The sequence below is a fragment of the Urocitellus parryii genome, chromosome 8 (genome assembly GCF_045843805.1).
Source record: "Urocitellus parryii isolate mUroPar1 chromosome 8, mUroPar1.hap1, whole genome shotgun sequence".
NCBI classification, from domain to species: Eukaryota; Metazoa; Chordata; class Mammalia; order Rodentia; family Sciuridae; genus Urocitellus; species Urocitellus parryii.
The window spans coordinates 133825555-133886502 of NC_135538.1; the positions used below are offsets into that span (position 1 = coordinate 133825555).

Consider the following 60948-nt stretch of genomic DNA (forward strand, 5'->3'; position numbering starts at 1 on the left):
AACTAAAAAGATGATGGAAAGTAAGAAGGAATAGAGAAGAAAGTGGGAGGAGCCATGAAGAGAGCTAGGAGGTCCACTGTTTTCTTTTGTCCTTCCTGGTGCCTGCGCCAGAGACCTCAAACATGTGCCAACTATTTGTTAAAACAGAATGTATTGCTATTAAGTTCCAGGTGTGCAGAGACATGACTCACCCAAGGGTATCTAAAAGGCATATCAGAAACTGGCACTAATGTGGCATCCAGAAAAAAATCCTGAGAATAAAGGGGATCCAGAGAGCAAATTCCCACAAGTGGCTGAGACCTATGAGGAATTTTTCAGATGCTAAAGATGGAACAAGTATCACATATGTGGCAAAGAAGGACATGTGTAAATCATTTTCATAGTCCATTTGAATCTGAATTTATATTCCAGAATCCAGATGATGACTTCGGGCAATATTTGGGTTCATGGGACCCATTATCATTACACTCATTTGAAGAACATTTTGGGGGACCAAAAGGGAGCCCTGGAAAGCAGAGGCCAAGTTGTGGCTGGTTTTTCTCTACTTTCAGGGGATTAACACCATTTGGATGTGGATTTTCTGGGTATGATACAGCCTATATTTCATTTAGCTCTCTAGATCAGGGGGTACCTCATTCATTTCCTTCCATGTCATTTTGAGGCATGGGATGGGCAACTTCTAATTCATATCAACTTCTGCAAAACTAATAAATGACATAAAAATCACCACAAAGAGAATTGTCAAGAGTAGTGGAGAAAGAGTAGAAGTTAGAGAAGATGGCCAAAGTTCCTAATGAGCAATAATAAGGAGTAGCTGTTATGCAGGATAACGAAGTTCAACCCACACATGTAACAGAAATGTGGAACTATCACCAGCACCATGTGAGGATTAACAGGAATTCTTTTGGGAAGATGCTGTTACAGGACACTGGCTTGCTGAGAAGCTGAGGCAGTCTCAGAGTCCCCTCTTCAAACCCCAACTCTTACAATTGTGCCAGAAAGATTTCAGACATGTCTCTCAGAGTAACAGGTGTGAGTTCATTAGAAGGAACAGAAAAAGGGAAAAGAAGACACTCTGTCTTGTGAAGGGGGTCCTCTCAGAAAAGAAGGATGGCACTCTTCTCTTGCCCTCCAGTTATATTGTGGGATCTCAGGGAAGTATAGGGAAAGTCCCACCCAGGTTTACCTCTTGAGTTTTCACTGAAAACAGGATGACATCAGATTTTAAAGTCCCCATCATAACAACTCTAGGTCACTTTGGGCCAGATTTTATGATTAGAAGGAATTATCCTTATCTCCCTGAGTTCTGGAATCTGGTCTGTATAATGATCACAAATGTTCCCCTTTAGGGAACCTTTATTTTCATTTCCTGCCTGTATTTCTCCTACAGATAACAGATAGTATGATGAGGAATGGAACATAGTCTGATAACTTAGGCCAGGAAGGACTGGAGGCAAATTGATTTTTAAAAAATAAAGCACTTGGAAGTTGGCACAATGGACATAAATAAAAGAATTATTCCCTTAACCTTATATTCCTGCTGCTCACATCTCTTTGTTTCCTATCAATTTCAAACAAACTTGACTTTTAGGTAATTATACCTAAAGTATTTATAAGCATCTCATCAGAGCCCCTGCTGCTATCCCTGAGAAGCTCCTGAGAATGTGAACATTAATGTGCATAGCCTGGGAAGGTTGGTATGTATCTTTTAATTACAAAAAAAAAAATCCAAAACCCATTGATTAAATTTGTATTAAATATATGTAATGTATATACCCACATATACACAATGTACAGTGATGGAATACACATCACTGTAAGTAGAGAGCTAGTTTGGAGAGCAGAGACAAAGGTCACAGATCAAAATTCTGCCGGGTGAAGGAGAAGAGTTCAGCAATCCTCTGAACAGGAACCATGTTTCTGGGGAGAGAACAGAAGAAAGATGAGAGTTTTTAGGTCATTGCATCAGCATCCCTCTTTGCCACCACACACCAGGCCAACTGCCAGCTCTGGAGCTGTCGTCAAGTCCCCTGAGATCTACGTTCATTCCATTCATACACAAGGAAGAAAGGAGAGAGAGGAGGCTTCCACTTGCATCTTCCCCTCCCCTCATCACCTGGGCCTTCACACTGTATTACAGTGACAGCTTCCCAGACGTTAACTCTATCCCCAGCCTCTCCTAATTCTCTTAAGTAGCAGATCTCATACTTGGCATGTGGCAAAAGCCTTTTGAACTCATAGGAGAAACCAGGTAAATCAGGCAGCCCCTACTTCAGCATCCTGTGCAATGTTATGCTGGAGCCGCCTCTTCTCAGTGGCCAGAGTTGATTCTTAAACCCTCGGGAGTTGGTTGAGCCAGTTGTAAAACTTTTAGCAATCGAACATCAGCCATGGTGGGAGCACTTTCACCACAGGAATCAGTCATCATTATCAATCAGGGCTTCCCCTTCACCCAGAAAGCAAGTTGGCTAGCACATTACACTGATCCACTACCTCCCACCTCACAAGTTTACTATCACCCTAAAAAAAAATCTTTCTTTTCCATTGTGGAATAGGTCTTTCTCTTCTCAGCAAAGAGAGATATCTCACATGTACTCTAGACCTTTCATACTCAAAGTGTGGTCCATGGACCAGCAGCATCTGCACTATGTGGAAACTTATTAGATGAAAAAACTCAGGCTAAACCCCAGACCTACCAAATGAAAACTTACATTTTCACAAGACCTCAGGAGAATCATGGATAAGTTTCCTAGGGTTGCCACAACAAAGCAGCACAGACTAGATGCTGGCTTAGAAAACAATTTTTTTTTTCTTTTCAAAGCTCTTGAGGCTGGATATCTAAGATCAAGGCGTTGGCAGGGTTCCTTCTAAAGCCTGTGAGGAAGGATCTGTTCCATGATTCTCTCCTAGGCTTGTACCTTCCTGCTGTGTCTATACATGGTCTTCCCTTTCTATTGTTCTATGTCCAGTTTTCTCTTCTTAAAAAGACAGCAGTTATACTGGATGAGAATCCATCCTGCTGACCTCATTTTAACTTACTCACCTCTCTAAAGACCTTATGGCCAAATACAAATGCTAGATGGTGGAGGAGGCTCCAGGGTCCTTCAAGGCCTGAGCTAGCTAGTTCAGGCCTGTGGAAGCTCCTGGTGTCCACAGGGCAGAAGTGGAGGACCCCAGAAGGCCCTGGAGAGCAGGCCACGCTCTGATTCTCACTAGGCACTTTGCTGGAATACATGGACAGCTCTAAGCCCACAGGGATTCAAATGTACATTAATGTTTGGGAAACAGACTTGCTCAACTCATGCCTTCTCTTCCAAGACTCAGGTTCATTAATTATTGGACTCCACACTAGCCTTTTGCTTCAGAATAAAGGATAATGTTCTGGTATATTTGGAATTCTTTCATAGGCCTCATCAATATTCGTTCTGACCAACAATTCCACCACCAGACATTCTACATACACAGGATCACTGAAGACAAAAGGTATTCAGCCAGTACTATAGTTTGAGCATTCCCTCTCTGAAATCTTGAGATTTTCCAAATTCCAAAACTATTTAAGCATCAACATGGTACCACGAATCTGATGATTCAATGTGCATAAATATTGTTTCTTGCACAAAATTATTAGAAAATATCATATAAAATTACCTTTAGGCTATATGCATAAGATGTTCATGAAACAACTGATTTTCATTTTTAGACCTGTGTTCCATCCACAAGACACTTCATTGCATACAATAAAATATTCTAAAATCAGAAAAAATATCTGAAATTTGTAAAACTTCTGAACACAAGAATTTCAGATAAGGAATATTCAACATGTAATAATCCTAAAATGGAAAGTCTTCCAATGCTTTTAGGTGGATAGACTTGAGCTCAGCTGGAAACCACACAGGGACCTATTGCTCAGAGCTCATCATGGCAAGATGGGTGTTGTCACAGAGACACAAAGCAACCATACTCAGTTTTTCCCCACATGGGGAAGTTCCATGACCTAGTGTATACATGTCTACATGCTCCACTTTAAATTCAGCTTCAGAATCATCTGTACTATATATTTCTCCTGAAAACATGAAATTAAAATCAAACAACTGAAAAATGAGCAGTTTGCCAATAAGTATATCTTTATCTGTGGTTTGGATATGAAATGTCCCCCAAAGGCCCAGATGTCTAAGTTTTGCTCCCCATCCTTGCAAAATTGGATTTTTGACAAGTGGTAAAAACTTTTTCTTTCCTTTCCTTTATATTATTTTATTTTTATTTAAAAGCTCTCTCTGTTCCCCAGGTTGGCCTTGAACTTCTAGATGTAAGTGACCATCCTGCCTCAGCCTCCAAAGAGCTAGGGCTATGGGCTCCTACCACCACATCTAGCTTCAGGCAGTAGAACATTTAAGAGGTGAGGCCTGCTGGGAGGAAGTTAGGTCATTGGGGCCATGCCCTCCAAGGGGATAGTGGGAATTCACCCACTTCCTTGCTATTTCCCAGCTGCCATGAAGTTAACTACTCTCCTTCCCCATGTATTCCAGCAGGGTACCTAGTGAGAATCAGAGCGTGGCCTGCTCTCCAGGGCCTTCTGGGGTCCTCCACCTCTGCCCTGTGGACACCAGGAGCTTCCCTGTGGAAGGTGGTGAAAACTGGCTAGCTCAGGTCTTAAAGGACCATGGAGCCTCCTCCACCATCTAGATGACATGAGGGTGGCAATGACTTGAGGCACCCAGCACCCCGCTGACTACAGGTCTCCTGGCCCAATCCTGCTCTTTCCAGCACAAGCCACTGGTGAGGGCTTGGAACCTTTGGTGGCAGTTGTGGCAAGGTGTGGTGTGGGTGGTTCGGAATTCTCAGAGGGTGGCCAGGGCTTTGAGGAGGCGTGTAGACTCTGGAGACCTTTGCCACGCACTGAGCAGTACAGCTGCCCAGACCTGGGCCCTTGGTGACAGCTCCATTCTGGCCCCCAGGTCCTGCACCTTGTCGGACAAGGCAAAGGCCTTAACCACCCTAAAAGGTGAGTGAAGACCCTGAGGAAGGGAGGTGGAACTCTTAGAGACCCTGGAGCAGTGCCTCTTCCTTCTATCCTAAAGGACCACCATGTTGGGTCAACGGGGAATGCCCACTTTGGGGAAGTTTCATATTATAAACAGGAAAAGGCTTATAATAGGAAAAGGCTGTACAGCTTGACTCCCAACCTTTTAAAATTTTTGCTACATCTGAACGTTCCAGATGTCAGAAGGTTGCCGAGGTATGGCAGAGTTAGATTGGGTGGGTTTATGCAAATACCACACCCTTTTGTATAAGGCACTTGAACATCCGCAGATCTTGGTATCAGTGAGGGGTCCTGGAACCAATTCCCTTTTGGATACCAAGGGAGGACTATGCTACTATCACCTCTGCTGCAGCTACCATTACTACCACTCTTGCTCATCCTTCACACCAGGCTCCATCCTCTGAGAATGGCTGTGTAGGCTTCACCAGACACAGATTGTTCTCACTGGGACAGTATGGGCATATTTAGATTTAGTGTGCATATACAAGAATAGTTCCAAAATGGTGGCTTTACTTTAAAAATTGACTAAAAGCAAAACCAGAGGTTAAAGTTCCCTAAATCCAGTTATTTCTACCCATTGGTAAAATTTTTGAGCACATATCTCTAATTCATTCTTATTAAATTATACATGGTAACATTTTTTAAAAAATATTTATTTTTTAGTTGTAGTTGGACACAGTATCTTTATTTCATTTTTATGTGGTGCTAAGGATCGAATCCAGTGCCTCACATGTGCGAGGTGAGCACTCTACCACTGAGCCACAACCCCAGCCCATGTGGTAACTTTTTGATATTTTATAAAGGTTGTAAAACACAAGTGTAAATTCAAAAAAATGAAAAGCAAGAACTTTTTAAAAAAAAAAAAAATATATATATATATATATATATACATTTCTGTGATTATAAAAATATTCAAAACTAATAAGTATAATTGAATAGGTGTTTATCTTAAATCTAGGTTCAGTGCTTTGAAAAAAACAGTAATTTGAAGAACTGATTTTAGGTTTCATTTATTTCCACACTTGAATTAATGACTATCACAGAGAAAACCATTCTCAGGAAGATGAACTTATTAAACAGAAAAAAAACATCTGTGGTAAAGGTTTACTAAGCCTTGATCCATGCGCTAATTACGTAGAGGGTTTTTGGGTGAAATCCAGCAAGGACAGATTCATTTATTTTCATGAATATCTGTGTTATTTAGCTTTCCTTTACTATAACAAGTACCTTGGGTAATCAATTTAGAAAAGGTTATTGTGGCTCAGTTTGGGGGGTCCTAGTCTATGATTACTCGGGCCTATGGCTTTGGGTCCATGGTGAGACAGCATATCATGGAGGAACTGAATGATAGAACAAAACTGATCACCTCACGGCCTGAAGCACCAGAGAGAGGGGCAGGCTGGGTTTCACCATCCCCCTTATGGGCACATCCCCAATGACCCAAAGACCTCCCAGTAGGTCTCACTACCTCTCGATAGTACCACTCTGGGACCAAACTGTTAACATATGGGCCTTTGGGGGGACCTTTAAGATCCATATTATAGAAATATCAATTATTTGGAAGCTAATGTTTAAATGTTGTCTTTTTCCGTGTTTTAATTGTTTGAAATCCAACAAGCCTCTTATTTTCAGGTTCATGTGATTGTGGGGGTGAAGAAACCCAACATCTGCAGAGCAGGCGGACAGAATGCAGACCCAGGGAAGAGCTGCTGTGGTGGCACAAATCCAAATCCCATGGGGAGGCAGAATTTTTTTTTTTAGACTTTATTGATTTATCACAGTACTGTGTTAAATCCAGGGGTTCTTTACCACCAGTCTACATCCTAAGCCCTTTTTTTATTCTTTGAGACAGGGCCTCACAAACTTGCCCAGACTGACCTCAGACTTGTGATCCTCCTGCCTCAGACTTCTGAGTTGCTGGGATTAGAGATACTGACTGAAAACTTTATTTTTTTTAAGAGTAGTTTTAGGTTCCTAGCAATATTGAGCAGAAGGAACATAGAATGTCCACATGTCCCTCCTCCCACACCTACACAGCATCCCCATTATCAACACCCCCCATCAGAGTGGTCCATTTGTTACCATCAATGAATATATATGGGCACATTGTTATAACTCAGATTATACCTTAGGAGTCACTCCTAGGGTTGGACTATCTATGGATTTAAATAAGTGTATAATGACAGGGACCCACCATTGTAGTATAATACCGAGTCAATTCACTGCCCTAAAAATCCTCTGTACTCTGCCTAGTCATCCTCTTCAGACCCAAACCCCCTGGCAAACACTGACCTTTCTACCATCTCCATGGTTTTAATTTTCCCAGAGACAATAGACTATGTAGCCTTTTCAAATTGACCTTTTTTTTTTTTTTTTAGTAATATGTGTGTAAGTTTCCTTGATGCCTTTTCATGGTTTGACAAGTTATTTCATTTTAGGGTTCAGCAATATTCTATTATGTGGTTGTTGACCTCAGTCTTTTTTCTCTTAAGGACTTCAGCTGATTAGATGAAGTCCATGCACACTGTGGAAGGCAATCTGCTCATAGAAATGTTAATTATATCTAAAGAATACCTTTTCAGAAATAACTAGACGGGTGGCTGACTGACTTTCTGGGTATGGTGACCAAGTTGACACATAAAGTTAATCACCACAGAAAGTGGGTCTCTGTTTCTCCTCTCTCCTGTGGTCTCTGTGTGACCACCAAATGAAACTAAAGGGAGAGAAAAAATGATCACAGCTGTGTTTTAGAAAGGTTCCCAGGCTGCATTATGAAGAGTACATCATGGAAGGCTGCTGTCATGGGCAATGGTGAGAAAGAGGAAAGATGAAATGAGATCAAGGCAGGCAGGATGCAGAGACCTCAGCCACCAGTGAGAACACGGTCCCCAGTGAAGTCCCAGCTTCTCTTGTGTCATTCATAGGTCTTCAACCAAGACTTGAGAGTATCTGGGTCAAAGATAAATAAAGCCAGTTAGGGTTTTAATGAATAATATACTACACAATACCATAGTTACAATAGTGAAGAGGGTCCAGCATGAACCAAATTCAACTTTGTACAACAATGACCGGGTATTTTAAAGGGAGAATTGAACTAGTGAGGAGGGAGGACGTGGGAAGGGCTGAGGAAGGAAAATGAAAAATTACAAAGTTAATGGTCCAAGTTCAGGTTCTGTCCTCCCACAGAGACTGAGACAGAGGCCCTGTCCTTCCTGATGATTGCATTCCAAAGCAATGGTTTTCAGGTCCTTGAGAAACATACTCCTGGGTTGTAGGAGATGCACACTTCTATATCCCAAGGGACAGAGGAAAGACTCACAAAGGTAAATCCCTCAAGAAAGGGAGGGCAGGCCCTCTCATCAAATGTTAGCTGTAACAAATGGTGAATTCTTTGAGCAGTCTTGAGTTTTCTGAGGTGGGTACTCTAAGGGGATGGGCTGGGTTCATCCTACAGACATGGCCTTGAACGGTTGGAAACCATGTGAGTGTTTGTTCAAGTCTTTTAATGTGGAAGGAAGACAGCAATAACCAAAATCACATGTGCAGTTTTTATAAGCCATAGTTGAGGCCTAGTTGAGAAGGAGGTTCAGCAGAGCCTGCCTGCTTGGTCCAGAAGAGAGTCTGTATGATTCACTGCTGCTCATTCCCCAGTCAAACTTGGACATAGTTTTGCCAATTCCCTCAGCTCCAGATTTTGCAGACCTAAGGAAACCCTCAGTCTGGGCTTCCAGCGTCTCTACCTCAGACTTCTGCTGGCCCAGGGGAGGAGTGGAGCCAGATAGCATCTGAGTCCCCAGGATGGGTTGAAATCCCTTGACTCCCTGTGGTGAGATGAAGAAACCTCATGCCTGAAAAAGAACAGGTAGGACTAATCATGAAGCAGCATATGTGGCTTCTAGCTAGGTCCCAACCTTTACATTCAATGACTGGCCATGTTGTTCAGCAACAGTCACTCCCTATATCCCTGGGTCTGCTCTCCTCATGAGATTTCCATCAGGCTCTCATGGTTTTGAGGAAGCATGAGGTAAAAGCACATTCACCATGTTAATTAACCCCAGACAAACATTACAAACTCCAAGAGCTACAACGCGTGCTAAGGGGATTGTTGACTGTGCTCCTTGTACTTCCCAGGAGAGAGGGAAGGTGGAGGAGTCTTTGTGATTTAATCAGGCTCCCATGGAGAGTCCATGGAAAAAATAAGTCCAAGGTCCCTATCCTCCTTACTAGAACAGACCTTTTTCTTTCAAGTCCTGTGGTTATAATATTTTCCCAAGACAACCAAAGTGTTCTACATATTCAGTGAGGGAAGAGTATAATTATGATAAGATATACTGATAAAAATCAGGGACCAGAGTAGGGACACAGCTCAGTGGTAGACACATGCTTAGCCTATGTGAGGCCCTGGGTTTCTTCTCCCCTACCCCTGGAGGAGGTGGAAGATGAGTAGGAGGGAAAAGAGGAGGAAGATGTTTCTTGGTTGAGAATCTTTAAGGAATGGAATTTTCATTTTCTCCAAGAGCAGCCAGGCTAAATAGCTCATTCTACATAATCTGTGATGCTATTTTATAGATGTTAAATTGATATTTCAACTTGAAATAATATGGGGTGTTTGATGCTGATTTGATTGAGTTCAATACACCTGTACTAAGATATATATTGAATTCTCTTCTCTCATCATACCATTTCTCTCTATTCAAATGGTTATAGAACCTTCTTAAATTCTACCAGGCCAGTTCATAGAGTTGATGCATCATTTATTTATTAACTGCTGTTCTTTTTTGTTCTCTGCCACATTTAAGTTAATACTATTCAGCATCAACACAGTCTGAAAGATGAGTCCTCAGCTATAAAGTGGTCATGTAGATAATCCAAAACATGCTAATATAAAAATGTTTACAAAGTTCCCTAAATGAGAGCATGCTGTTAGAGAGAAATGATGAGAACTTATCACTGACATAGGAATATGCAAAAGAGTGGGTTCCTCAATTTGAAAGCATCATATAGTTACTTCATTGGATTTTGTACCTGAAGGAAATTGTGAGAGAAACAAGTGTTTCTCACGTGACACCATGAGATGTCTGTCATTGTTATTCTCTCCATTAATTCTAAGAAATACCTGGAGGTGTCAAATGACAAGGTGTTGGATGCTAAAAAGAGGAATCTGTTTTATAAATATGTCCACTACTTTGGGGGTGCCTTGATTGGGTGTATGTACTATAGATAGAAAATTTAAACAGGAAATGTAATTCGCACATTCTCTTGGAATACAGCATATCAACAGGATGACCATACAACTTGGTTTGTCTGAGATCTCAGTTGTATTTATGACCATGGTGTTCTTCCCATTTCAGCACTGGACATGGTTTTTCCATTTTTAATGAAGTATTTTTTACTAATAGCTACAGGAGACACTGTGGCAGATCTTTACAGCAGTCCCCTTATCCATCAGAGGGATCCTAGGATCCCCAGTGGATACCTGTAGCCACAGATAATACTGAACCCTATAGATACCATGTGTTTGCCTTAGGTCAAGGATTTCCAACTCCTCACTTAAATGAATGACTATAGAGCTTCTCTTTTGTGTGTTTAACTATACAGTGTGGATCCCCTGGACAAAGGGATGATTCACATCCCAGGCAGGACAGAGAAGGATGGTGTGGGATTTAACATGATACACAGAATGGTGCTCCAGTTTAAATTTAAGAATTGTTTATTTCTTGAATTTTCCATCTAATAATTTTGAAACCTGGTTGACTGCACATAACTTAAACCACAAAAATAAAATCCATGGATAAGGATTACTACTATACTTGTGCTTCAAATTTCTGCCACAGTGTTTCCTAAGTGCATATGAGATACTGATGCTGCACACCAGCCTGCATGGGACCCAGGCTACAATAGGCTCAGGGCCAACCCTCCACTGGCAGGGCAGACACACACCAGAGCCCAGCCTCTTGCACAGCACTGTCTCTTCCGCCAGCAGACTACTTCGGGAGCCCAGACCTGGCCCAGATCTACCCACACTGACTTGTGCAGGACCCAGATCCAGGGTAGATTCGATTTTGCTCCCCACCCCCATCCCCACTCCCTGCTGACCTGGGAGCCTAAGCCTAACCCACTTCCAACTTGGAACACTGTAGTCATCTCCATAGCCTTCCCCACACAGTAGCTTCTAACTTTTTGATAGGAGACAGGGTCTACGAGCAGCTGCATCTCAGAGCAGGCATCCCAAAGAGAGTGTGAAGCCAACCCTTTCAGCCCCATCTCTGTAAGACATTGCTTCCATCTTGGGGAACCTTAACTATTATCTTGATTTACCTTGGCTATTGCCATCACCACGTTTAGCATACATTGAGGGACACCAGCAGAGTCGGGAAGCCCAACATAAAGGTGAGGTACAGACAATCTGCAGCGGCACTGCAAGAATATAAGGAAGAAACTGTAATATCTCAGATCCATGCTGCCAGAAAGGAAGACACATACGCAACATGCAACATGGTAAAAAAAAAAAAGGGAGGAAAGTGCCCCAAACAAGCCAGCATACTATAATAACAGAACCTGTGAACAGCAAAGATGATGAAATGTCAGAGAAGGAGTTCAGAAGGTTCATAATTAAAATGATCTGTGAATTAAAGAATGACCTAAATGAGCAAATACAGGCAAAAATTGATCACTCCAACAAAGAGATCAGAGAGCAAATAGAGGTAGCAAAAAGATTACTTCAAGAGGGAGAGACTCTGAAAAAAAATAAACAGCCAGAAATTCTTGAAATGATGGATACAATAAAACAAATAAAAAAACTCAATAGAAAGCATCACCAACAGACTAGAGCACTTGGAAGAAAGAATGTCAAATAATGAAGACAAAGTTTACATTCTGGAAAATAAAGTTGACCACACAGTGAAAATAGTACCAAATCATGAACAGAACATCAAGAATTATGGGACAGCATCAAAAGACCACATCTAAGTGTTATTGGGATAGAGGAAGGCACAGAGTTTCAAACCAAAGGAATGCACAATCTTTTCAATGAGATAATATTGGAAAATTTCCCAAGCATAAAGAACAAATAAGAAAACCAAATACAAGAGGCTTAGAGGACACCAAATGTACAAAATTACAACAAATATACACCAAGGCACATTATAATGAAAATGCCTAGCATACAGAATAAGGATAGAATCTTAGAAGCTGCAAGAGAGAGGAATCAGATCACATATATGGGGAGACCAATTCATATCTCAGCAGAATTTTCAACCCAGAAACTCAAAGCCAGGAGATCATGGAACAACATATACCAAGCTCTGAAAGAAAATGGATGCCAACCAAGAATCTTATACCCAGCAAAACTAAGCTTTAGATTTGATGAAATAAAATACTTCCATGATAAACAAAAGTTAAAAGAATTTACAAATAGAAAGCCTGCACTACAGAACATCCTCAGCAAAATATTCCATGAAGGGAAATGAAAAATAATGATGAATATCACAGAAGGAGGGATTACACTAAAGGAAAATCTAATCAGAGGAGAAACCAAGTCACATTAAACACCAAAAATAAACAAAAATGGCTGGGAACACAAATCTTGTCTCAATAATAACCTTGAGTATTAATGTCTTAAACTCATCAATCAAAAGACATAGACTAGCAGATTGTATTTAAAAGAGACCCACCAAAATGCTAACTCCAAGAGACTCATCTCATAAGAAGAGACATCCACAGACTGAAGGTGAAGGGTTGGGAAAAATTGTACCACTCATATGGACTGTAGACGCAAGCAGGGGTTTCCACTCTCATACCAAATAAAGTAGACTTCAAGCTAAAGTCAATCAAAAAGGATAAAGGAGGATACTACATACTGCTCAAGGGAACCATACACCAACAAGACTTAACAATTATAAATATATATGCCCCAAACAATGGAGTATCTATGTTCAACAAACAAATTCATCTCAAGTTAAAGAGTCAAATAGACCACAACACAAAAATTTTGGGTGACTTTAACACACCTCTTTCATCATTAGATAGATCTCCCAAACAAAAGCTCAACAAAGAAACTATACAACTCAATAATACCATCAATAACTTAGACTTAACTGACATAAATAAAAAATTTCTGCCTTCAATAAGAGAATATACCTTCTTCTCAGCAGCACATGGACCCTTCTCTAAAATAGACCATATATTATGTGACAAAGCAACTCTTAGCAAATAAAAAAAGTTGAGGTACTACCCTGCATTCTATCAGATCATAATGGAATGAAATTAGAAATCAATGATAAAATAAGAAATAAAACCCACTCCAACACCAGGAGACTAAGTAATATGCAAAACACATCAAGGAGGAGACTAAAAAAAAAAATAGTGGTGAATGAGAACACAGATACAACATATCAAAATCTCTGGGACACTATGAAAACATTCTAAGAGGAAAGTTCATTGCATGGAGTTCATTCCTTCAAAGAAGAAAAAGTCAACAAATAAATGACTTAACACTACAAAGCCCTAGAAAAAGAAGAACAAATCAACACCAAAAGCAGAAAATAATTAAAATCAGAGCTGAAATCAATGAAATTGAAACAAAAGAAACAATTGAAAAAATTAATAAAATAAAAAGTTGATTCTTTGAAAAAAATAAATTAAATTGACAGACCCTTAGCCATGCTAACAAAGAGAAGGAAAGAGAAAACTCAAATTACTAACATACATGATGAAAAAGGAAATATCATGACAGACACTACAGAAATACAGAAGATAATTAGAAATTATTTTGAAAACTTATACTCCAATAAAATAGAAAATATTGAAAGCACCAAAAAATTTCTAGAGTCATATAATTTGCCCAAATTGAATCAGGATGATATACCCAATTTAAACAGATCAATTTTAAGCCACAAAATAGAACATCAAAAGTCTACCAACCAAGAAAAGCCCAGGACCAGATGGATCCACAGCTGAGTTCTACAAGACCTTTAAGGAAGAACTAATACCAATACTCTCCAATTTATTTCAGGAAATAGAAAGAGGCAGTACTTCCAAACTCGTTCTATGAGGCCAATATCACCCTGATACCAAAATCAGGCAAAGACACATCAAAAAAAAGAAAACTTTAGACCAATATCATTAATGAACATAGATGCAAAAATTCTCAATAAAATTCTGGCAAATTGAATACAAAAACATATCAAAAAGATCCTGTACCACAATCAAGTGAGATTTATCCCAGGGATGCAAGGTTGCTTCAACATATGGAAATCAATAAATGTAATTCATCACATTAATAGACTTAAAGGTAAAAATCATATGATTATCTCAATAGACGCAGAAAAAACATTTGGCAAAATACAGCATCCCTTCGTGTTCAAAACACTAAAAAAACTAGGGATAACAAGAGCATATCTCAACATCGTAAAGGCTATCTATGCTAAGCCCAGGCCGACATCATTCTAAAGGGAAAAAAATGAAAGCTTTCCCTCTAAAAACTAGAATAAGACAGGGATGCCCTCTGTCACCACTTCTATTTAACATAGTTCTTGAAACACTGGACAGAGCAATTAGACAGATGAAAGAAATTAAAGGAATACACATAGGAAAAGAAGAACTCAAATTGGCACTATTTGCTGATGACATGATTCTATACCTAGAAGACCCTAAAATTTCCACCAGAAAATTTCTAGAACTAGTAAATGAATTCAGCAAAGTAGTAGGATATAAAATCAACACCTATAAATCAAAGGCATTTCTATTATCAGTGACAAATCCTCTGAAAGGGGAATGAGGAAAACTACCCCATACAATAGCCTTAAAAACAAAAAAATACTTGGGATCAACTTAATGAAAGAAATAAAAGATCTATATAATGAAAATTACAGAATCCTAACAAAAGATGTCAAGGAAGACCTTAGAAGATGGAAAGATCGACCTTGCTCTTGGATAGGCAGGATTAATATTATCAAATTGACCATACTACCAAAAGCACTATACAGATTTAATGCAATTCTGATCAAAATCCCAATGGCATTCCTCATAGAAATAGAAAAAGCAGTCATAAAATTCATCTGGAAAAATAAGAGACCCAAAATAGCTAAAACAATCCTTAGCAGGAAGAGTGAAGTAGATGGCATCTTAAACTACAATACAGAGCAATAGTAACAAAGACAGCCTGGTATTGGCACCAAAATAGACTGGTACACCAATGGTATAGAATAGAGGACACAGAGACTAACCCACAAAATTACAATTATCTTATATTAGACAAAGGTGCCAAAATCATGCATTGGAAAAAAGATAGCCTTTTCAACAAATGGTGTTGGGAAAACAGGAAATCCATATGCAACAAAATGAAATTAATCCCCTGTCTCTCACCATGCACAAAACTTAACTCAAAATGGATCAAGGACCTAGGAATTAAACCAGAGACCCTGTGTCTAATAGAAGAAAAAATAGGCCCATCATGTCGAATTCTCCATCATATCATATTAGGCCCCAACTTCCTTAATAAGACTCCTTTGGCACAAGAATTAAAAATTAAGAATCAATAAATGGGATGAACTCAAACTAAAAAGTTTCTTCTCAGAAAAAGAAACAATTTGTGAGGTGAATAGAGAGCCTACATCTTGGGAGCAAATCTTTACCCCTCACACATCAGATAGAGCAGTAATCTCTAGGGTATATAAAGAATTCAAAAAGCTAAGCACCAAAAACACAAATAACCCAATCAATAAATAGACCAAGGATCTTAACAGACACTTCTCAGAAGATGACATACAATCAATCAACAAATATATGAAAAAATGTTCATCATCACTAGCAATTAGAGAAATGCAAATTAAAACTACTCTAAGATATCATCTCACTCCAGTCAGAATGACAGCTATTATGATGACAAACAACAATAAAGTGTTGGCAAGGATGTGGGGAAAAAGGTACACTCATACACTGCTGGTGGGTCTGCAAATTGGTGCAGCCAATATGGAAAGGAGTATGGAGATTCCTTGGAAAATTGGGAATGGAACCACCATTTGACCCAGCTATCCCTCTCCTCAGTCTATACCCAAAGGAGTTAAAAACAGCATACTACAGGGACACAGCCACATCAATGTTTATAGCTCAATTCACAATAGCTAAACTGTGGAACCAACCTAGATGCCCTTCACTAAATGAATGGATAAAAAAATGTGGCATATCTACACAATGGAATATTACTCAACAATAAAACAGAATAAAATCATGACATTTGCAGGTAAATGGATGAAGTTAGAGAAGATAATGCTAAGTGAAGTTAGCCATTCCCAAAAAAACAAATGCTGAGTGTTTTCTCTGATAAAAGGTGGCTGACTCACAGTGGGGTAGAGAGGGGGAACTTGGAAGGAATAGACAAACTCTAGATAGGGCAGAGGGGTGGGAAGGGAAGGGAGGGGACATGGGGTTAGAAATGACAGTGCAATGTGACGGACATTATTGTCTAAAATGTGGGAGACCATCCTTGCACGTGACTAAGTTTCCTCCCTGGCTGGGTGTGAGGCGCTCAGTCACTTTTAATGTGGCAGAGCTTTCGGCACCCTTCTTGAGTTCGAGAGCTTGTCCATGTGGAGACATGTCTCACCACTGCCCCAAAGATCCAATCATTGCACCTGACCTTGCAACACTGCCCCCCTGGACCTTCCTTGGATGGGATTTCCCCAGAATTCTTTGTTCCCCAATAAAAGCCCCCTCCCTAGCATGCTCTCTTTCTCTCCCTAGCCTCTTCAGTAAAATCTCACCGCCCTCCTGGGGAGCTTGAGGCTGAAGAGTCAAGGAGCTGTCCAGGAGCTGGTTTAAAGGTAAAAGTTGTGTCTGTGTCTCTAATTTAAACTCCCTGAGGGTTTTCCCACCTTGCCGAACCATTCACACCATCTGTGCAGGCCACGGATGAAACTCAAGTACGTGTGTGAAGACTCAAATTAATGTGAATATACTTTGTATACAACCAGAGATATGAAAAGTTGTGTTCTATGTGGTGTAATAAGAACTGTAATGCATTCTGCTGTCATCTATTAAAAAAATCAATTTAAAAAAGAGAGAGAGAGATTAATGCTGACCTTCAGGCAGGGTCCACTCAAAAAATAAAACCACATCAGTTATTTGACCAGAGGAGATTTCATATAAAATTGTTCTTTAGGGAAAGGAGAGAAGTAGCATGTGAAAGGCCGGGGGGTGGGGGGGGCAGCTGTAACCTCAAGACCACAAACAAGTAAATGATGAAAAGTCTGGGGTCTCCGGAGACCAACATGCACGCACGTGCAGAGTTCAGGCTGAGGAAAACCCTTTTGAAGAGGACAAAGCTGCCATGGGAACAAGAAGATGACCACTGGCAAAGGCATGGTCGGGTGGGGCAGCTGGCCCACAGAAGTTGTCTGTCATAGCAGCAGGGTGTGGGCTGGCTAGATGGAGATGTTCTGTACAAAACAATTTGCCAAGTAGGCATACAGTTGCTTGAGGTTGCAGCCATTGTGACTACAGAAATGGCCATCACACAGGGACCACGTGAGGGTGTGGCTAGAGATGGTCATCATGGATTGCTGGGCTTCAGCACTGAATAATCTGGGCAGGGCCAGAATCTGGAAGGAAAGTGCTTTTCTACCATGTCCTCACAGTGTCTCACTAGTGCCTTCTATTGACAAAACCCTGCATTGTGACAGCTGGTAAAGTGATAACCTTCCAACTCCAGTTTTACAGACAAGCCAAGGAAAGGTGGACTTAGAACTGAGAGACAATAAATTGATGACCAAAGCAAGAATGCACAGGGTCTCACTTTAACCTGTGGTTGAATACAAAAGGTAATCAGCTAATCTGTTTTTACCTCACTGACACTTTCCTGAAATCCCATACTTCAAAGTCAGCATATAAAGAATGAACTCACTGATACAAAACCATATGCTTGGTCATGAGTGGCTGAGTACAAGTAAGTCTTCTAGACTCTAGTACTGGGAAGAGAATCATTTGATGCTGCCTTCCTGGTCAGCCACTTGCCTGTGCTGTTACTCATGCTGTGGACTTGTTACAGAAAATACAGAATATAGAAAATTATGGCAGTGGAAAGAGACAAGCAGCACTTGGAGATGTAAAGAGCAAGGTTCATTCACCACCAGTGTAGACTTAGTGGAGTCTCTTCCAAAGGCTGACCACTGCCCTTTGTTCTCAGCATCTTTTTTTTTAATTATATATGGAATCAATCTTTACTTTGTTTATTTATTTTGTTATGTGGTGCTGAGGATCGAACCCAGTGCCTCAGTGTGCGAGGCAAGCGCTCTGCCACTGAGCCACAACCCCAGCCCCTGTTCTCAGCATCTTTTATACAGTATACACTTCCGAGTTTCAAGACTTTCTCATGCAAATAGCCTTGAAGTCTCCTCCTTTCTCCAGGCAGCTCTGGTTCCTTCCATAGCTGCTGAGCAAGCATGATTACAGAAGCAGAAACTAGCAAGTTACAGCTATTAACAGAGATAAAAGGAAATATCTTAGGTAGGAGTTGCAGCTGCATTTTCCCCCATCTTGATGGTCAGAATGCATCTGCTGCCTGTAGAAAAAATCAGTTTTACCACTTGTTGGTATTCTCTCATGAGTAATAGATGAGAGGCTGTCTCTTTTATGAACAACCCACATGGAGGCAGAGTCCACTCACACAACTCCAAGGACAGCATGACATCCAAGACAGCATGACAACTCTGGAACATGCCCATTGGATAAGTAAGCATCCTCAGTCCCATGATGAGCAATCCCATTGGCCCCACTGTCCTCCTTCCAAAGATCTTCCCTCACCCCTCCCTTCTCTGTCCTCCCTCCTCGGCTCCACTTCAAGGTGCGGAGTTTAGTGAACATCTTAGTTTCTGCCTCCCAGAAAATTTTCCTGAGACTCATTCCTGTTGGTTTAGCTTCCCACTTTAACCAGACAAATGGAAATCAGGCTTGTTTTGCCCCAGATAATTCTTGTCCATAAGAAATATGTCTCGTTAACAAATTAACATAAACCAATGTTTATTGTGAAAAGCCAAGTATGGTTCTAGATACAGCCTATAAGGTCCTTGCTTAGCATCTGGACAGCCATCTTAAGTGACAGCCACCATTTTAAGAAAATTTCGCTTTCCCCGCCCAAGGGCATTTCTGAGAAAGGCTCACCACTCCCTCAGACCAACCCCACCCTTCACCGCCCTCATTAGGACCTCCCTGGCTCTGATCCCTGAGCCTGCAACATAAAAGTTCAGAACCCCAAGCCCGTTTTGCCTCTCTCCATCTATGGAGAGACGGCCTCTATTTTTCAGTTCTGACAAATAAACTCTTGAGTGTATCTCTGCCTGGTCTCCGCCTTTCATTTCTCACTCACCCATCTGCCGGTCCCTCACTTTCCTTTCACAGCCAATAACAAAGTGCACAGAAGAGCAGAATTTGCTCTTCAGAAGTTTCTATCCATAGAATATTGCTCAATGAGTCTAGGGTGGTGGACTGGGGTCAGGGCATGAAGACAAAATCATGCTTTATTGTTGTGGGGTCAACACACCTGCCTTCCATGGCGAGGCGATGAGAGACCAACAGGACGTGTCCACCCATTAGATAAACAGAGCTGACCACCTCAGAGGCAGCCCAGGAAGCCATGTGTCCATAGTGCGTCATGCGGGCCCAAGACAGATCATCCCAGCCTAGACACCAAGTTAAGGACAGTGGGTTTTACTCTGAGCAACATGGGAACCTGCACTAGTTTTCTAGGTGGTGATTTGAAAAAAAAAGGACCACAAAATTGAGTGCCTGAAAACCAGTAAAATTGCATCCATAAGAGGGATTGACATCTGCACTCCTGAAATCCAGCGTACTCCCTGTCCAATACTTTTAGCAACAGTCATGAGATGATTTTGTGTGGGAGGCTGTGTGGAAGGTGCTGAGGCGCCCACCACTGCTGCAGGCAGGCCCACCCCTGCCCACCGGCTCACCTCTTTCTTCTCTACACACAGTATAATGAAGATGATGCCATAGAACACTGAGGCCTCCTCCGCCTTCTCAGATGTGATTTCTCCAATAGTTGCCACCCACCCGGTGCACAACAGGCAGGGAGGGATTCCTCCTGGCCAAGGTCACAGCTAAAAGTCATGTCTACACTGTCTCCAGAGGAGCTGGCAGCTCTCTCTTAAATCACTGCTACCTTAGAAGCCCCCATTTCCTTGTTGGAATTAAAAATGTCTTTTTTTCTAATGTTAGAATTTACAGTTGGGAAATCTGTTTTCCCTTAGGGCTGGAAATGTCACAGTGATCATCTGTTTGAAACCTGAAAAGTAAAGCAAATAATAACCGTGGCAGAAAATAAGCTGGTACTTATTATCAGGCATGTGGATGTTTCAAAATATTTAACTTTGAACATTTAGGATGGAGAAGAATGAACTCTAAACCCTGGACTCCATGTGTATCTGTCTGTCCTTAGGATGTTGAAGTTTTAGTGCTCACCTCTATGAAGGTATATTTCTATTATCCCAAAGTTAGGGCTTTTTACTCTCTTCTTTTGCCAGATGGCACTGCTCAAATGATTTTCAAAGTGAATATTTTAGCCTTCAAAAAAAAATAAACATGAAATGGCATGGATGGAGAATTATGCCCATTTCATTTCATTCACTATTTTGTTAGATGTATAATTAGAATACGTCATCAATCTGGACATTTTCGCAAATATTTTTATCAATATTTTTTTCAATATTCCATGTTCTGTATCACTAAACAGTCTGCTCACTGTGGTATGACAATGTTTTTTAAATTCTTTTCCAAATAAAAAATAATCTTTCAATGACAATGTGCTTAGATTGTAAAATGCACATACTCTCTCAGGCTCTTTTCAGTAATACAAACCAGTAGTACTTTTGCTTCCAAATGTCTTTAATCTTCAATGTTACTAGAACAGTATTTGTGTACTTGGGGACAGAGGATTTTTAATTGAAACCCAAGCCCTACCACACTAATTAAACGTTTGTGTGACATGGAAATTAGAAGGTTATTGAAAGGAAGTTCAGAACCAGATCTTGGTTCATTTTAGAAAGTTAATAAGCCTTAGCCTCATTTGAGAGATAGGAACCTAGAAAGACACATGTTGGTAAAATGAATAATTTTAAAATCATATACTTTTACATTCTATGTTCCAGGTACTATTCTAAGGGATTAACTTGAAATAACTTCTGATTCTTATAATCTTGGGAATAGGTGCAATTATAATATCCATTCTGTATATTTAAAAACTGAAGGAAAAAGTCAAACAACTTTACTTGTCTACAGTCACATCAATCACAAACACTGGTGGCAGGTTTTGGAGCCCAGTGTTCTAGGGCCAGAATCAGGATGAAACACAGCCATTTGCTCTGAGATCCCAAGAATTTCCTCGAATAGTTGTGACAGATGTTAATCCCATCCATTTTCTACTTCAACTAATGCTTTAGAGAATCACAAGGATCTTCTTGTATCTGCCTCTTCCCAAAGCATCCATCCAGCTGCCCCACTGGTTGGGCTCTTGAGGCTTCCCTATTCTGCATGTGTTCACCATCCCCACCAGCTGGATTGGGACAGGCTGAGGGACCCTGTGGAGTCTTATAGATCTTCCATGTGCCTGCAGAGTTGAGCTTGGGCAGGGCACCTCGGGTGCTCAGGAGGGCCCTCCTCCCAGTGTTTGACCAGGTCTGTAACAAGCACACGGAAGACTTCTCTCAGGCCTCTCCTTCCAACCTCCCAACTTCCCCATCAAAGCCCAGAGCCACCTGATCTGGCAACCTCTGTCTGTCCTCCAGCATTCCTTCTTCATTGCTGTCCTCTTGGAAGGGGGGAAATGAGGTCACACAAAGTGACACCATCTTTTTCTTCTTTCCAGAAGCTTCCTCTCCCAGCTGACCTGACTCAAAGCTCTCCAGTCTGACACCTTTCAGACTTACCCCCTCTTTATGTTGAATTCCCATTCAGTTAGAGCACACCCTGTCTCCTGGCTGTCTATCCTCCTCTTATCTGACATAGGTGCACGGAATCATTTAGGCTTTTAGAATTTTGTCATCAGGAACAAAAGCTGTTACAGACTAGAGCAGGCTTGGTGATGGGATAGGGCAGAGTTCTTCCAGGACCACACGGATGGGGGAAAACGTAAATAGCTGTGAGCAGTTTTAGATGTGGTTCTCCAAGTGTAGTCCTAGCACCAGTGGTGTTAGGGAAAATATGCAAAAATAGGGAACACTGGCATTGGAAAGAGAAGAGCAGCCCTTGGAGATGCAGAAGAGCTGCAGGCTCAGCAGAGCCTCCTCCAAAGGCTGAGCACTGCCCTTTGTTCTCAGTATCTTTTAAACAGTACAGACTTCTGGGTTTCAGGACTTTCTCATGCAGGTAGTCTTGAAGTCTCCCCCTTTCTCCAGGCAGCTTCTGTTCCTGCCATAGCTGTGAGCAAGCATGATTACAGAAGCAGAAACTAAGCAGGTTACAGCTATTAACAGAGATAAAAATAAACATCTTAGGAAGGATTTGCCACTTCAGACTATGTATGAGAAGCTACCCTTTGGTAAATTCAATGGAAAATTTTAGTTTAGACACATAGAAAATTACAGGGAGGGGCTGAGGTTGTGGCTCAGTGGTAGAGTGCTTGCCTAGCATGCATGAGGCACTGGGTTCAATCCTCAGCACCACATAAAGATAAAATAAAGATATGTGTCCACCTAAAAAAATACATACAGGGAAATAGAAGTGGAAGACTAGCAGAAAAAGAGACCAAACTCTCTGCTACAATGTTTTTTTTACTCATTGTATAGTAAAATATCTCTAACCATGTATTTTTTTTAACATACAAGGAAATAACAGCAACTCCTTTAAAGATTAATAGTGTTTTGGTCTTGGCACTGGGTCATGCATGCTAAGCACATGCTCTACCACTGATACACTCCCAGGACCAAGTTAGTAGTTATTTAAAGAAATTATTTTTTCCAAAGACAACAATCTAACCCATGTGGCAGCAAAGGATATATTTATATATGAGTTTGTATAGCACACTTACCATTTGATCAACTGTGATTCTAAAATAATTTCTAAATTAATTTCTAAATCTGTTTGCTGCTCCTACCCAGCTCAGGCAGCTGAACTAAGATGGCACGTGTGAATTTGCAGGCACAGCAAATAAAACAGACACAATTTACCTTTACACAAGCTTCAGGTCGGCTTCCCCCACTCTTGGCCTCAGGCTCTCCAAAAGGGAGAGAAAGAGAAAGTCATGAGAGGTTGGAGAGAGAGAGAGAGAGAGAGAGAGAGAGAGAGAGAGAGAGAGAGAGAGAGAGAGAGAAATACGTTAGGAAGTCAGCTTTTATTGGGGAGGACTATTGTTCTTAGAAACTTCTATCCAAAAAAGGTCAGAAGAGGCAGGACTACAAGGGAACAAGGAACTTTCCACAAAGAAGACCTCCTTGCAAGAGCATGAGAAGAAAATTACCTCTAGATAGGGAAGAGAGGTGGGAGGGAAAGGGAGGGAGAAGGGGAGTTGCACGGAAGATGGAAGGAGACCCTCATCGTTATACAGAATACATGTATGATGTTGTGAGGAGAAAAAAAAAAGTGTGTCACATTAGATTGGATAGAGAGAAGTGATGGGAGGGGAGGGGTGGGGACGGGGTGATAGGAAGGGCAGCAGAATAGAATAGACATTATGATTGCTGTATGTATATAGATGATTGTAGGATCAATGTGATTTTGCAATCTGTACAATCAGAAAAAATGAGAAATTATACCTCAATTGACTCAAATGTATGAATTGCCAGAACTTGCCTAGCATGTGTGAGGCACTGGATTCGATACTCAGCACCACATATAAACAAATAAATAAATAAAGGTCCATCAATAACTAATAGGTTTTTAAAAAAACAAAAACAAATGTATGAATTTCCAAGATCATTGTAATGTCATGTGTAGCTAATAAAAAAAAAGAAAGAAAAAAGAAAAAAGAAGAAGACCTCCTTCTATCCAGGTGGTCTTGGACCAGGTCTTAACAAATGCAGTGGTTGGCCAGAGCCTGAGGCATCAGGACTGGAAGGCGTGGTCATTCAGTGTGGCTCCACACATCTGTTGTTTTAAAAAAAAAAAAAAAAGTGAATCTTCCCTTTGGTAAACTCAATGGAAAATTATAGTTTAGACACACATGGGCTCCATTAGCTGAATTTATGTTGTGAATTGGCCAAATAAAGCTATTTAACACATGCTTTACCCATCATTTATTTTTTTATGTGGTAAGAACCCATAAAGTCTACTTTCTTTGCTACTACAATATATTATTATTAATTGGAATTATGATGTGCAATAAGTTAATTTTTAAAATAAAGCCATCTTCATTACCTTCATCGTCCACTTTATTTTTAGGTGTCCTGTTTGGACACACTACACAGGCAGCAAGTCATATGTAGATGTATGTAGGTGTCATGGAGGTTTCAGACCCTAAATAAATAAATTCTATGTTTTCAGGAAAATGTGCAGATGATTCTCTAATCTGATTTCTCTGTGTGCTTAGCTTTTCTGTTTCCTCTAAGCATGAGAAAGGAAATGTTATTTCCAAAAAGGATATGTTCCATGACCTGTACACTTACTTTCACCATTCATCTTCCCTCTAGGAGAGGGCACATCTGCTTCCCAGAATGCCCTGCAGCTGCAGCAGACACTACCATGTGCAGAAACTAGAGCCAGAGGGATGGGGCGGGGAGGGGCAGTTTCCATCCTGAGAGAGCCACGAGAGCTAAATTCCAGCCTGCCTTTGACCAAGAAAGTGCTTATTTTAAGTGCTTACTTAGGAAATTCTGGGTTTTATTTTTATTAAGAAATGGTAAGTTTTCCTTAGAGACATTATTTTCAATGTGGCTGTAAGTCGAGTTAGATTTGTGCACGTGGCCAGTCCAAACAGCCTGAATAGACAGGATTACTGCCACCAATGACTGACCTTCCTTCCAGAAAGTCTCCAAATGACAGAAGAATGAATCCAAACTATTCTCTTTTGTTTATCCTTTTCTTTAAGTGCGTGTTTTCTGTCCCTTGTTCCACTGTAGGGCTGAAAACACCGGAAGCATCCTGTTTAGCAATCCCAAAGGAAGAACTTGGAGGACTCAATGGAGACATTTTGGACATTTGAGGACTCCAAGGATACAATAGAAGGGGCCACCCCATAGCAACAAGCCGGGGGACTATGTAGGATATGTTGCATGTCCCTGCACAGGTGGCTTTCTTCAGATGTTTTATGAGTTCTTTTCTTCACAACCAAAGTCACTCTCTTCAGATCTTCTCCCAAGGAATGAAGATAAAAGGAGTGGCCAACTCCACCTGTCCATTTCTCTTATTACCACATTCCTTTAGAAACCTTATCTCACTGAAAGCTTTTCCAGACACTCATTACATGCATAATTTTATGATTGTGAATTTTAAGAAAATGAGTAACATACTTTCCCTTGACATTCTAAAATAATATCTAAATAACTATGAGAAGAATGGAGATTATATACATATATATATATATGAGTCTGGGAATGTTTTTCAAAAGATGAGAAGAAAATGTATCAAAACTTTTGTCTGTAGATAAAATACAATGATGTCTATGTCAAAAGGTTGCTATCAAAATGAAATTCATATATGTGAAGGGGTTTGCATTTGGCTTGACTAAAACATAAATAAAATAAACTCATCAATAAGTGGGACTAGGGATTGGGGGTCAAAGCTGTGCTAACCATTTGTGTTTAATCATCTTGCCATTACTGTGGCAAACTATCTGAGATGATCAACTTACAAAGAGAAAAGGTTTATTTTGGCTTAGTTTCAGAAATTTCCATCCATGGTTGATGGACCTGCTTTTAGGCATTCTATCATGTCGGGAGCTGATGGAGGAAGCTGTTCACTCATTGTGACTGTTGAGCAGAGAGAGATAGGAAGGGGCCAGCATTCCAATAGCTCCTCCAAGGTTAGCCCTCATGACCTAATTTCCTCCAGCTAGGCTTAACCTCTTAAATGTTCCACCCTCCCAATAAACACCACTATTTTGAAACCAAGCTTTTAAACCACAGAACTTGGAGGATAGTCCAGATCCAAAATATACCTGTAAGATTGAATTGGGATAATTTGTGCCTTGAGTGCCACATTCAGTATCCATGTGGAAATCTGAACCCATGTTCCACCTGATTACAGTTTTGCCCTTTGCCCCAAGATGTGAACCGAGGGAGGGGGAGAATGAAAGCTGAACCCCAGGGTAGGTGGAATATACTTGGCCTCAACCCAAGATGCCCTTCTCCTTTCCCAGACTATGTACTATAACTAAGGGAAGAATAATCCCAAGTCCAAGTACTTTATTTTACATGAGTGTATCCAAAACCAGGCATCTCACATCCTGGCTTTGGCTACCACATGCATGTGACAGCCATTCATCTGAGCTCAGAGTGTGGTCCAGCCAAGAACTGTGCTTGTACTGATTGCTGGGGCTTAGTCACTTCAACAAAGAGTCAACTGAAATGATATGAAGTCAAAGAGAGGGACAAAAGGATAGGAGTGATAAGAACAAGAAAACATCTTTGCATATAAATTTAATGACTTATGGGGAAAGAACAGACCCCCCCTAAATTCCATAATATTTAAACATATCAGAAAGGCTTATTTTCCTGTGGAGTTTCAAAATAACATTTTTCTGTTTATACATGAATACTAACTGTTACTCAACTTTGTGTCACTGTGACAAAATGCCTGAGAGAAAAGGTCAAAGGAGGAAAGGTTTATTTTGGCTCATAATTTCAGAGATTTCAGTCCATAGTCATTTGACTTCATTGTTTCTGGTCCTGTAGTGAGGCAGCACATCATGGCAGGGATCCATGGTAGAGCAAAGCTGCTCAACTCATGGTGGCCAGGAAGCAAATAGAGACAGGAAAGAGCCAGGGACTAGAGAGAGCCTTCAAGGGCTCGCCCCCATGGACCTACATCCTCCAACTAAGCCTCACCTTCTAAAGTGTCCACCTCTTCTCAACAGTCCATTAAGCCATGAGATCAGAGCTCTCACGATCCAATCACCTTCCAAAAGCCCCAACTCTGAACACTACTACATTGGAGACCAACTCTTCAACACATGAACTTTTGGAGGACATTTCAGATCCAAATCATAGAAATTATAGAAAATTTAAAAATGAAAAACATTCGTAAAATTAAGGTACAAATCACCCCCAGTGTCCCAGTGTCTTTCATAAAAGATGGAGAAGCATTTTTAGGTGATAGTTTTTTTCCCCTGATATGTAGTCAAATCCTGAGTGAGGCCATTTAATAGACAACCAAAGTAAAGTAACCCAGAAAGTACCAAAAAGCCTCTCAGAGTAGGACACTTATTGCTTACGGGTCTCTTACTATCATAGGTCTGTAGCAGATAGGACCACTGATATTCACCTTCATAATTTAGAACTGTTATGGCCCCCTGGTCCTTATCCCAGGGAAAGAAAAGAGGAGCACCTTGGTCCCTGGATGGTTACAAACTTTTCCGCTCAGCTATCACCAGGCCTGGGCCCCTCCTTCCCCCTAGCCAGACCCTTTGCAAGGCTGTGTGGACATTAGGCTGTGGCTACCGGTGGTAGCTCTGTGACACTCTCTGCAGTGGAATTGTTGCCAGAGATGAAAACTTTTTTTTTTTCTGAGTCTCTTCTCATTTTTATTTTTTAAAAAAGATTTAGGAAATGGGAAGAAATGACTAAGTTACTTTATTTTTTAAATCTGTCAATGCTACAGTGATTGAATAAATAAGATTTTTTAAAGTTCAATGTTTATAAATATTTATTAAAAGTGAATTATAAGCCATTAAATAATGATGATATACACTAGGAAGGGATTTAAGCAAGAAAAGCCATGTCATTTCACCACAAGAAATAAAGACCATAGCTGGAGTTTGATAGCCACAGCTTTAAATCTTTTTTTTTTGAACATTTTTTTAGTTGTAGTAATAATACCTTTATTTTATTTATTTAGTTTTAATGTGGTGCTGAGGATCAAGCCCCGTGCCTCACACTTACTAGGCAAATGCTCTACCGCTGAGCCACAACCCCAACCTAGCTTTGGATCTTGTGGTAGAATTCCCAGCTCTGTCAGGTCTTTATGGTAGAATCTTTCTTATGGTTCTTAGCTGGAATAAATAGAAAGCAGTTAGGAAATTTCTTGCCCTGTGATCCTAACAATGTTAAAAAGAAAGCACTCTTTTTAACAAGCCTGGTGTGGAAAAGAGAAGGGAAAATTACAGATGTTTGGGTGGCACTGAAAATCCTACGAAGATGGACTGGGGTTGTGGCTTGGTGGTAGAATGCCTGCCTAGCATATGTGAAGCACTGAGTTCAATTCTCAGCACCACACACATTTTTTAAATAAAAAAAAATAAAGGTCCATCAACAACTAAAAAATATGCAAAAAAAAAAGAAAGGAAAGAAAATCCTATAAAGGAATTTGTGTTTTTTTTTAAGCAACACAATAAAATAAGATTAGCCAGTTTATCTGGCTGAATTAGACTTTTCTAGTTACAAAGTTAAAATTTCAAGTAAATACTGTATTTTTCACTTCTTTTCTTGTAGACGATGGACATGGTATAGACATAAATAGCTGCCATATTTCACATCAGGTGAAGCTATGTGCCAAAGTTTACCAAAAAAAAAAAAAAAGGATCTTAGATAATATTCCATTTATAGGGAGTTTTTGAAAACAGCACTAATATGCCTGGCTGATTGGCTATCTACAACATCAAAGTGAACATGAAATTCTAACAATAAGAGGTTTACCAAAGAAATTTGTTGATGGTACAATGGTTACTGCGCTTTTAGTGGAAAGTCTAATAGACATAAGCAGAACTTAGTCTGGGTCAATTTCCCACAACCAATTTTCTGTCACAAATTTGTGTCAGATCTCTATTTCTTTCTGTCTAGACTTTGAACCTAGATTAGTTTGAGAAATGGAATCACTCTGAGGAAACTACATAAATTTTAGTGGTATTTAATGTAATTAAGTGGTATGTGTGTGTGTATAAATAAAATGGATGTTCAGGATAAAATGGTATATCAAAAAATGAAAACATTTAGGAGGGAGGCAAGGGAAAACATCAATATCAAAAATATTAAAAATGGTAAATGTAAAGCAGGCAGCATCCTATTCACGCCACCAGATGTCTTCATTAAGTGTACTCTTTCCAGTTTGTGTGAACAGCCCAGATGAATAGAAGAGAAGCCGTGAACTGGAAGGGAGTGGAAACACAAGCCAGGTATAAGGACCATCCCGATTCACCAGACACATCCTTAGGTAGCTCTAGATTGTGCTGGAGTAGGCCAGCAACCAAACAACTTCCTAAGTCCAGTGTACACAGACCTGCCAGGAGATGGAGAATGAGGGATACGAGCTTCGGCAGATAAAAGCACAAAGTCCAATCCAAGCCCCAAAGCACATCAAACCTAGACTAACAAAAGGCAAAAGGAACTGGCACTGCCAAAAATAGTTCCCAAGTAGATCAATTCCACTATTATGTTTTTGGGATCAACAAAATTTCTCCATGAACTGCTCATTTAGTATAAAACACATGCATTTTGTCACCTTATCAAATTTTGTCACCTTATCAAATGGCTGTCATTTCTGGTGGAGCATACCAATGTGTGTTTGGGGGTATGGTGATACACTGTCTCCATACTGTGCCGTTATATCAGAAAAGTGCATCATTATAAGTCTTTTCATCTGCCTCATCACTAATGAAGTCTTCCCAGAGGCTTTTATTCAAATCACTTGAATCAATTGAACTGGAAATCAATATTCATACCCAAAGTCTGTGCCAACTGAGGCTGACATGTAGGTGGTGGAAATGAGGCTCAGCACACAAGGAATTAATTATAAATGCTTTAGTGAAACAGATATCCACTCTGGCATTCAGACTGCCCACCTGTGTCTTCTTGCTCCACCAGCTTCACCTTCAGCTCAGAACACAGCACCCTACTCTCCCGGCACCTCCTCTGAGGCACTTCCCCCAGAGCTCACCCTCTTCATAATCCAAGATGGAAACTTTTGATTCAGAAACGGTGGAAACAAATTGAGCCAAGTTTGGGGAGCACTTGCGGGCAGGGCTTTAATTGTGGAATAAGTAGGACTTCCGCTGAAGGGAAACAGCATGATGGAAGAACCAGACAGCTTCCCTAACAAAGGGAGATGGGAGATTTTAATTGATATGCTGGGGGGGGGGGGCTAGGGTCTGGTAATTTCCCACCTGCCCAGAGCATGGTTCCAGTTACATTTTTGTATCAGATTCAGACACCAGGTAGTAACAGTAGAGTTGTCCTAGGATTGGCTGAGCTACTCTTGAAGCTGCTACCATCATCTGTGCAAATGTCCTGGCCTTGTGGCTTGATCTGGGTCTTAGAATAGCAGAGAAGGACCTTGGATGCTTGTGCTGCTACAGCTGGTGGAAAAACACCAGGGTGGCAGAGTAGAAGAAAACACATAGCAGCTCCCACCACCAATCAGTATGTCTACAAGCAGAGCTCAGTGGAATTGACCCAAGTGCTAAGGCAGCAAAGGGGGCAGAGATTAGTATGAAGACAGAGATAACCAGCCTTTTCATTCCATCCCAGTCACCTATCAGACACCTACTGCAGGCCCAATGAAGTCAGTGTTTTCAACAGAAGTGGCCCTCAGGTCCCTGAAAAGTAACCTAGGCCACCTTTATCATTATAACCCACATCACAGGTGTTATCTACAGTAAAGCTACTAGGAAACCAATAACGTATCCACCCAGCTGTGTGACCTCCTAAATTAGTGATTTTTAAGTTGACTAGGAACAGGCAAAGCTAGAGGGTTTGTTTCAGTTATTCCCCTAGTAATAATTCCATCTTATGCAAATAGTCAGCTTCTGTTTCAATCAGTCTCGATGACAGATCTGTTGAAAGGAACACAAGAGTAGAGAAAAATATACTATGCTACTACAGGGGGTGACAGTTTATTATACCCAGGAGTTTATGTCATTGTCCCAGCCTTTTGTCTCCCCAAGTTCTCAGAATCATCATGTAAACTGATCATGCCCCATGTTCAAGTCCTTGTTCCAAGACCCTTGTCTTAATTCTTCAGAAAATACCAAGTGTTATACAGAGGAGGGAGAAGGATGCTATTGTTTGACTGATTTGTCCCCAAAGATTTCTGTTTGCCACAAAGGCTTAGTCCTCGTGTGGAGATGCTGAGATGGGGGAAGCTTTTAAGAGGCAATCAGGTCATGAGGGCACCACCCTTGGAAAAGATTAATGCAGGTCTCATGGAACTGGGTTAATTCCTGTAAGAATGGGCTGTTATAAGGGAATTTGGGACCTCCATACTCCACTTGGCACTTATATGCATGCTCCCAGTGCTATGATCTCAGTTACCATGAGGCCCTCGCCAGAGCCAAGCAGAAGCTAGCACCTAGCTCTTGAACCTACAGAACTGTGAGCTAAACAAATCTCTTAAAAAATAAAGTTCCCAGTCTCAAGCATTTTGTTATTGCAACAGAAAACAAACTAAGACAAAGGGTAAGTACCAAATCAGCAAGCACTTGCCACCCCCTACTTTCCTTTCCTCACCTCAATCCTAATTTCCATATTCCCTGACACTCACCAATTCCATTCTGTCACCACAGCTTGAGTACCATAGGTAAAGTGGACAAGGTGCAGAATCAACATATGAGTAGCAGCAGTGAAGTCAGAGGGGGGGCAGTGGAGGTCCTCCCCACCATGCCTTGGAAAACAGAACCTGGCCCATTGGTTTCCCCTGCATTGCTGAATGCTACAACTGCATTTCCAGCAGGTAACATTAGTGGCTGCAGAAACCATGGCCACTTTTTTTTGATAATATCTGCCATGAAGAGAGTCACCTGGTATAGACTCACACAGTTGTTAGCTTATGTCTTTGACCCCTGGCACAATTTGACCTGTCAAGGTAAGGGGGCAGTGTGTGTGTGAATAGACCCATGACCCACCAAACCACAGGGAAGTAGAGATGCACATGCAAAGGGACTGATTTCTCACTGGGCCTAGTTACCTGCTCTCCCACCTCCACGGAGTCTTCCAGAGAACTCACATTAATTTTAGAATTTTTAAGCTCCCCACAGGGGGTTCCTGAGATGAGCCCTCACCCCTCACCCCTCCTCACAGCTCTGCATTCTACTCTAGACTCCCACTAAAAATGGGATGAGATTTTCATGCCACAGTGGAGAAAAGAGAGGCATCACTTATCTTCTTAAGCCTGGAGAAGGGCCAACGGTGATGGCAGTTATCTGCCCACAGTGAAGCCACAGGGTCCTTCCCAGCTGCAAGGGGGTAGGTGACGGCTCATCCCCGGAAGGGATGAATGAACCCAGCAGCCAATGTGACCACAGACCCACAGAGAAGGGCAATTTCAGATCCTGGAAAAACATCTTACATGCAAACAGTAGTCAACATGGGTATCCAAAATGGGCCCTTTATTTCTGAATTGTTACACTGCACTGATAAGGTCACTTGGGTCACAGGCACATGGTGGAGTGTCGGAAGAAAAGTGGGTGAGAGGGTGAAAGCAGAGGACTACACCCAGGGATGACTGTTTCCTCAGGGAGAAGAAACTCGGCCGCAGAACAGAATCCCTCTGGTCCTGCTGTGCTGGATGAAGAAGAGGAAGGGGTGGTCTGCGCAGAATCGCGCAGTGAACCTCATGCACCTCATCATCATGATAGCGGCAGTGGCGGCTGCAGCTTCAGTACCCTCCTCATTGACCTCCACAAAGGACTTGTGCACGACCTTGGACAGATGCAGGTCTCTCCTGGATGACATTCCAGAAAAGTCTGCCCTGGCCTCATCGAAGGCATCGGTCATGCCCAGGCTGCGAAGGACTTCCTCCAAATCATAATTTTCCTGTAGCTTAAACCGAGGGAGGAAAACCTCCACCTCCTCTTCGTCCATCATGTCTGGGTTGGTCCACTCTATGTATTTCTCATAAGTAAGTTCCTTCTCCACCTAGAAGGGAGTTGAACATGTCAAGACAGGGCTCATGCTGTCACACAGGGCCACGTGGGAAAATGGCGATGCTCCACGTTGTGAGTGAGAGCCTCACCATGGCCAGAGGTGGTGCTAGTGGTAACCAAGGTAACTAGACAGAGCTCAGGGACAGCTCAGCAGGAGACCTTACCTAGCATCTGCAAGGCCCTGGGTTCCACCCCCAGCACAGATACAAAAAGTAAAATAAAATAAAAGGCCAACTGGGAACTGGGGAAAGCAGCTACACCAGAAACCCAATGCCCTTCCCCTGCCATCACGGCCTCGTTATGGCTTAGTGCTCCTTACCGTTTTCAAGTCAATGTGTTCATCGGGCAGCATGATGATCATATTCAGCTCCTCGCTGACGTAGGGAAGGACCAGAATCTTGGTGAATATTTCCCCTATATAGGTCATTTTAAAAGTAGACTTCTTAAACATCATTTGCACAGGCTTCTCCTCATTCTGTAAGGAAATGGACAACTGTTAAGTAGAAACACGACCCAGCTGGCACAGTGGACTAACTCCACAGAGGCAGCCCCTGTGGGCCCCAGGAACACTCTTGACCCAGCTTCTAGGACAGGCCATGAGGTTCCTCCTGAACCCCTGTTATGGTTAGACACCAAGTGTCCCCAGAGGCCAGTGTGTTAAAGGTTTTATCTACAGTGTGGAGCTATTGGGAGGCGGTGGAACCTTTCAAAGGCAGGGCCTAGTAGAAATTAGGTCATTGGGGCAAGTCCTTGGAGGGGACTCTGAGACCCAAGCCCTTCCTCTCTCCTTCATTTCCTGACTGAGCTGACCAGTTTTGCTTGATCAACTGCTCCCAACTCTTCCATCCACCACCCCCATGCCTAAGAGCAAAGGGTCTGCCTCATCATGGATGGGAAACTTAGATTTTGAGCTCAGATGAATCTGTCCCTTTATAAGTGGATTATCTCATTATTTGGCACACTGAGAGAATGCTGACTAACAAACTGCCCAACACCAAGGTGCCCAGAATCACACCCAACACCTCTCTTGGTGACTTCACCTAGTCTCATGACTTTGAACTTAATCCACAAATTTACAGTTCTAGCCGGGTCCTCTCCCCTGGACTCCAGGCTCATGTGTTATACTGGTTGCGTGGCACCCACACTTAGACCAACAGAAAGTCCTAATGTCACAGATGACTGTGGGTTCCTTATATCCCCTTCCTGCTCCGCCTACACCACTGCCCATCACAGTTGGCAGTGACACCATGCATCCAGTTGTCAAAAGCCATGGTACGTCCTTGCTCATGTCTTTCTCTTATACTCTGCATCTCACTCCTTAGCAGATTATGGTGGCTCTACCTTTGAAATACAACCAAAACCTCATCTGTTGTTCTTTCTTCCACTGCCATCACCCTATCCCTGGAATACAAAGATGACCTCAGAGGGAGCCCAGTGAAATGTAAGTCAGATCACACCCCTCTGACTAGACACCCTTCCATGACACCCCCTCTCCTAGGAGCAAGATCTGAAGTGCTCAGTACATCCTATAATCACAACAGCTCATCTCTCATTCCTTGTCTCTCCTCACCTCCTGCTACTCTCCCTCTGCTGGTTCTTACATTCACAGGGGTCTCTATGGAAAATCAGGGTCATTCTATCCCTCCCCTGTCCACTCATCCCTAAAACCTAGAGGGTACAGCCTTTCCTCTTCCTGGTCTTTACTCAAGTATCACCCTCTCAGTGAATGCTTCCTTGATAGACCTGACCTGCAACTATACCCCCAACCACAGCTTCCTGTCTGCTTACTTTGTGTCTCTGCAGCATTTACCACTGCCTAATAACTAATAATATCTTATTTAAGCTTCTGGTCTCTCCCTCAAGAAAATGTAAGTTTCATGGTGCAGACATGTTCAGCAGGTCAATACCCGGCACATCGTAGGCACTCAATTAACATCAGCTGAATAAATGAATAAACAAACTGATGAGCAGAAATAGCAAAGGGCCATCCTCAGACCAAGAGAAAAAGACAGGACAGTGACCACATCCTACCCTACAATACTGCTTAACTCATGAGTACTCCACAGTTTGATACCAGCAGATACTCTGAAATTTTTTTTAATTCCATGCAACAGGCACAGCTGAGGGAGCTCCCTAGTTCTCTGGCACAGCACACCATTCCGGATCAAATGGAGTAACCAAAGACATATCTGCTGTCACTTTCTGTCTCTGCCTTGTCGAACTTGCCTGAACTAGACCTCAGCCACAACAGTCTCCTGCCCTTGGCTCCTCAGACATGTCCTTGGCCAGAACTTGGCACACTTTTTCCATAAATGGGAGGACAGTAAATATTTTGGCATTTGTGCTACAGACAATTTGTATCAAAACTACTCGATTCTACTGTTGTGACACATATAAACAAGTAAGTTTGTGTGTGCACCAACAAAACTTTATCTGATAAACTTGATATGGGCCCGCTTTGGCCCACAGGCCTGAGGGTGCTGACCCCACCTTATTCAGCTTCTCTGCATTCCCCTCCAGAACCCAAGGTCTCCAATCTTATAATAGAAAAGAATCCAACCTTGGTAATTTAATGACTCACTAAATTTATAATTATGTAAGCTTTATTTCATTTACAAATGAGGAATTCAAATGAAAATACTTATCAACTCAAAATCCATGCCCCTGGAGACACCCCTGCCACACACTCTGTGGGCTGGTACAGTCAACCCCTGCTGCAGCTCCACCCTCTCCCTCTACTGCAGAAAGCAAGGTAAACTGCTTCACCGCTCTGTATGGAGCAGAAGCCACGTGAGAGCAGTTCTGGTTTCCCTCTGAATACAATGGCAGAACCTCCAAAGAAGGCCTTTTGCCCTCCATCTTCTGTCCTTCCTGCTCCATCCTGCCTGGACATTGGAGGCCGTATATGAGCCCTCCTGTGAGCATGAGGAAGAGGCCACAGGCTGAGGGGCAGAGCAGGGAGAGCTGGTTCCCAAGAGCCTCACCCCAGTGCCACATCAGCCCTGGGTTCTCCTCTCCTCTGGGCCTCCTGGGTGGTGAGATGAGTTGTGAGCTAAACTGCAGAGATCTGGGGTTTCCATTGCTTACAGTTGAATGAAGCCCTAACATACATCTTGTTAAAGATGAATTTCAAGGAGAAAAAAATCATATTTTGAGGGGAAAACAGGACAGTTCATTTCAGAATAAATCTCAACACAAAATGTATGTCTTGAAAAACTGAAGGTTCAGATCCAAGTGGACGAGGAAGATCTAACTTATGGTCAGTGATCAAAAACACATTAGTCCACCCTGTCTGCTTTGCAGCATGTAAAAAAAAAAACTCTATAATTAAAAAGACTTTTAAAAAATTGGATTCTGTGAGAGAAAGACACCAGGCCATCAGCAAACAATACCTTCCAAGCTGAAGGTGGTTAAACTCAAGAGTCTAATTCTGTGTATGTATCCCTTTGCTTGTTTTTAAACAACAATATGTACTGGTGTTATCCTTACAAACAAAAGAAGACTGAAGATCAGTGAATGGTTCAGTATTTCCTGAGCACCAGCTACATACAAGTCAGCATTTATATGACAGCCATCTGCTCTGGGATGGTTTTCCAACAAATGTAAAAAGTACTTCAACCACTGCAATGTCTTGGAGAGGCCAGCAGAGGGCGTAGTGACAGCTTAGATAAAAGGGCAGAAATCAGATAAGGCTTCCAGTGGGGACAGTGGGGACTGTTAAGAAAGAAGTGTGGTGGGGTCCCAGAGGCAGAGTCCATTCACCTGTCCCACACCACCACAGCCTATGGGTCTCCTTATTCACCAAAGCTTGGCTCCACAGCCCAACATCATGATACATATATGCTTGAGGCTGCCATTGCTATGAAACTGGCATATCAACGTTTCTATCAAGAGACAAAAATAAGGACCTGGTAAGATGTCACCAAGGACGCTGTGGCCTGGCTGCACCAGAGGTTTCTCTACTAAGGTGCTAAGAGTTATCCTGTTGCTGAAGTAACAGGGAATCTTGCATGGGATTGCCTATCTTTATTTCTCCTACTAACAGCCAACTTCTTATGATTACACTAGTCATATAATCTAATACCTCCAGATTATCACATCCTACCTCACAAACACCTCAGCTAACTCCCGCAAGCGCCCTTCCACCATGAAACTGTAAACCATTACACAAACCTGCTGACTATATGGTTGAAGATAACCAAACTCATCATTTCTGTTTATAGTGACAAAACTGTAAAATAGAACAAAAATGTAAAAATAGAACCTAACTGATCCATGGCTGTTCATTGAGTGCTATAATATTGAAATCTCCCTCAAAAGTGAGATATTGGTAACCTGTAGGCACACTATAAGACAAGAGGGCAGAAGCTGTAATACCTCAGATCTACACTGCAAGAGAGGAAGACACATAGACATCATGAAAAAATAAGGGAGAAAAGTGCCCCAAACAAACCAAGACACTGTAACAATAGAATCCATAGACAGTGCAGTAGGTGAAATGTCAGAGGAGGAGTTCAGAATATACACAACTAAAATGATTTGGGAAATAAAGAATGACCTAAGTGAGCAGATACAGGCAAAAATCAATCACTCCAACAAAGAGATAAGCAAACAAATTCAAGTGACTATCGATCACAAAAAAAAAAAAAAAAACAGAAATCCTAGAAATAATAAGCCAATTAAAAAACTCAATAGATAGTATCACCAACGGACTAGACCACTTGGAAGACAGAACTTCAAACAATGAAGACAAAATATATAATCTTGAAAACAAAGTTGACTTCACAGTGAAGATGGTAAGAAATCATGAACAGAACATCCAAGAATTATGGGATACCATCAAAAGACCTAATTTAGGATTTATTGTGATAGAGGAAGGTTTAAAGATTCAAACCAAAGGAATGCACAATCTCTTCAATGAAATAATGTCAGAAAATTTCCCAAGCATGAAGAATGAATTGGAAAATCAAATACAAGAGGCCTATAGGACACCAAATGTACAAAATTACAACAGATCTACACCAAGACACATTATAATGAAAATGTCTAGCATACAGAATAAGGATACAATTTTTAAAGGCTGCAAGAGAGAAAAAAATCAGATTACGTATAAGGGAAGACCAATTCAGCTCTCAGCAGATTTTTAAACCCAGTCTCTCAAAGCTAGGAGATCCTGGAACAAAATATACCAAGCGCTAAAAGATAATGTATGTCAACCAAGAATCTTATATCCAGCAAAATAAAGCTTCAAATTTGATGATAAAATAAAAACCTTCCATGATAAACAAAAGCTAAAGAATTTACAGAAAGCTGCACTACAGAACATTCTTGGCAAAATATTCCATGAGAAGGAAATGAAAATAACTATGAAAATCTGCAAAGGGAAGAACTACAGTAAAAGAAAAGCCAACCAATGGAGAAACCAAGTCAAGCTAAATACCAAAAATAAACAAAAATGACTGGTAACTCAAATCATATCTCAATAATAACCCTAAATGTTAATGGCTTAAACTCACCAATCAAAAGACATAGGCTGGTAGAATGGATTTCAAAAAAGACCCAACAATATGCTGCCTCCAAGAAACTCATCTTATAGGAAAAGAAGCCCACACACTGAAAGTAAAAGATTGAGATAAAATATACCATTCACATGGTCTATGTAAGCAAGCAAGGATTTCCATCCTCATATCAAATAAAGTAGACTTCAAACCAAAGTTAATAAAAGGAATAAAGATGGACATTTCATACTGCTTAAGGGAAACATACATCAACAAGACATAACAGTTATAAATATATATGCCCCAAACAATGGAGCACCTACATTCATCAATCAAACTCTTCTCAAGTTCAAGAGTCAAATAGATCACAACACAATAATTCTGGGTGACTTTAACATACCTCTTTCACTACTGGATAGATCCACCAAACAAAAGCTAAACAAAGAAACTATAAACTCAATAACACAATCAATAATTTAGACTTAACAGACATATATAGACTATTTTATCCATCAATGAACAGATACACTTTCTTCTCAGCAGCATGTGGATCCTTCTCTAAAATAGACCATATGTTATGCCACAGGACAAATCTTAGTAAATACAAAAATGCAGAGATACTACCCTGCATTCTATCATACCACAATGGAATGAAATTAGAAATCAATAATAAAATAAAAAATAAAAACTACTCCAACACCTGGAGACTAAATAATATGCTATTGAATGAACAATGGGTTGCAAAAGATATCAAGGAAGAGATTAAAAAATTCTTAGAGGTAAATGAGAATACCAATACAACATACTGAAATCTCTTGGATACTATGAAGGCAATGCTAAGAGGAAAGTTCTTTGCATGAAGTTCATAGAAGAAAAAGTCAACAAATAAATTACCTAACACTACATTTCAAAGCCCTAGAAAGAGAAGAACAAATCAACCCAAAGCAGTAGAAAACAGGAAATAATTAAAATCAAAGCTGAAATCAATGAAATTGAAACAAAAGAAACAACTGAAAAAATTGACAAAAAAGTTGATTCTTTGAAAAAATAAATAAAATTGAGAAACCATCGGCCATTCTAACAAAGAGAAGGAGAGAGAAAACTCAAATTATTAACATCCATGATGAAAAAAGATATATTATGATGGACACTACAGAAATACAGAAGATAATTAGAAATTATTTTGAAAATTTGTACTCCAATAAAACAGAAAATATCAAAGGCATTGACAAATTTCTAGAGGCATATGATATTCCTACACTAAATCAGGATGATATACACAATTTAAACAGATCAATTTCAAGCAAGGAAATAGAGGTCACCATCAGAAGCCTACCAACCAAGAACAGCCCAGGACTGGACAGATACACAGCTTAGTTCTACAAGACCTTTAGAGAAGAACTAACACCAATACTTCTCAAACTATTTCATGAAATAGAAAAAGAGGGAACATTTCCAATCACATTCTATGAGGCAAATATTACCCTGATTCCAAAATCAGACAAAATCAAAGAAAGAAAACTCAGACCAATATCTCTAATGAATATAGATGTAAAAATTCTCAATAAAATTCTGGCAAATCAAATACAAACACATATCAAAAAGATAGTGCATCATGATCAAGTAGGGCTTATCCCAGGGATGCAAGGTTAGTGCAATGCTAGGAGCCACTGCAAAAGTATTACATTCATATGGAAAATGGACTCCTGCTGTTCACCTAGGCCCGTTTGGGAACTCAAGTTACTGGACTCCCGGAGAGTTCCCATTGGTTGGGGAAGGATGGTAGGAGGGTGTTCCGGGGGAAGTGCCCCCCCCCCTCCGGTAGACACACGTGTGTGGACCGGCTTGTAAGGGGACGCACACGGCCTCTCACAAAATAAAACTTTGTTTCAGTTTGACTGGCTTGTGTTTTTGTGCCCAGCCGGGTTGCAAGATTGCAAGCCGGCGTGCACTGACAGCCCAGCAGGAAGGCGCCCAGCAGGAAGGCAGCAGGCGGTGCACGGTGAGAGCAGTGGCAGGAGCGGAGCTCGGCAGGGCCCCGGCCGAGCAGTCTGCAGCAGTGCAACATATGGAAATCAATAAATATAATTCATCACATCAATAGACTCAAAGATAAAATTCATATGATCATTTCAATAGATGCTGAGAAAGCATTTGCTAAAATACAGCATCCCTTCATGTTCAAAACACTAGAAAAACTAGGGATAACAGAAACATACCTCAACATTTTAAAGGATATCTTTGCTAAGCCCCAGGCTAACATCATTCTAAATGGAGAAAAATTGAAAACATTCCCTCTAAAACCTGGAACAAGACATGGATACCCTCTGTCACCACTTCTCTTTAACATAGTTCTTGAAACTCTAGCCCAAGCAATCAGACAGACGAAAGAAATTATAGGGATACGGATAGGCAAAGAAGAACTCAAATTATCACTATTTGAAGATGATATGATTCTAAACCTATAAGACCCAAAACATTGTACCAGAAATCTCCTAGAACTAATAAATGAATTCAGCAAAGTTCCTGGATATAAAATCAACACCCATCAATCAAAGACATTTCTGTACATCAGTGACAAATCTGTTGAAAGGGAAACTAGAAAAACCACCCCATCTATCTCAAAATAAATTTTAAAAATATTTGAGAATAAATTTAACAAAAGAGGTGAAAGAACTCTACAATGAAAACTACAACACATCAAAGAAAGAAATTAAAGAAGACCTTAGAATATGGAAGGATCTATCTTGTTCTCAGGTAGGCAGAATTAATATTGTCAAAATGACCATACTACCAAAAGCACTATACAGATTCAATGCAATCCCAATCAAAATCCCAATGCCATTCCTTATAGAAATAGAAAAAGCAATCGTGAAATTCATCTGGAAAAGTGTAAGAGATCCAGAACAGCCAAAGCAATCCTTAGCAAGAAGAATGAAGCTGGTGGCATTACTATTCCAGACTTAAAACTATACTACAGAGCAATAGTAACAAAAACAGCATGGTATTAGCATCAAAATAGACCTGTAGATCAATAGTACAGAATAGAGAACACAGAGTCTAACCCCCAAACTACTGTTATCTTATATTAGACAAAGGCACCAAAAAAGTACATTGGAGAAAAGACAGCCTCTTCAACAAATGGTGCTGGGAAATCCACGTGTAACAAAATGAAATTAAACCTCTATCTGTCACCATCCACAAAACTCAACTCAAAGTGGATTAAGGACCTAGGAATTAAACCAGAGACCTTGTGCCTAATGGAAGAAAAAATAGGCCCAAATCTCCATCATGTCGGATTAGTCCCCAACTTTCTGTGGTGCAAGAATTAAAACCAAGAATCAATAAATGGGATGGATTTAAATTAAAAACTTCTTCTTAGCAAAAGAAACAATCAGAATGGAAGAAATCAAAGAAAGATTCTACAGAAAATTCTACAGAATGGGAGCAAATCTTTACCACAAGCACATCGGGTAGAACACTAATCTCTAGGGTATATAAAGCACTCAAAAACCTTAACACCAAAAAAAACCCAAATAATCCAATCAATAAATGGGCCAAGAAACTGAACAGACACTTCTCAGAAGAGGATATACGATCAATCAACAAACACATGAGAAAATGTTCAGCATCTCTAGCAATTAGAGAAATGTAAATCAAAACTACTCTAAGATTTCATCTCACTCCAGTCAGAATGGCAGTTATCAAGAAATACAAACAACAATAAGTGTTGACGAGGATGTGGGGAAAAAGGCACACTCATACATTGCTGGTGGGACTGCAAATTGGTGCAGCCATTCTGGAAAGCAGTATGAAGATTCCTCAGAAAATTGGGAATGGAACCAATATTTGACCCAGCTATCGTATTCCTCAGTTTACATCCAAGGGATTTAAAAACAGCATACTACAGGGACACAGCCATATCAATGTTTATAGCAGCACAATTCACAATAGCTAAATTATGGAACCAACCTAGATGCCCTTCAGTAGATGAATGGATAGGGAAACTTTGGTATATATACACAATGGGACATTATTCAGCATTAAAAGAGAATAAAATTATGGCATTTACAGGTAAATGGATGAAGTTGGAGAATATAATGCTAAGTGAAGCAAGCCAATCCTAAAAAACCAAAGGCCAAATGTCTTCCTTGTTATGAGGATGCTGACTCATAACGGCAATGGCGGGGGGAGCATGGGAGGAATGGAGGAACTTTAGATAGGGCAAGGGCGGGGAGGGGAAAGAAAGGGGAAGTGGGTAAGAATGATGGTGGAATGAGTTAGACATCATTACCCTAAATACATGTATGAAGACGTGAATGGTGTGAAAATATTTTGTGTACAATCAGTGACTTGAAAAATTGTGCTCTATATGTGTAATATGAAATGAATTGCATTCTGCCATCATGTATTACAAATCAGAATATATGAATAATTTACTTTAAAAAAAGAGAAAGGAGCGTGAAGGTACTGAAGAGAATGGGGAGGATCCAGGTCCACGAGGACCCTCAGACACCAAATTTGGAGTTTGAACTTTATCTCAAAAGTTATGAGAAGCCAAGAAAGACCTAAAGTTAGCCTGAGAGCTACACCATCAGATTTGCCTTGTAGATTAACACACCAGAGAAAGTAGGGCAGGTGACAGTAGGGGGTGCCAATAGAACCCTTGGTGTCATATAAAAGGAGGATAAGTATGAAAGCAAGGCCCCAAGGCTTCAGGGGGTCCTTGCTGCAGGGCTACCCTAGGCCATGCAAGACACAGGCTCCGTGTGGTGGCCTTCATGATCTAGAAACCAACAAACACAGGCCCTGTGTCTGGGAATCTCCTTTGTTACTATGCAACATTCACCTTGCTGACTTTAAATGGTCTCTCCTGGGTGAGCTCTTTGTCAAACTGTTTATCCCAGTTTCCTTTGAAGTAGATGGCATTCACAAGAACCAGTTTGGTAATTTTATCCAATGAACCTGGAGACAGCAACTCTGTAATTTTATCTGAAAGGAAAAATTAAAGAACCAGTTAGCTGAGAGTTTTCTGATGATCAGTGATGATACGGAGAGGGGCCCACCTCCTCAAATGGTCAAGCGCAGAGATAAAGGATCACATATGCCCCAAATAAGGTAAACAGATATTTTTCATCAAAACAAAGCAACAGTCCTGGCACCAAGAAAAAAAAAACTTTAAAGTTCTGGCAAGAAAAATACCATCATTTGAATAAAACATAAAGTGAACAAGTAGATATCAGTAAGTGAATTAAAGGACTGTTTAAAAAAAAGGATTATAAATTTAAATTTTTGAAGGGCCAGATATGTTTGCCCTTATTTAAACACTGCATTACACCACACACACACACAACACACACACACACACACACACACACACACACACACACGTATGTATTGAAGCATAATGAACAGTTTTGTTATTATTTTTATTACAATTTTTAACAATACTATTATTATCAACTAAAAATACTTAAATTTTTAAAAAGATGACTGGTTGCAAGATGCTCTTTACAAATGTAAAAGCACAGTTTACCCAGACATGGTGGTACATGCCTATAATCCCACTGGCTTGGGAGGCTGAGGCAGGAGGACTGTAATTTCAAAGCCAGCCTCAGCAACGTAGGTCCTAAGCAACTTAGCGAGACCTTCTCTCTAAATAAAATATTTTTAAAAGGACTGGGGATTTGGCTCAGTGGTTAAGCACCCCTGGGTTCAAAGCCTGGTATCAAAAAAATTTTTTTTTTAATTTTACATTAACTTACATTAAAAACCACAAGTAAATGAAGATACTGCTAAGCAACTTGTAATAATGCATGAAAACTGTGGAGCATGAGCCCACACTACAGAGGACACAGCTGAGACCTGCCATGTGAATTTTTCCTTTGGTGAAAAGAAAGAACAGCCAACAACAAAAAAAATTTAAGTGTGGATTGCTGACTACTGGAAAACATCATGGACACTGAGAACAGCAGAGAGAAGAAGCTAGAGAAAATGTCATCCATTGACAGTATTTCAGCAGCAGATTTTAAAGTTATTTCAAGAACAAAAATATCATTCTTCATATTTGACAATCTTGTTAAGGAACTGAAAATAAGACTGATTAAAATACTTAAAAATAGAACAACAGGATGAGACTGTAGCTAAGTGGAATAGCATCTGCTCAGCATGCGCAAGGCCAAGGGTTGGATCCCCAGCACTGCAAACAAAGCAACGACAACCCCATCATCAACAGAAACAACAAATAAAAACTATGTTTTTACCTTCTGTCTTTTTAGCTACCCAGGTGTTTATGTGATTTCTGGACTCCTCTGTAGCATTCAGAAAGTCAAGCTCTTCCATCTCTGCTTGGTAGAATTTCTGGCAGGAATCTTTAAAAGACTAAATCAGAACGACATAATTGCATGGTTCCAAAATAATTAACACCAACAGTGTACTTCTTTAATGTACCAAAGCACAAAAATCAAAAATGTGCTGATTTAAAGATGTAATTTACAAATAAATATGTAGAATGAACCTAAAATCCACCTTCTCAGTTCTTGGCCATCTTTAAATGGCCCAAGTATCAAACTTCATTGCATAAAGATGGCTGGATCTTTATGGGACTTGCTAAGCCTCAAGAAGTAACTGGGAGGAAGCTGGGATACAGTAACTGTGGAGAGAGTGCTAACCCAGCAAGAGCTTGGACACCACTGCGCTCTAGAATGAGAGAGGCTGAACACAGAAAGTAGAACACAGGAAAGCAAGCCATGATGATGACGATGATGACGAAGACAACACTGAAGTAGATCCGCATACGCTGACAATTGAAGAACAAAAGAAAAAAATTGCAAAACAACATATGTTGGATAAAGGCATAATGCAGGGAATATTACTACAAAACAAAATTTCTACATGTGCAGGAAGAACATATCAAATCCACAAAAGCTCTAATTCTGGGAGGGATGACGGGTTGTGGGAAAGAGGTTGATGGGGGCTCTTCCTTTGCTGGCTTCATTGCATTCTGCACAAAAAATATACTCACGTGTGACTTGAGCAGTTTTCTGATTTTTTTAAATGAAAGGGTGTGAACAAATACATGAGTAACCAGAAACCTGAGTGAATTCACAGCCCAGGCTCTTTCAGCTGCACCATGAGTCTCCCTCCTCCCCACCACCTTGCTTCACCAAAAGCAGCGAGTATGACTTACTGAGAGGAAATCATAAGACTTTTCTCCAAAGAGCCTGTTGGCTGTTCTAAGCAAGTACTGTGTGTCCGTCTTGTTCACTTCAGTGAGAAGGGACTGGAAGCCCTGGTGGACATCTCCACCTCCACTGCTGCTGCTTTTATTTAAAGAAAGTACCTGAAATCAGAAACACAACAAAAACACACCATTGCAGTAGGCACTGACTACAGGGAACAAGCAAACTATACTAAACTTGGCCTAAGAACTGTGCAGATTCTTACCACCAACCAATTAGAGACAAAAAAAGTATCTTGAAAGCTCACTCTCCAGTGTCCCTCCCAGGATCCTTCTCTGTACCCTGTCAGTATTGGTCTGAGCGGAAATGGCTCTCCACAATGCAGGCTCTTTGTATCTAAAGCCTACCTGGAGATGGGGCTACCAGCCAGACCTCCCATCTCTGCGAACACAGACTGCTCCTAAAAGTTGTAAGGTACAGTTTTTCCCACCCTTAGGTCTGGAATGGCTCTGACCAACAGAATTCAGCAGAAGCAATGCTGTCCAGGCCTGAGCATTAAAACCCCTAGCAGCTGTCCCATTCACTCTTTTGTACCCTGCTGCCATTATGGAAGGAAGTCCAAGCTATCCCCTTGGAGGATTTGCTACCCACAGGCTGAGTTGCCTAGAAAAGAACCAAGTTGCCAGATGTGAAAGAAGACTCCTGGGATCTTGCAATCCAGCTGCCCATTGCAATAGTAGCATGAATGACCCCAACTGGCTTATATAACAGGGAGCATTAAGAACTGCCTGTGAGGCCACCGAATCTGAAAAACAATCCACCATTATTATATCTAGCCAGTAAGTTTGGGGATGGTTTGTTTTGCAGCAACAGATAACACATGCAGCAATGCAGAAGTGTTCTAACATAATGAAAATATAAAAAACATGGTACTGGATTTGGACATGGCAGTTGGCAGAGGCTGGAGGTATAGGGATGAAATTACTACTGCAGACTACAGAAACAGGGGCTTGTGATATGGTAGACACTGCTGGGGAAATAAAACGTTCACCTGCAGCACGAAGTAAGATAGGGCACGTTCCCAACTCCCACATCTGCCTAAGATGCCCAGGAAGCATGTACCTTCCTTTTAGCTGCCTAAGTTATAGAGTATGGGAAGAGAGAGATGAGCCAAAGAAAAAATTGTTCCATTTTCAAGCAGAATTTCAAGGAACTATTTCTAACCCAGGTCTTGATGGGTAGAACATAAAGGTGTTTCTTATCTCGGAGCTCCCTCTCCATTTGACAAAATGATTCTCAACATAAGAAATGACCTCAGGGTAGAGCTCAAATACATGGCCTCAGGAGCAAGGTCAAGATCCACTTTGTAAAAACCTTGGGACAACAAAGGTAGCATCTTGTAGACCCCTAGACAAAGGGGTTTCTAAGCAACTCAAGGGCATTGTCCCACAGCACCCTTACTTCCAACCCAATACACAGTCTGTCTCAAACAGGCTTGTGCATTTGGCTTGGTCCAATGCAGCAGGCTATTACTTGAGACCCAGAAATCCTACAACGGTATTAAAGGAGTTATAAAACCTTGTAACTAAAAGGTGAGACAGTTCAAAGTGAAGAGAGGTCCTTGAACCCCAACTCTCTTTTGGCAGGAGAAAGACTAAGAGAGAAACAAACATGAAACATGACCCATTTCTTCTGGAAAAGGACGGGAGTTGCCAAGCGCTAAGCCCAGAATGCACAGGGGGGTGCCATTGCCTTACATGTGAGGGACCAGGAATGCTTCCCAGGAAACCCAGGTGGAGCCAATCAAGGAATATTCTCACCCTGAGGGAAGAGGAGCCTGGCACACACACCTGGCTGGATTTGGAAATTGCTACAGTTCAGGGGCTGCAATGTGCTCACAGGGGTGCTCAGCAGGGGTGCTCAGCAGGGGTAGCATGTGCTTCTTGTCAACTCTCCATCCACACCCCTCTGATACCCTCTGATGTCCATCCACAGCAATCCCTTTGGGATTTGAAGTGTGGAGAATCAGCTCAATTGACAACTATCAGCATTTACTATTACTCCCAAAGGATATCAGGTACCTGAGCCATCTGGACTGCGGTGGTTCCCTTTGCCCCCAAGAGGACCATGGCCAGGGCCGAGGAGATGCTGATGGGTGAGTAAAATACATTTTTTGAACTGTCTTCACCCAGCGTTTTCAGAAGGTTTAAGGCAAAGGTGCCGCTTGCTTCCAACAGAGGATCCATGATGGCAAGCCTAGAACAATGGACTTCAGATCAGTATCACATGAACACAGGCTCACAGGCCAACTGCACTTTCCCTCCCATTAACTCCACTGCTGCTGTGGTGCAATAAGCAAACAGACACACACAGAACTCTGAGGGTCTCTTTTGAGGTCTCAAGATCATTTTATGTCTTAATATTAAATGAAAAAGAAGAGTAAAATTTAATACTATGATCCTATTTTGTGAAGACCTGTGCATGGGCAACGTATAGATGGGACACACGCACCATGTTACTGCAGTCACTTCCTGGAGTGGGTAAGAGAAAAGGTGATTAACTTTGGCTTCCACATCTGTATTCTTTGTGTGTTGTAAGAGCTCATTGTGTCATTTAATTTGAAAACCATTTAAAATTATAAATTCACTTACAAAGTTAAAAAGACATGCCACACAAGAGTTTTTATAATTTGGGAGCATTCCCCATTTTAGGGTAATCTAAAGCCTTAAAATAAAGATGGGAAATAAAACCACAAGTCCCTTCTCTCCTCTGAATCAAATACCCACCCATCACCCCCAACAAATGAGGGTGCACATACAGGCATGCTCAACAGGACACCACTTAACCCTCAGTTCTCCTTCTAGGAAACCTATGCATGGGACAATATCTGTGGTCCACTGAACAAGGTCCCCAGACACATCCAGGTCCTAATCCCTGGAACCTGTGAAATTTCCCTCATGTGGCAAAAGAGAATTTGCTGCTGTGATTAAGAATGGACCATTCAGGTGGCCCCCAAATAGAGTCACATGTAGTTTATAAAAGGGGTTGTCAACCTGAGTAAAAAAAAAGAGAGAGAGAGAGAGAGGGAGGGAGAGGCTCTCTAGAACAAAAAATTTCCATTCAGAATAGAAAAGGGATGCAAACCTGGTGGGAAGACTATGAAAATCAAAGATGCATGGGAGTAAGGGTAGGGAGGATGAGACCAAGAGAGAACTTGTAATGACAAATAAGAGCCTAAGCAGCCAGGCCCTGTGGTTCATACCTGTAATCCCAGTGGCTTGGGAGGTTGAGGCAGGAGGATTGCAAGTTTAAAGCCAGTCTCAGAAACCTATCAAGATCCTGACTCAAAATAAAAAAAAAATAAAATAAAATAGACTGGGAATATGGCTCAGAGGTAAAGTGCCCCCAGATACAATCCCTGGTACCAAAAAAAAAAAAAAAAGTCATTGGTCTCAAACACCCTTGCTTTATGGCAACAACTGGGCCTTAAAGGCCCATGTTCAATTTTTCTAGTCCAACAATGGGGAATTGAGGTAGGATAGAAAAACTAAAAGATACGTAGAAAACAGACAAAAGGAAGGACATGGAGAGTGTCATTTTAATCTGAAAGTCTCATGTCTTATGCCAAAGTTCTGCATGTGTTTCTTCCCAGGTCTGTCACTCCCCAAGCCAATTGAGCTAATTTCACTCCCAAATTTCTGGGCAATCTATCAATCTTTCAGTTGATGGAAATTCATCCACTATGAAAATTACCTTGTGCACTGTTGATTGTCTTACGTAAGAAACAGATTAAGCAAAGAGAGAGACTATATTTTAAGAAACATAACCTAGGGTACTTCCAATGTGACTTACCGGTCACTTAGCAGAGATCATATCAGTCTAAGAATCCTGAGAATCCCAGACCATCATACACCATCTTGTGATCATCACACTGAAGTCCTCCTCACATACCTTCCCATGTCCGCCCCTCACCAAATTTCCTTTAAAAAAGCCCAAGAACCCCCAAATCATCTCCCTCTCAAGATGACTCACATTCCCCCCTGAATGTCTATATTCCTTGCTTTCTTAAATAAATCTCTGCCTCAGACATGTTCTTCAATCCATTTCTGCACATCTATCAAGAACCCTACTCATCCTAAGTTGAGGTCCACCCCTCCAGAAACTCCTTAGACCTCTTCCAGTGACAGTTTAACCTATGTCCTTGTTTCTTTTAATGAAGGAATTGTAAAGTACAAAATCTGAATACCAGAGAAGGAGATGAGTACTGGTGCTGATAGAAAATACAGTTGCTGCTCAATTCACAATAGCCAAACTATGGAACCAACTAGATGCCCTTCAATAAATGAATGGGTAAAGAAACTGTGGTATATATAAACAATGGAATATTACTCAGCAATAAAAGAGAATAAAATTATGACATTTGCAGGAAAATGGATGGAGTTAGAGAATATCATGCTAAATGAAGTAAGCCAATCCCCAAAAACCAAAGGCCAATGTTTTCTCTGATAAGTGAATGCTAAACCAAAATTGGGGGGGTGCGCATGCGATGAGTGATAGAACTTTGGATGGGCAAAGGGCGGGGAGGGCGCATGGGGGTAGAAAAGATGGTGAAATGAGACAGACAGCATTACCAGAGGTACATGTATGATTGCATGAATAGTGTGACTTTACCTGAGTTAAGCAGGTCTATAATGAGCTGCACAGGACTTTACCTCCAAAGTTTTGAGGTACCAATTCATAGCTTCCCTACCTCCAGCTCTGCTGTTAAGAACTTTCTTGACATTCGGACCCCAGCTCCATCTATCTCACAACACCCCGACTCTTTCAAGCTTAGGAAATCTTATCCACATCCCTGATATCCAGAAATGTCCCAGTGATGTGTCCTTCTCTGGGCCCAGTTCATTCTTTTTGGTGGAGATTTGGAGGGCCCTTTCAATGTAGCAATTTAAAAATTTCTCCTTTCTACTCAGGGAAAACAAATTAAAGTGCTTTCTCATTTCCTGCAGAATCTCTCTTCTCTGCTTTTTTACCTCCTATTTGTCAGGCACTAACACTCTTGGAATGAACTCATCTAGGACTTTCCAACCTTCTGAATGTCACAGCACACACAAAGAATGATACTAGTACTATACTTTGGGACAAGGCTACTTGTTGTAGAGGTGTGCAGCTCAAATCTCCAGCCACCAGGCTGCCCCCTCCAGCTGCCCTGAGTTGGAGAGGTCAACACCTTGACAATATCCCAACACACAGTGAAAAGTTCTACTCAGACCTTTTACTTCTCTTGCATTTTCTGTAACAATTACATTTTGTCCCATTTTCTGGAGAAAGGCCATTGTCCTCCAATCTTTCTTTCTTTTTTTTTTTTTTTTTTTTTGGTTAATATCAGTTGTTACACTTTTTAATTTCCAAGGACTGTTTTTCTCTGATGTCCTTAGTTCCAATTCCTCAAAGAACATCCACTATAATTCTCTTGAGCTTCTTTTGCACCCTGCCTTGTCTTTCCCTGGTGTTTTGCTATTGTTGTGGTGGTGGTGGTTGGTGATTGTTTTATTCTATGTAGGTTTCTGTTTCATGCTTAGTATTGCCAAAAATGCCCACCAAACCCTGGGTGTCAGTTCATATTTAGGGGAAAACACAAACTGCTGGAAATTCTGTTTAGACAAGTGGAACTTGTCCGCTGGGGGACTCTCTGCTGATGTGATCAAGGAGTCACAGTAGCTTTTTCTGCTGAAGAATGGCAAACAGAAAAAACCCTGGTCCTGCTGCTGGCTCTGATGTGTAAATAGCTGGAGTGGGGGCTAGGGTGCTTCTGCTGGATCCCTCTCCCCTCATTTCAGCCCAGTGCTTTTCTCATCGGTTCTTGCAGGGCTGAGACCTGTCCTCCTATCAGGGGCTGCTAGGAAAGAGGGGGGCTGCCTGGTTGCCAGGGCAGAGGGGATGGCATCTGAGGTTCAAACCACTCCATAAACAGATTTTCTACCAAGGGGCCCTACTGCCACCTGCACTTCACCCTCCCTCTCCAGGGACTCCAAGGTTGAGACTGTCAGCTCCTCTGGGCTGCTCCTCCCCCCTCCCTCCACAGACACTGAGCTCCTTCCTCTAGCCACTTTCCTGCTCAAAACTCTACTGGCATCTCTTGTCCACTGCTCAGTTCCTCTCTCCTTGTCTTGTCCTTGGTTTTAATGATTTAAAGGGCCCTTTGCCTGTTGGGTTAGCAGGGTTTTGTGGAAAGAAGAAGATGAATACACATGGCCACAAATATACCAACTATTTTTGTAAGAACAATAGAACAATATGTGAATGCTGAAAAGCCACATTTCTTGAGTTATTATTTAGTCCCTCTTTTGTCATATATGTGTCCAAGCATTAAATCCCATGTATTAAAATCTTTATTTGTCCTGAAACATAAATTTGGAAATAACCTGGAACTATGACATAATCATAAAACAATTTTCATTTTTACTTTGCAATAACATATGAATCCTTAACAATCAATTATAAAAGGATTAGAGTTCCAATCCTAAAAAGAGAAAGTAATCCAAATTCTAAGAATTTTACCAATCACTAAGATATTCCAAATAATAAAGAAAATCATAAGCAATCTAGTGAGATTTTTTTAAATGAGGTCTTTCTCTTACCTATTCGTGTTCCAGTAACAAGGATACACATTTCACAGATGGCATTGCAAACTCAGTGTGTCTAACTATGGCCTTTCCAGTGCCTACTTCTACAGCTGCAGGAAACAAGATGTGGACACTTCATACACACACATAGACACACACACACACACACACACACACACACATATAAAATTCATACAAATTTCAAAATTACTCACTGCTTTGAAAATAAATAAAAACAATTTTATAATTGTTTTTTATAAACTGTTTTATAAATAAAAACAATTTTAATCATTGACATAAAAAAGAGATTAAGGCTCTCTTAATGAGCTACTTTATACATATTTTGAACATCTAATAAATCTACCCTAGGGTTATTTCTTCCCCTGAATCATGACCAGTAACTTTGAGCAGTTCATGTTCACAACTTAATTTATTCAATTGATCAAGTCTAAAAAAATTTTAAGGTGTCAATCTTTGATTGTGTTCTTGATTTCTTCGACTAACAGAATTTTCATTTCCTACCAAATGTAACCATGTAAAGTCAATTTAAATGGAAACTTGCGTTCCTGTTTTGTCTCTGCTTTGCTTTATTGTGCAGTTGCAGGTGTGTCTGGGTATGTGTGGTTGTGTGTAATTTCTTTGAGCAGTAGATGCCTAATAGGTAATTAGACATTATTTTCTTCTTCTGATGTGTTCTTGTCCCAATCCCTGACCCAGCCATCTTAGAAACGTAAGGTGTGTGGTCTTCCTTGTGATCCTACAACATCCACCTGGCTACTCTCATGGGCAGATAGATATAAGGGGGGAAATATTGATGCTGTTTGTTCTAATTTCATTCTACTGTTAATGGCATGAATTAAATGTAATAAAATGCCTTGGAATGGAATCTTAATTATAGTAATCCCTAATTATATGAGGGCACAGGACCTCCATAGCAAATCAAAACCCTCAGATGTTCAATTACTTTATATAAAATGATGTAGTATTTACTATAACCTATGCCCACCCTCCTGTATTCTTCAGATCATCTCTAGATTCCTTATGTCAGCTAATACAACGTAAGTGCTATATAAACAGTTGTTAAACCATATTGTTTAGGAAATAACAAGGAAAAAAAAGGCTGCATATGTTCAGTAGAGAATCAATTTTCCTCCCAATATTTTTCATTCACTGTTGATTAAATCTGTGGATAGGTAACATGTGGATATGGAGTGCCAACTGTATTTTGCTTATGGAACCAAGTACCCCCTTTGTCAAGGCACCAAATCATAAGGGATGCAATTACTCAGGGGTAGTCATGAAACACTGGCACATACCCAAGATATATTGATAACAGCAGTCATTCGGGGTAATCACAGTACATGTTACTGAGCCTCAGCACTGCAATGCCCCACCCCTAGGCCTTGAATCCAAAAGTTCCTTAATTCATCTGAATTTATCCCAGCAATTCTAACTCATAGGAGGAAGGAAGCAGGCAGCCAGGGCATGTTCCTAACATCAGTATAACTAACTGAACCCCACCCAAGATGAAAAACCAGACCCAGCTTCCCTCTGGTATCTGAGTATTTCTCACGCCATGTGAATGTTAATTTTCCATGAAGTCTGTCAAAATTGAGCTTAAGGTATCCTTCAACAGATGAATGGATAAAATAATGTGATATATATATGAGATGGGATATTACTCGGCCTTAAAGAAGAATAAAATTATGACATTTGCTGGTAAATGGAGCAGGAGACTATCATGCTAAGTGAAATAAGCCAATCCACAAAAACCAAACTCAGAATGTTTTCTCTGATATGCCAATGCTAATTCACAATGGGAGGTGGCTAGGGAATAATAGTTACTTTAGATTAGGTAGAAGGGAGTGAAGGGAGAGGAGTGGGTAGGAAGGTAGGAAGAATAGTAGAGCGAATCTGACATTATTACTACCCTCTGTACACATATAACTATACGACCAGTGGGATTCTACAGCATGTATAACCAGAAGAATGAGAAATTATACTCCATTATATATAACAAAGTGCACTCTACTGTCTTGTATAACTAAAACAAAAATTTATTTTAAATTTGAGTTTAAAGGGAAAGGAGAGAAGGAACTAATTTAAATGCCAATTTTATCCAACACACAACCCTAAACATAAGTAAAACTTTTCCCATATTCTCTTATTTAAAAAAAAAAATTGTAGGCGTGGACAGACAGGATGCCTTTATTTTATTTGTTTATTTTTACATGGTGCTAAGGATGGAACCCAGTGCCTCACACTTGCTTGGCAAGTGCTCTACCATTGGGCAGCCCCAGCTCCTCCCCATACCCTCTTGAAAAGACCAAATCTTGTAATTTACTGCCTGCAGTAAATTTAATTAAAAAAAAAAAAAAGATCCTTAACAAGTTCTCAAACGATCCTCGAGAGGGGAGACCACGGCTCCCGCCCGGGAAAGGCGCTGAGGGGCCCCTCTCCCGCCGCCCCTGGCACCGACCCCTCGGCCTCTCACGCCTCCAGCCCTGCGGGTTCCTAAGGCCCAGCTCCGGGCGTCACGAGCCCGCGGCCTCCGGGTCGCCAGGAGGGAGCGGTCACCAGGGGCCAGGGCCGGGCGGAGTCACCTGTAGGCTCGCGGTGGCCTGGGATTACGGGTGGCCGCGGGACGAGCGGGGTCACCTGCGATCCGGGATCCCGGAGCTGCCGCTGGGCCGGCTCCGCGCCGCCCCCATCCCGCTGCCACCGCCTGTCCCTCGGTCGCTGAGCCTGCGCGACCCGGATCCGGGCGGTCCACCGCGGCCAGAGCCTGCCCAGAGACTCACCGGGTGGCGTCGCCGTCCGCGGCGGCCGCGGGGATCCAGAAGGGAACCTGAGCCGACGCTGCCCCCGTGCCCGGCGCCGCCCCACTTCTCCGGGCGCAGGGTCCCCGCGTCCCAGCCCCGCGTGTCCCCCGCCGCCACTCCCGGGCCCAGGCGCTTTCCCCGAGTTGGAGCGGGTAACGGACCCCCGCGTGCCACGGCGGTTCCCACCAGACACCTACCCCAGACTCTCGGCGCCGCGGCCCACGGCGAGCAGAGCAGAAGGAAGAAGATGTCCCGGCCTCCAGGCCTCAAATACCGGCCGGGCGGGGAAGCGGGCGGAGTCCCGGGAAGGGAGCCAGGGCGCCGCGGGGACAGCAGCGGCCTTCGGCCACCGCGGGAGGAGGCGGGGCGAGGGAAGGCAGGGCGGCGACGCGGAGGCCGCAGGTGTGCAGCAGGTAACCACTGCACTTTAACCCCAGTCCTGCGGGCGGTCTGCCCCGCTGCGGACTCCACCCGTGCTGGGGGGGCCGTGGGTCCTCTCCCGTCGCAGGGTGCGAACTTCACTGCGGCGGGGACTGGAATGGCGGGTGAAACCACCGCCTGCTGCTCCGGGAGGCTTCCAGCAGGGGGCGGCAACGCGCACCCCACCAACCTGTTTACGGTGAATAAGTAAGGATAATATTACTTAATAATTAAGTACCAGCTCTTAATGGGCATAAATGAGTGCAGAACAGAAATTTTAAATGAGAAGGGGAAAAAAAAGTTTAATTCTGGGACTGAAGGTAGAGCTCAGTGGTAGGAGCGCTTTCCTCGCATCGAGGAGGCCCTGGGTTCCATTCCCAGCTATGGAAAAAAAGATAAATGAGCAAAGCTCTTTGCTCATTCCAAAGATTCCAGTACTCTGAATGAGACCCCAAGGTACTACTGACAAATAATGACAATGAAAAAAAGATGACAATGAAAAAGGTTTAATGCTTGGCTAATAACCCTCCGTCTTCCTTTTAAAAATTGTTTGTTTTTCTTTTTTGATACCTGAGATTGAACCTGGAGTGTTTAACCACTGAGCCACATCCCCACCCAGCCCATTTGTTGTTGTTGTTATTTTGGTTTGTTGTTGTTGTTGTTTTGAGATAGAGTTTCATTAAGTTGCTTAGGGCCTTGCTAAATTGCTGAGGCTGGCTTTGAACTTGTGATCTTCTTGCCTCACCCTCCTGAGCCTCTGATATTACAGAAATGTGCCACTTGCTCAGCTTCTTCTTAGATCTTAGCATCTCTTTATGTATAAGCATTATTAGTGCTTTGTGATATGATTCCTGAATCACACCCCCCTGGACACCCCCTCCCACTTATCTGTTTTCTAACAATGCTTCTGGTAACTATGGCATACAGTTTTTCATGAAGTCAAATTTAGTGACTTTCCTTTATTGTTTCTAGGCTTTGAGTCATGGTTAGAAAGTCTGTGTCTAGATTACCAAGTTCACCAATTTTTCCCACTACTTGTATGGTTTCACATTTAGATTGCTGGTTCATTTAGAATTTATTCTGGCTTATCAGAAATATAGGTGGGACTTTAACTCCATTCTCCTTGAACAGGTTCTTGATCTGCTGCGCTTGTCTGAGGATATCGGACTCGTGCTTCTTCACTTTTCCAAAGAAGATTCTCCAGAAGCCTTTGGTCTCAGACTAGGGTAGCACTGTTGATCCCTCTTGATCTGGGGCTTCAGCCTCTTGGACTGTGCAGCTATTGGTTCTTCCAGCTCTCTAGCCCGCACATGGCCATTGTGGACTATCCAGCTTCTGGTCCTGTAAGCCAATCTAATAAGTCCCCTTTTTATAATTATACTTCCTATTGATTCTGTTCCTCTAGAGAACCCTCATACAGGGGGGAAACTATGTCTATACTGAGCATATGTGGTATAACAATTATCTACCAAATATTTACTTTGTATTGGGTATTAAAAGTGATCTTGAAATGACCTAAATATATGGGAAGATGTATAGACTCTGCAAATACTATTCCATTTTATATAAGGGACTCAAGCACATGCAGATTTTGATGTCTGCAAAAGCGCTATCTTAAATCCATGAAGGATTGGTTCTAGGACTATTTCAAATTTGAAGGATTGATTCAAATTATTTAAATTAAAGAAATGTTTACAAGTCACATAGGTTAATAACACGAAGCTCAGCAGCCTTCTAAAAACCTTTTTCAGCATAACACATCTTTCCCCCTGCGTATAACACAATCCTAACAGGCTCATGATGAAAAATAGAATCAAAATTAAAAATATCAGGTTTTTAATCATATATGATAGGAATACACAATTGGAGAACTATTCTAGTGAGTTAGTAGTTCTGATGTTCATGTGACAAAGGCCTGGGGCTTGATTTGTCTATAATCCAACATGAAAATCAGTTTGAACTGGTACCACCTGAAATGCTTATAGGGCCTTTCTTCCTCTTTTTAGCCATTTACTATAGGGGGCAGAAACAGGTGCTGGAAATCTCTTTTTTGTTGTTATTGTTTTTCTATTTTGGTTCCTTTTTATTTGTTTGTTTGTTGTTGTTGTTGTTGTTGTTGTTTTCATGCTAGGATTGAACCCAGGGTCTCCTGAATGTTAAGCACAGCATGGGCTCTACCACCAAGCTGCACCTGCACAGTGGCTGTGATGGTGATCTTTAATATGACTCTTGGCAATCAGTTTCCAGATAAAGGATAAAGGTTACCACTCATGATAAAGAGTAAAGGTGGGGCTGGGATTGTGGCTCCGTGGCAGAGTGCTTACCTCGTCCATGAGAGGCACTGGGTCTGATCCTCAGCACCACATAAAAATAAATATAAAATAAAATAAAGGTAACCTTTACTCTTCTATTTTAAAAAATAGAAGAGTAAAGGTTATCGCTTGCTACATTGGAACTTTTCTTCTTTCCTCTCTTCCTCATTTAATGAGGAACTGAATAATTGGTAAATATATTCTTCTCCCTAGGTGGGGTCAAGAAAGAGGAAGGAATGATAAGCAGGAACAAATCCATGAATGCTGAGTATCATCTGCAACTTAGTTTTCCTTAAGACTTTTGTGTCTGTATCTTCCCCCATGGAATGTCCCCAGGTGTCCTGGAAGCTGAGTTTGGAGGGCCGGTAAGCCACTTCAGTGCCAGGAGAAGGAGTGCCAGTATCAGAGGAAGATAAGCAGTGGAATACAAGGGTGCCCAGTCATTTGCAGAAGATTACTCAGCTGTTACTCAGAGGTACCAGTGATTCATTGGTATCTAATACTTTAAAAAATTCACTATAAAACTAGTCATGACAACAGAAAGACCTGATCCAAAAAAAGGTCTCTTACCCCAGCTTTAATTGGTCCCTGATGCTAACAATGATGGGCAACCGCTCTTACATGGTAACAACTTGACATTTTCTTTTCCCAAACATCCCTGGATGGTTTTGAAAGGACTTCAGTACTCTATGCAAAATAAAAGCTTTCTTGGCAGCTAGACAGTAATCTGAATTTACAATCAATAAACTGGAAATAAAGATGTACCGGGAATCTGATCATATGTACTAACACAGCTTGTTTTACTTCCGTATTTGGAATTGTTTCAATTAAATATTTTGTTTTTCTGTTTTGTGTTCTGTTTATTTTTCTTTTATATTATTAAACCCAGCGCCTCAAGCATGCTGAACATGTGCTTTACCACTAGGTCTATATATATATATATTGTATATTTGTAAGCAAATATTAGATTCTTAGAAGTAATACATTGACAAAGACACCTCGGAAAAGAATGTTGTCTCCCATTTAGCTTATTGAATTCAAAGTACATTTGGTATCAGAGCATCAGACTGGAACTCACATGTGAATGGATCAAACAATAGAAACTAGCCAGGCATGGTGGCAGGTACCTGCAGGCCCAGCCACTCGGGGAGCCAAGGTTGTGTGATCACTTGACCCAGGAATTTGAGTCCTACCTGGGCAACACAGCAAGACCTCATCTCGAAAGAAAGAAAGAAAGAGAGAGGGAAAGACAAAGAAAGAAAGAAAGAAAAGAGAGAAAAAAAGAAAAATCATGTTTGTCTGTAAAGAACAGCCATTATTTTAAAAAATAAAAGGGGGTGGAATTGTGGCTCAGTAGCAAAGCACTTCACACTTGTGAGCCACTGGGTTTGATCATCAGCACCACATAAAAATAAAAAAAGTATTGTGTCCATCTACAACTAAAAAAATTTTTTAAATAAAGGGCTTGGAATGCGGCTCAGTGGTTAAGTGCCCCTGGGTTCAATCCCTGGTACCAAAAACAAAAAAAAAAATACAGCAATTATTACCAATTTGACCCCAAACTGGGTCCTTTTTCCTTCTTGGAAATACAGAGCCAATAAATAAGACCCATATCCAAATCAGGAGCAAGGAAAGGTTTATTGTTGGTCAAAAAATAGAAGAAACAGAAGACAAGGCCTTGAAAATCAGTTTCTTGGCTCATTGGGTATGGAAAATCCTAGATAGAATATAAAATAAATGAGATAAGAATATTCCTTTTTTTTACTAGTCTATTCCCTCCCCCTCTAGAAATTTGAGCACCACCTCTTTCTGCTCCTTTTATATTTCTTTCTGGTCTCATCATGGCGACTGTCAGCCTTCATGGCACTGGAGAGTGTCACCACGCAGATGGAATCATAATGAATTTGGAGGTTATCAGGTGGTCACTCGGGCAGCCATCCTAGATCCAACCCATTTTGGCCAGCCCACTTGAGGAGGACTTCGGGTCTTCAGGCTTCTATCCTTAAAGATGAACAAAATTAGGGTGGGGTCAAAATTCAGCAAGGTTGTGTAGGCATCAACCCCTCACCACATCACCTGCCCAGTCCCCCTCCCCGACCACTGGTACACAACAGGACCTTGAGGCAGGAGGGTCACAGTTTCAATGTCAGCCTCAATAACTTAGCAAGGCCCTATCTCAAAATAATAAAAAGGGGGTGGGGATGTGGCTTCATGGTTAAGTGCACCTGAGATCAATCCCTGGTACCAAAACAATTAAAAAAAACTAGATTCTGGTTTTAAATTTGGTGGCTTAAATTTTTTTTTCTTCTTTTTTTTTTTTTATTGGTTGTTCACAACATTACAAAGCTCATGACATATCATATTTCATACATTAGATTGAAGTGGGTTATGAACTCCCAATTTTACCCCAAATGCAGATTGCAGAATCACGTCGGTTACACATCCACAATTTTACATAATGCCCAATTAGTAATTGTTGTATTCTGCTACTTTTCCTATCCCCTACTATCCCCCCTCCCCTCCCCTCACATCTTCTCTCTCTACCCCATCTATTGTAATTCATTTCTCTCCTTGTTAATTTTCCCATTCCCCTCACAACCTCTTATATGTAATATTGTATAGCAATGAGGGTCTCCCTTCATTTCCATGCAATTTCCCTTTTCTCTCCCTTTCCCTCCCATCTCATGTCTCTGTTTAATGTTAATCTTTTCTTCCTGCTCTTCCTCCCTGCTCTGTTCATAGTTGCTCTCATTATATCAAAGAAGACATTTGGTATTTGTTTTTTAGGGATTGACTAGCTTCACTAAGCATAATCTGCTCTAGTGCCATCCATTTCCCTGCAAATTCTATGATTTTGTCATTTTTTATTGCTGCATAGTACTCCATTGTGTATAGATGCCACATTTTTTTTATCCATTCATCTATTGAAGGGCATCTGGGTTGGTTCCACAGTCTAGCTATTGTGAATTGTGCTGCTATGAACATCGATGTGGCAGCATCCCTGTAGCATGCTCTTTTAAGGTCTTCAGGGAATAGTCC

General features: G+C 41.3%; 1 protein-coding gene and 1 pseudogene across 1 annotated transcript; both read right to left on the reverse strand.

Annotated features, from left to right (window-relative positions):
- Positions 1–29222: 29222 nt before the first annotated feature.
- Positions 29223–31737, reverse strand: LOC113177920 (claudin domain-containing protein 1 pseudogene; annotated as a pseudogene).
- Positions 31738–32492: 755 nt separating this feature from the next.
- On the reverse strand, positions 32493–55593 carry Serpinb6 (serpin family B member 6). The gene is made up of 7 exons (XM_077801786.1): positions 55375–55593; positions 47814–47988; positions 45741–45893; positions 44815–44932; positions 43401–43543; positions 33373–33528; positions 32493–33045 (listed from the first exon to the last, which is right to left on the reverse strand). The coding sequence occupies exons 2-7, from the start codon at positions 47976–47978 to the stop codon at positions 32641–32643; spliced, it is 1140 nt and encodes a 379-aa protein (XP_077657912.1). The 5' UTR covers positions 47979–47988; positions 55375–55593; the 3' UTR covers positions 32493–32640.
- Between the last annotated feature and the right edge of the window lie 5355 nt (positions 55594–60948).

Excerpts from the sequence above, each read along its gene's own strand:
- Serpinb6 (XM_077801786.1), bottom strand. The coding sequence starts at position 47,978 with ATGGATCCTCTGTTGGAAGCAAGCGGCACCTTTGCCTTAAACCTTCTG. Across the intron at positions 45,894-47,813 it reads CCGCAGTCCAGATGGCTCAG|GTACTTTCTTTAAATAAAAG; the intron begins GTACCTGATATC and ends TTCTGATTTCAG. Across the intron at positions 33,046-33,372 it reads AACACATTGACTTGAAAACG|GTGGAGAAGGAACTTACTTA; the intron begins GTAAGGAGCACT and ends ACTCCCTTCTAG.